The sequence below is a fragment of the Argiope bruennichi genome, chromosome 7, assembly GCF_947563725.1.
Source record: "Argiope bruennichi chromosome 7, qqArgBrue1.1, whole genome shotgun sequence".
NCBI classification, from domain to species: domain Eukaryota; kingdom Metazoa; phylum Arthropoda; class Arachnida; order Araneae; family Araneidae; genus Argiope; species Argiope bruennichi.
The window spans coordinates 79167460-79239548 of record NC_079157.1 but is presented as its reverse complement, the minus strand read 5'-3'; the positions used below and the strand labels follow the sequence as shown (position 1 = coordinate 79239548).

The window sequence follows — 72089 nt, the reverse complement described above, 5'->3', positions numbered from 1 at the left end:
ACTATATGGAAACTACATTTGTATTCAATGAAACAAATTAGAATATAAAGTTGGAATGAACGTAATGAAACATACAAGAATTTGATCAGTTATACTAGAAATACTAAAGTGCTGGTTCTATCCTTATTTTTTATAATTCATAGATTTTTACAAACTATTTGGCAATTAGGAAAATAAAGATTTTTCCACTGTCGAGCTTGTGGCATTTTCTCAAACTGTCCTAAGCAATTACTTAGTCGGAAATCCCAAACTGTTCGAAGGATATGCGTACAACCATTCAGTATCAAAAACGATTACAACCATTATCACAAATTTCAATGTTTTCATCATTGATTCTTCCAAAAAAAAAAAAAAGCATGAAAATTCATGTATTTATCAAAAGTTGACTATAGTTTTCGAATATACTTCTTCAATCAGATTCATCATGCTCTTGATCTTCAGAAACAGCTGGGCAATGGTGCAGGACAAGAACATTCGGATAATGGTTGGAGCCGAAAAGAAGTTCTATGTTCAAATGTGCATCGTAACGAAAACTTGGCTAGAATTTCACAATTTTTTCGATGGTGCAAGATAACATCTAATCGACAATATTTTAATTATACGTGATCCAAGTATAGGCTTGACTAAGGATATCGGAAGAAACCATCAGCTATCAGGAGAAATCTGAAAAATAACGAAAAGAATCGAATTAATGCTAGAAGCTCAAACACGAAACGTAATATTGATTTGCATCCACAAACCGATTTTTATTATGCATTAAAAATTCCCGGTTACAATTTAGAAAAATGTTTAGATATTTCATTATTGGTGATATTGAACTATTCTATTCAGATATCAGTATCGAAATATCAGTTTTTAATTCGTTGTTTAAAACCATTTTTCATTGCAATTTTTACTGAAAATTAAAATTATTTGGAATACATAAATCGCATGCATCTCTTGAGGGGAAAAAACCCATCTAAAATTGAATGTGCGATTTTTGCAGTAAAAATATTGCCTGCCTCCTAAAATGTTATGTTTTAAGCGATGTTAAATTTTTCATAAGGTATACATGTTTATTGATAATTTAATAATCTGTATTTTCTCAGGAAAATGTTTACAAAACCAAATCGCCTCAATTTTTCATAGATAATTAATTCTGTATGAAAATATAAAAATTGTCTTCAGAAGATTTAAATATTTTGAAACTTAAATCGCCAAGCACATGTGAAAAGGCTGTCATTTCACCTGAATGTAATTGATTTGTTAACTTTATTGGGATTCATAACAAAGCCTTTTATCTCTGCTTCCGAATATAGGCATCCAAAACTAAGGCTAAAAAATAACTAATCCGTCCTATTCAAAGCAGAACAGTAATGCTAAGACTGTTATTCAATAAATGCAACTGCATGAAACAAAACGTGTACATTGCTACTTACACTCTGGCGAGTGTGGAACGCTTGCATCATCTAATTATTATTAGAGGAGAATGCAGGAATTAAAATGCGGGAGACTAAAGTCTCCTGTATTTTTACTTTATTTCTATCCCTCGAATACGAGAAAGTATTGTCACTTAAAAAATTCGAACATATTTTTTGAATTATGATTGTGAAAACAACTCCAGAATGTTTTGAACTAGACAGAAGAAATATGGTATATAATCTCCAATTTGTAGATTTTATCAAATTTTAAAAGAAATCTCTTTACACAAAATCTTATTAGATGATAGAACACAGGCGATAATTAGAAAAGGCAGAAAGCTAGAAAAAATAAAGGTCGATATACAGATTTAACATCAAGTGCATCGATACATGTCAAAATTTTAACTACATTTGTAACAGGATCGATTGTCTGCTTGCACTGCAGCATGCACATAAATGCGAAACTGAAAAATGTAACAACTTATATAAAAGAAATTTGAAATGCTATCTTTTTATTGAAATTGTAATTTGAATCAAAATTTCAATATGCCGAAAAAATGGGTTTTAAAAAGTATATACGATTTTCTTTAGTTTACAAAAGTGCACACAACAAGTTTATCCGAGATTCTGAAAATATAGATCTGAGAATTTTCGGGGGCCATGGATTTGACTCAAACATTTTATGCAGAATTGAAGATTGGCAACATCAGACAACATGGAAGAAACTTGGATTATGGGAACTTCTTAAACTATGTTAGATCGAAATACGCTATAGGTTTTGAGAGAAATCTTTGCAGTCAATCTACTTTTGCTAACATACGGCTGCAATAGATCTAATGTTCCAAAATAAAGTATTTCTGTATTTGAAAAATTACCTGTTTTTTTATTATTCAGGATAGTCTGAATTGGAAATCTGTCGACTGATTTCGAAATGTATCTCTGTTAGCGAAAAATATTTATCCTTGCAAAAATAACACTGGAGAGAATACCATCTTTTACAGAGCATTCTATACTCTTGTCTGCAATGTTCAATCCACATTCTTGATAGATTTCACTTAACCAATCCGGATTGCAGTAGAATGTATGCTCTTCAAAATTTTCTTTGCTTTCAGAACTTAGAAAATAAAACCAGGAGTAACTAAAATTATCGTAGGAATAGATATCTTCTATATTAGAAGAAACTCAAGAATAAGACAGAATTTAGCAGTTTTCGAAATGAAACTGGCTGAAATGGATAGATTAGAATTTTCAGCAGCTATATAGAAGAACATCCACGTGATTATGCTTATTTCGTGATCCATTATGTAAATCTCTCAAATGCAGCATAAATTAAGATGTCATTTCCACTTTAAATATTAAAATTCCTGGTTTTATATCGTAGATTATTCAAATATTAAATTCTCAAATTTTTTAGCAAAATAACCTGATTTCAGTTTTTGTTCTTTTAATTTCTATAATAAAATACTTTCTATTCTTATTACTTAAGAAAAATTAAAAGGAATTTTCTCATTTCAAATTTTATTTTTGAGCTTGAATTCTTAAAGTAACTAACTCAATTCGGTCACCTGTTAATTTCCGGTTTTAAGAAAAAGAATTCGATGCCGAGGAATACGCGTTTTCATCTGTAGAAATTTTAATATAATTTCGTATTGAATTTAAATAAGTAAAAGTTAAATTATTCAGTATGTGGTCATTTAATGTAATAACGCAAAAAATAACTAGTGTTATAAACTAGGGCATTAATAATTAAAATAGACGAGAACAAAATTTGGACATTAATTATTAAGATCTTGCCAAATTATCTACTATTTGAAACACGTGCATGTGCTGCATTAACTTACAGAACATGTACATCTCCATCTACCAAACTGAAGAAAGTCTGAATTGAGCCATAACGAAACATGCAAGAAAAAAATCATGCATTCTCGCACTTCTTCCATTATTTAGAGGAGTGGAGGATATCAAATTGAACCCAATGTGTTTTTTTAAATACCTTTATGTCCCGAATGTGACCTGCAAGACTGAAAAGAAAATGGCAGAATATCAAAGTTACAATGCGACTAAAATACTAGACTTTTCTAGCTGTTAAACGATTTTTCTACAATCTCCTACACTGGAGATCTATATATGAATAGAGAATCTTTTCTTCCAATAACTTGTCTCAATCTTATCTATTTGATAGGGACTGGAATCATTTTGAAAACTGTTCTATTCCCTTGATAGTATCTGAGTGTTCACAAGCATCACCAAAAACGATTGAATTTCAATGGAACTTTTTCAAAGAGTTCTTGGAAAACATGCTGCTATCAGTCAGCTGATACGGAAATGTCAGGAAAGTTGAAGTCGTAAAATAACGTTAATGTTGGTCCCGTGAAAGATGTGGGTGAGTCATTAGTATAATCTTTACATTTCTACTGTTTCTGCTTTCTTGGTATGATGAAATCTGACCATCATTTATGCTTCAATTATAATATTATTCATAAACAAAAATTTAATTTATCAACTGCATTCCATTCTATATCAGAGAAATGATACATTTCCCCAGAAGAATGTGTTTTGAAATTAGATTATTAATTACATTTGTAAATTATAAGATATTCCTGCATTTCCACAGAGATTTGATTAACAGAGCATAAGTTTATTCATGATCTAGCATTTTTTTTAAGCAATTTTTTTTTCTGCTGCATACACCAATCCTTCAAATATTTCAAAATTTTAGCTTTGCTCCGTCGCAAGTGAATTTGTAGAATCGGTTACGCTAAAGTTAGATATACTATTAATCCAATTGCTGCAAGCACCGAATGCTATCTTTTTGCTAATAATTGTAGAAATTTGGTAAAATTAACGCAAAAGTAAACAGATCTTGTCAGATAAATACAATGTTTTGGCCTCAATTATGTTTTCTTAAAGAGCCTGAAAAATGCATTGAAGTCGGAATAATTATCCCCTTCTACATTTTGCAAATATTAAGGGAGGGAATAATTTAGTAGCACATTGAAAAAGCGTGAAGATACTGCGTTTCGTGCATGAGATGTTCAGTTGTGTATTCCTTATCAAATTATGTATGTATCTTTAGACAGACATTAGCTTATTGTTAAATTTCAACTTTTTTTTTTGAACAGTTAAATTTTGAAATCTATAAATTTGTTTCTCCTTGTATACATGTAAGCTATGAAAAAAAAAGCTAGAACAATATTGCCAAAAAATGTGGAGAGAAAAATCGCTTTTTCTTAATAAGTATAAACATTAAAGATAGATCTAAATGGCTCTGTTAGCTGAAAAGGAGAAAACCACATTTGCAGAAAAAGGCAGACATGAAATATTTTACGTCTGAAACCAACAAAAGGAATATGCAGCTGTTGAATAAATCAGTTTTCATCGTGTAAAAAACGCTTTATTTTAGAGTTTAAAAGTGTTTATAAATACTTTATTACACAGCTAATAATTCCCAATTCAAGCTACAGACAAGAAAATGTATGTACACAGAGTAAAGCGCACCAGAAAATTGAGAAGTTATTTTTTTATTTTATAAAATTCGATTCTCATTTCAATAAGAAGGCTGACAATACCAATGATTCGATTAAATAATTTCATTACTCACTCAAATCATACCAGTAGCTACAAAATAGACCACTGACCATATTTGTAAGATCCACATCTTCCAATTATAACTATTACTATACCTATACATTTCAATTACAAGTCGTTCCTGTTTGGTAATGAAATAGTTTTCATTCTTACCCAAATCCACTGAATCTTCCATTACACTTCCACATCATATCACACCGAACTGGGATATGATGTGGAAACATCAGTGCACATTCAATACACCACAATTCTCAAACATGAATTACCAAACACACACACACACACACCAAAACCCACAGTTTCCAGTCATTTACCACACCCACCCACCAAAACCCACAGTTTCCAGTCATTTACCACACCCACCCACCAAAACCCACAGTTTCCAGTCATTTACCACACCCACCCACCAAAACCCACAGTTTCCAGTCATTTACCACACCCACCCACCAAAACCCACAGTTTCCAGTCATTTACCACACCCACCCACCAAAACCCACAGTTTCCAGTCCTTTACCACACCCACCCACCCACCCACCAAAACCCACAGTTTCCAGTCATTTACCACACCCACCCACCAAAACCCACAGTTTCCAGTCATTTACCACACCCACCCACCAAAACCCACAGTTTCCAGTCATTTACCACACCCACACACCAAAACCCACAGTTTCCAGTCATTTACCACACACACACCAAACCCACAGTTTCCAGTCATTTACCACACACACACACACACCAAAACCCACAGTTTCCAGTCATTTACCACACACACACCAAAACCCAGAATTTCCATAAAACCGAAACCCACAACCTCCATTTACCCACGCCGAGTCAACATCCCCAGCCTTCAATCACTCATCACCCACGCCGAGTCAACATCCCCAGCCTTCAATCACTCATTACCCACGCCGAGTCAACATCCCCAGCCTTCAATCACTCATTACCCACGCCGAGTCAACATCCCCAGCCTTCAATCACTCATTACCCACGCCAACATCCCCAGCCTTCAATCACTCATTACCCACGCCAACATCCCCAGCCTTCAATCACTCATTACCCACGCCAACATCCCCAGCCTTCAATCACTCATTACCCACGCCAACATCCCCAGCCTTCAATCACTCATTACCCACGCCAACACCCCCAGCCTTCAATCACTCATTACCCACGCCAACACCCCCAGCCTTCAATCACTCATTACCCACGCCAACACCCCCAGCCTTCAATCACTCATTACCCACGCCAACACCCCCAGCCTTCAATCATTCACTATCCATACCCAGCAAATATTCATACCCTTTACTCAGAACCATACGATATTGTATGACTGCCCACTACTTTACTCATAACCATACAAGGCTGTATCAGTGCCCACTACTTCACTTATAATCATACTATATTACCTTCCCATATTTTAGCCATAATCCATACCAGCACCCTCTATTTCACTCATAATCCACACCACAACCAAGAAACTTCGCATCATATGTAAAATTTTGTTCTGACGTCGACATTTCCATTCTCCATTGCCGTTTAAATATCTCAAATGAAACAGCATACAACTGAAGAGCTCAACACAGAATGTTTCAACACTAGTTTAATTCCAAAATTAGAAAAATTACTAAGTTGCTATTAAATTTCCATTTCTCCCTAAATAACTACCCGTTCTTCACACAACACACACATTTTATATTATTTCCTGCAAAGACATTCCCTTTTATTCCGTATAAACTTCACGAACACCAGAAAATTATTTGCCTTCTGCAAGTTAGGAAAATTTAAAATTTATTAGAACAATCTTCGATATTTACAATTTGAAGTTTAAATATCTGACTCATTGTGTCATCACCTATTTTATCTCGAATAAATACATTTATGCAATTTTTAAAAAAATTCAATGCTTTAACTGACCTATTATCATACAGACTAACGCAAACCCTTTAAAATAAAGAATTTAACAAGATTTAGGTTTTTTTTAAAAGAATTATTTCAAAATTTAAATTTTATATCTAAGTAAACGAATGATAATTATGATTTAAATCCCCTTTAAAAGGAATCCACCAGTTCATAAAATATCGGGCTTTAAAAATGCATTTAGGTGCTAATAGAAATTACGAACTAAGTTAAGAAATAGAATTTTTAAGAACAGTGAAAATTTCATAAAAATAAAATTACCCAATATTCAATCTCAAGACTAAAGTGAAATAAAACGCCGCTTCGACAACATCCGTCTTGTTTATATATTAAACACTAGTAAGAGGGGAAAAAGCGGTATGAATCATTTGAGAAAAATCTGAATATTTGTGGTATACTTAAATGAAATAAATGAATTCTAGAAAGTTTACAGAATCTTTTTACAAACTTTGGTATTTAATGGATGAATAGCGGTTATTACGGAAAAAGGGTTTATAAACTGCATTTAAATTACGAATTGGAATCTTATTTTTAAGGAAATTTAATGAAACCCAAAACAGTGAATTCATCTGACAAGATCCACTTACACTTCCGCGCTAACCTTACCAAATTACCAGTCCTCAGTAAGGAAATAGCGTTTGAAAGTTTCAGCAATGAAATTAATCGCACATCTAATTTTAACATAAAAGATTCTGTAGAATCATTTGCACTAAAAATAAACTAAAATTTCCCAATATATGAAATGTTATGTTTACATTAGAAAGAATAGACTATCTTTGGTTTTAACTAAATGTTGCACCATGAGGAAACAGGCATTCTGTTAACGAATTTTTGTGGAAGTGCAAAGAATGTATTATAATTTACAAATGCGATAATCTGCAACATAAGCTACCGATATAATTGCTCTCAGACTGGAGCAATTATATCGGAAGACTGCTATTTAATTTTATAGCTTGTGTAAATAGATATATTGAAGCATAAACGATAGTCAGATTTCATGAGTTAACAAAAAAAATGCAGAGACAATCGGGATGCAATAGATCGCACTAATGAATGACCTTAATTTATCTTGGTTTTAGCATTTAGTGTTATTTTGCGACTGCAACTGTGCTGACACTTACATATCATTTGCTTGATGACAGTATGTTGTCCAGGAGCTCCTTGAAAAGATGCAATAAAAATTAAATCATTTTTGGTGATGCTTATAAAATCTCAAATATTATCAGAGGAATGTGACAGCTTTTGAGAAGTTTCTAATTCCTATCACACAGATAAGAGATTATGAGATAAGTTATAGGGCAGATTTTGTTCCATTGATATAGAGGTCGGCAGTGTGAAAGGAGGTTTTAAAGGAAATCAATATCAACAGCCAAAAATATCTAGTGTTTATTAGTTGCATTATAACCCTGACAACGTTCTGCCACTTCCTCTTCTGTCTTTCATGTCATATTCGGGGCATAAAAGTTACAACTATTAAAAGAAACACAAATGAGCTTAAGCAGATATCTTCCCTTCCTCTAAATAGTGGAAGAGGAATTGCGAGATTACATGATTTTTTTCCTGCCTATCACGTTATTGCACAATTCTGACATTCATTAGTTCGAGGATATGAACCAAGAAGATCCATCCTGTAACATCTTATAATTTGTTTAAAAAGTTTTTTCACAAATTTTTGAATATTTTTCTAGTTTTCATTTATTCGAAATTTACAGTTAATTAAAGTCATCCTTTCAAAATGGACATTTTCTTTTGGATAAAAATCTCCGTGTAGTGAATTTTAATTTCCTTTAAACACCAAACTTAAAATAAATTAAACTTTTAAACACCAAATTAAGTATAATTAAACTTTTAAACACCAAATACAAATTGATTTAATTTAATATTATATACTGTTTCGGAAAATAGTTTAACTTCATTCTCCCAACTTTTGCGTTATTTTACTGGACGATCACCATACACAAAAGAATAAATTCAATTCTAATTGGGATACGTTTTGAAATTTTTACAAAACCAAAAATTTCTATCAATTTAAAGAATTAATCCTTGCTACTAAAAAGTTTATTTACAACCGGAAATAAACAGAAGGCTAAACATAGATGTCTTAGTGGGACTTAAATTTATATTAAATTATTCTAACATTTTACACTAATTATCTAATGACCTCCCGGAGAAGAAATCGTAGGAAATCAACGAATTATATTTCACTTCTCTGTGAAAATCTACTAAAACTCCACCAGTTTGAAATCGTTAAACTGTAGGCAGATACTCCAATTTTTAATTCAATTTTTCTTTGGTTGGTTTAAGAATTTTTTCATTCGGTGAATTCCGAATTCCACAATTTTAAATGCTTATCAACTTTATACCTACATACTTCTGGCGTTTATTAAACATAACATTTTATATGAATAATTCAGAATTATAGAAATGAATGTTCCGAGAATTGTTCTGGGCAACGAAAATCACATTGTCTGGTCTTACTATTAGCCCAAAGTAGGAGAGACCAAGAAGGAAGTTGACACTTAAATTGATTATTATAAAAGAGTGCTCTTATCTGAAATTTCATCCAGTGTGAGAATCCGAGATGACCACTTGAAATAAATCACATTCCTTGATGATGCTTGCATAATCATGCAACAGCTATATGTACCATTGCTTGAATAACGAAGGAACAAGGTACTTTTCCCTCAACAAAATAGACCTGGAAAGAAAAAAGAAAGATTATTTAGTTTGGAACAGGAAATAACAGAAGTGCAAATGCGTTATGAGCAAAAGGAAAAAAATATTGCTTAAAAAATGAAAACTCGTTAATATTATGCAAGATCTCATCCTTAAAATTAGCAAATATAATTAGAACAAATAATCTAGTTTGGTGTTAAAAACTCAAATAGACTTTCAAAATGAAAATCTTATTAATGGGCCAATTTTTTTTTAAAAAAATCATTATGATAGATTATTATAGACCGATTATAAAATACAAAACAGCTTGGAATCAACGCTCACTTTCAGAATTCCGTTCCAATGACATCAGTCATGCAGCTTACTATTTCTTTTTCGCCCAGTCGAATTGCACTTTGACATGGGAAAATTGCACAGTAGCAATTTTATGGGTTTTCGAATGAATTCTTTCGAGAAACGTTATGTAAAAAATCCAATTCGGATTTCTCATACAAGCAACGGCTTTAAACTCGGAAACTGTTGAAAACGTTTTACCTTTGGCCTGTAACTTTCACTAAGCATCGGAATTTGTCAAGCAATGATTCGCAGATATATTTTAATATGCACTTCAGAAATTTCCCTCGAGACTTTGTTCAATTATTAATGCAAAGTTTAAAAAAAAGGTACTGTAATGTAATTGATAGCATTTGTTTTGCTTTGAAAAAAGATCTTTAAAAAATCAAATGGTTAATGTGTATCATAATTTTCAGAATAGTATACACAGCTAAGTATAGTATCAAATAGGAAGTAAAGGTATATTTTATGAAAGGAAAGTTATTAAAAATCGTAATACGTTTTGGATAATAATGTAATAAACGCAAAATATTTTGCATAAAAATTCTCTAATTTCAAACGGGGCCTAAATCAGAATTTTGCCAAACCCAATTCTTTCAACCCATAGATACTAATTCAGTTCAAAAGTTTTTGCTGAACCATAAAAACTTAAGTATCAATAAGTACTCAGTTGGTAACGATACTAGGTTAGTAAAGAGCCTCTGCCGGGTTATCAAATAGGTAATATAGGCAACTACCTATGGGTCCTGCTACATTGGGTATCGAAATTTCGCTGTAATTTTAGTGATATTTTTGGAGTATATTTTATTCTCTCATTCAATGCATAATGGTCCTTATACTGATTCAAATTAAAATCAAATATAAATTAAAAAATAAAACATAATATCCACAATAATCTTTTATAATTTTTTTTTTTTTTTAGATCTGTGATATTTTCAATTAAAATTTTTTTGGTAAAAGTGAATTATAGTGTGCACCCTGCTGCGCCAACAATGCCAAGACGCCAATAAAGATGGCGGACAAAATAAATACTTCCGCGGAACAGTACGGTTACCATTTCCCGCCATATAATTAGGACTTTTTACTGATAGTTATTGTTTTTACCGAAGACATCAGTAGAAGGCACCGGGCAGAATTTTTTAACTTAAAAAACATCCTATGGCTTCGCTAACACGGGAGCGGGTACCTAGTAGCTTCGCTAGCACATTGAACATAAGGACTTTGTGGATAACAGAAACAGTACATAACCAAAAGAAAAGAAAGAACGGAGAAAGAAGAAACATTCTCCATACAAAATTTCAAACAAACATCCTTTTCCCAACTGCATCAACTCGTGAAAAAATATATTCCACTCACCCATCATCCATTCTGCCGGTTCGTTATCAAACCCTTCTGAATACAAAATTTCAAGCAAGCATCCTTTCCTAATTTCATCAACTCGTAAAGAAAATATATATATACATACATATTTAACTCGCCCTTCATTCATTCTATAGGTTCGAAATACTCCCGACATAACAAATTATGAAGATAACCAACCGTTAGAACACCAAAAGAATTACGAGAACTGCAAAGAATTCCATTGCAGCTGTTTAAAGTGAGAATGCAGACGATTCTTTAAAGCGCATACTGAGAATTAAAAATTGCAAATTAATAAATATTTTCTGTTTGTATTCACATTACAAAAAAGAGCTTAGCTTTACTTTATTTAATAAACTTTTAATTATAATAAAGTACAAAATTAAAATCTTTAATCGATATTTTTTTAATAATTTAAATTTAACATTTTCCTTAATATAGTTGTAGTTTATGTACAACTCAACCATTGCAAAAAGTACTAAACAAAACAAGATTAGGGTTGCTAGAAGAGCGATCCGATGGGTTGCAATATTGGCGACAAACTCGGAAGCACACTATTCTTCACTTAATCCAAATTTTTAACAAAGCAACAAAAAAATCTCGAATATAATTAAATGCTATTTAATTACAAGATCGAATACTTTAAAATTATTTTTTTCCCATGCACAAAATACTAAAATTTATTCAATTGAAAAGGTAGCATGATTCAATATTTTTTCGGTTTACCAGAGCCTACTAATTAAAACTGCTCATTAAGGTTATTAAAATAAATGTAATAAAGGTGCAGAAATAGTTATATCTATGAGAAAAGGCACTCACGAGACTTTCTTTGCTTTAAACCCTCCTGGGAGGGGAGTAAACCGGTCCCGGTATGCATGGCTTGAACACAATTTAATCAAACAATATAATCAGATTTTTTTTTCAGATTAACATTAAATTTCGTTTTAATAAAAGCCACTGCGTTGTCTTTTAAGCAATTTAACCAACCAGCAAGGCATAAGCATCTAATTAGATTTGATAGCAAATGAACTCTAAATATTTCTTGGCTCTTGAATCGAAAACCAAGAATGAAACATCCCAAATATTACATTTAAAATTTATCTGTTATTCAAAAGAATCCCTTGAATAATGATAATTATGCTATTAACTACATCAACATCCAATTTCTGGGCATCTTCCGGATTATACCTATACTGAATATTACCAATATGAAAGAAACAAAGAGTAACTGAATAAGCACCATTTACTAAATATAACAATTAAACCTTTAAAATATTATACGAAAAATTTAACTTAGAAGATATTCAATAATGATAAAATAAAACTGTCTTCTTCTGAAAGAAAGCTACTTTTATAAGAACATTCTCATTTATAATTTGAATAAACTGAAGAAACTTAATAAAAAATCTGCAATTTAAAGGTTTCGTCGAAATGGGAGAATCAAGTTTAATAATTAAATTTCCTATTAGATGTGTAATGTAGATAGATCCCAATAGAAACCATTTATGAACCTGAAAATTTCTTCATATGATGCGTAGAACATTTAAGAAAAGTCATTAATTTCATTAAAACCAATAAATCTATTCTACATTCTGTAATTCAGTTAAATGCCTTTAAGACTGAAAAGTGAAACTGTTCAGTTAATGGAAATTCTTGACCAGGAAATATCTTCATAATAAAGCACCTGGATTTCAGATAAGTGCCCTATTAAGATTGGCAAAAAAATTTTAAATTTTTATTCTGTCTAAATATTTCAGATAGAATTATCAAAAACTTCAGAAGACATTAAATACAGCTTACTAATAAAACTTATTCCATATTTGAATAAATATGAACAAGAAAAGTTACTTACTGTTATGCGTAGTAAGAAGACCGTTCAAATGTTCATCTTTTCATTCAAGGTTGGCTCTAGTTCTTAATTCAGATATGGAACTCTAGAACCTTCTCTTTTGTTCAAATTGCTTTGGGATAAAAGTCTTCTACTAATTTGAAAAAGCAGAAATGGCGCAGAGCATTAATTTAGACGACATGAAAGATAGCTTGATGAACTTATTCCAGAACTTCAAACCACATCATCCATATACTGAATAAAAAGTGACAAATTGCATTGCTGAGCAAAGAAGCGAAGATATTCTTTACTCATCTTCTTCACTCAATATCTGCTAAATGCCGCTCATCAGGCATAAGAGTTTAAGAAAATTATGATAAGATTAAGTATCAGGATTCGAACACTAAAGAAAGGTTTATGTATGTATTGAAAATCTTGAATGATTCCGTAATATGAAGACTGATTCTAGTTTATGTTAGTAGTTTAGTTAGTTGATTGTAGTAACTGTTTATGGGTGACATTAGAGAGTCGTAAGCTTTAAATTTGTCACTAAGGGTAAAAAAAAAATACTGAGATTGATGAGTTGGAGAAAAATTAGGACCTTACGTGTCCCCATAAACATATCATATGTTTAAGATCATCATATTAAATTTTTACTAATTACGAATTTAAAATTGTAGAGCAATATAGACGCAAGATGGTAATGTAAAACTACAATCAATCTTCATATTACGAAATCATTCAAGATTTTCAATACATACGTAAACCTTTCTTCAGTGTTCGAATCCTGATACTTAATCTTATCATAATTTTCACAAACTCTTATGCCTGATGAGCGGCATTTAGCAAATATTGAGTGAAGAAGAGGAGTAAAGAATATCTTCACTTCTTTACTCAGCAATGCAATTTGTCACTTTTTACTCAATATCTGGATGGTATAGTTTGAAGTTATAATGAAGCTTTATCAAACTGAGTTGTTTAAATTAATTTTCTGCGCCATTTCTGATTTTTCAGGTTAGTAAAAAACTTTAATCTCAAAGCAATTTGAATTAAAGAAAAGATTCTCGAACTTCATATCTGAATTAGTTACGAGTTGAGACGACATTGTTGTGGTGATACATCTGAATTTGAAGTAACATTAAAAACTAGAACCAACCATGAATGTAAAGATGAACATATGGGCTGTCATGTTACCACGCATAACAGTAAGTAATTTTGTTTGTTCGTATTTATTTAAATATGGAATAGTTTTATTAATAAGTGCATTTAGTGTCTTCTGAAGATTGTGATAATTCTACCTAAAATATTTAGGCAGAATAAAACTTTCTTTTAAAAAAGCAATATTTGGAGCATTTTTAGAAATTCAGTGTTTTAGTTTCAAAATATCCCCTGGTTAAGAATTTTCATGCAATAGACAAGATAACGTTTCAATTCACAAAGCATTTATCCAAATTTGTGAGTGTAAAAGTTTTAATAATTGCCCGGATAAAAATTGTTCTTCTAAAAACATTATATGAATGAAATACTTTTTTCATTTTATAAATGTTTTCTATTGGGAATTCTATCTAAAGAAAAATCTAATTAAATTTTATTCTTCCATTTCTGCAAAACCTTTAAATTTAAAACTGCTTCATCTCTCAAATTTCTTCATTTCGTCCGATAAAATTATAACTTTTTTTAAAATCTTGTAGGAAGGGGAAAAAGGTTTACGATTAATAAAGGACATTTGTTAGTACTCTGTCAATTTGTAAATCAATGTTTTCGGATATTATTTTGAAAACTTGAATTATTCTATTATTTTCCAAAAGTGTTTTAACACATTAGTTACAGCATACTTTATTATTCACTCGACCTTTCCGGTTAGCTCATTTTTCTATTTATCTAGATGATCTCTTCCGTACTACATTAAATTATAGAAAAGTGTTCAGCTAATTGGATAGCTTATCATGGGGTAAAACACTCACGAATGCTTTCATATTGATTATATTCGCTATTGGAATAAATAAATAGGTATCCTGAAAATCGATTGTGATGTAATTAATAGCCTAATTCCAAGTATTTAAGTGGCGTTTCATTTTTTAAATTGCAATAACAATTTAAATGAAATATTTGAAAATTAATTTTCGACTCAAGATTTTAGATACATTAACCTTTAATTGCTTCTTTGCGGTCTAAAAGTTAATTAAATGCATCTACTTCTTTCTTGATTGCATTCGACAATTAAAACCCTTAAATGATAATGTATTCAGTTTGATGAATACTAAAATTAGTAGCAGATATCTCAGTAAAAATTTGTATATTTGAAAAATCATATTTTAAGCCTAAAGTATACATGCAATCCAGTTGACCCGTAGAGGCGCCGGAAAAGTGCTAATAGTTGAATGAAATTTTGTTATGTTAGAAAAATGTTTTATACCGAGCTATTTTCTGTGAACTAGAAATTTATATCATTAAAATTTAGCATTCTAAGCTACTTATTCAATTCAAGAATATTCAAGAAAAATATGCTGGATTCTGCACATTTTTATTCCAAACGAGTTAAAAATTCTAATTTTCCTTCAGAAAATATTTTCTTTTGAATACTATTTTGTAATTTTTTTATGCACTATCTTATGCAATTCTGACAAAATTTTAATAGGAAGACATTTTTGGTTTCCAAAACCGATATTATCAACTACTTTTTAGTAAATTAATATATTGTCTCTTCCTACTTTTTGCACAAATGATAGTAACTACAAATAGGAAAAACGTCATCGATATCCGCACATTAAGATAAGCATTTCCGCAGAACATTACTTGAAAATTAATAATGCATAGTGAATCATTAACCTCTGGGTTTTTCTTTTATTACCTAATTAGATGTCTCTTGGGCATTTGCTGTCTGATTCAATAATGAGTCCATAGAATTTTGTATACGGTTGGCAAAATATTTTGAACCGAACTAGCCTATTTGAGATGGATGAAATCTGTAAAATTGTTTTTAGGCTGTGTAAGCCATTTAAAAATGTTCAAGAAAATTTGTTGGATTCTGTGAAATTTTACTTCAAATACTTTACCTTACTTATATATTATATTACTTTATATCTTTTACTCCAAATACAATACAGTTGACTTTCAATAATTTTCGATGCAAAGAATGTCATCTATTTGTATCTTATATAAAAATTCTAAGCAAATTCGAGTGCTAGCATTCATAATGCAGATGAAGCAATACAGGATTTTAATAACTTTTCTATATTGCAAAAACGAATGCTTTTCATTAAAATAATCTGACCCATTTCTAAATTTTTCCATTAATAACTAAAAGAAGTTGCAAATTTCAAAAACATCTCCAATATCCGCACATTAAGATGAATCATTCTGCAAAACGTTATTTGAAAAATTCTAATACTAATTCTTTGACTTTATAAATGTTTTGGTTTTTATTTACTCGTATGCGATGGAAAAAGCATACTGTAATTGTCACAATCAAGAATTTGAATTTTTTGATGAAAAACTCCGTTTTAGAATTCATGCCGAGTTAAAAAAAATTGCATAATGGGTGGAATTCTTGCTTAATGCGCCCAAGTTTGTCGCCAATATAGAACCTAAAAAAGCAAGTGGAATAATTTTCCTAGTAATCCTAACACTTATTTGTTTACAATTTTTTGCTTGTTGAGTTGTACATCCACTACAGAAGTTTTGTAAGAAATGAAAAGGAAAAATCGACAAATAAACATCCATTAAAGAATTTAATTAAGATGCGTTTTATAATTGAAAGTATTAATGCTAATAAAAAAATTCAGTGTTATTTTTAAAATTGAACTATGAATTGATATTTATCCTTTGGCAATTCTTAATGAATTATTTTATTGTAATCAAAATCGTCTGTTTACGAATGTTGTCAGAACAGAAACTAAAAACATATGTTTGAGCTTTTTGAATCGATTGTCTTTATCACAATTTTTCATTTTAATATTATCTTAAATGGAATCTTTAGAATCTATTTCTAATGGAATTCTTTGGGATTTTTCGTGATTATTCGATAAGTCTGAGTGTTCAATAATCAATGTCTGATGATTAGGGTAGTCAGAAATATTATAATCGCAAATATCATAAGGGATATTGTATTTGAGAATTTCATGTCTACATTTCAAAATATATATGGAGCCGATAGAACGACGTTTTGCATCACTGAAATATTCCACTGTTTCATTTACGGAAATTTCTAAATTGGTCTTTTTCAAATGAAATATTAATTGAACTGGAGCTATAAATTTTTAAAATTTTCATTTCAGATTAATAACTCTTTATTTAAACACGAAACCCGGTATTTAACTATCACTTTCACATCTTATCTGGCATCAAAATGGAAGCGTGTTTTGGATAGCCAATTCAACAACTCAAACCAATAAAACTGCTGTTATTTTTTTCCATGTCAAAGTACAATTTCATTGGAGTAAAAAGCAAAGTTCCATGAATCTTGCTTCGAACTCCCGACTTCAGTGAAATGAAATTCTTTTTTTAAAGTATGATGATTAACATAATTCAATACAATTCCAAATGTTTTTTGCACATTCTTTTTGTAAACGATCAATTTTAAGTGGTTCAAAAAATGTAATACGACATTAGCTGTCTCACTTTCAAAAATGTTTCAATGTTCATTTCAGGTATTTTCATATATATATATAAATGTATTTGCCATTTCTAAGGATCAAATCTTGTATTATATAAAGGAATCTTAATTTTTAAAAATTTTTTCTTTGTTTATAACGTATCTTACTTTTATTTCCTGTTCTAAACTGTTTTTTTTTCAGATCTAGTATCAAGAGGAAGGAGTATAGTATATACCTGTATACCTTCATCAACTATTCATAGAATGGAATATACAGATCTTCTATAAATATGCAAGCGCTAATAACAAATCTGGTTTATTTCAAGCCTCATAATCCCGTATTGGATTGAAATTTTTTTTGTTGAAAAGGAAGCTGTTTTCACGAATTCCTCTACCTGTGAACTTTCATCTACATCTTTCCTTTTGGACTACAAGTAAGACCATTCAATGTTACTATCATCGCCGTCCAGAAAAGCTTCTTGGAGCATTCAGCGTTAATTCAGAATAATAATGATGTATTTATACCTGCCATGTACTGAAGATGTTAAGCTTTTAAAATGGAGGAATTGAAAGTCCTCTGAAGGAAAACTTTATCCAGTTCTTAGAAAAAGAAACAAATGAAATTAAAAATTAGAGTAATTATCTACAATTTAATGATACCGAGGTGGTGGATTGTAGCAGATTGTCGCAAAAAGAGGGATATTCTTCGATTTCCTTATCTAGGATATGATATATAATTAAGTGTTAATTTAATACAAATTCAAGATCCGTTAAGGCATACGTATTCAGACTCTTGCTACCGAATACAAGAAATTTCCAGGAGTAAACGATTTCTAATCTGTATTAAAATCGCATCCAAATTGACAAGTTGAATTTTCAGTATGTGGCGGTTGTCCAAGAAATAATAAGGATAATTAAAATAAACTATTCTCCAAAACTACTTACAGTATAATAGATGTAGGTTTAATATACGAGAGATTTAATATGTAGGTTTAATATACGAGAGATTTAATATGTAGGTTTAATATACGAGAGATTTAATATGTAGGTTTAATATACGAGAGATTTAATGTGTAGGTTTAATATACGAGAGATTTAATGTGTAGGTTTAATATACGAGAGATTTAATGTGTAGGTTTAATATACGAGAGATTTAATGTGTAGGTTTGTTATACGAGAGATTTAATGTGTAGGTTTGTTATACGAGAGATTTAATGTGTAGGTTTGTTATACGCGAGATTTAATGTGTAGGTTTGTTATACGCGAGATTTAATGTGTAGGTTTGTTATACGAGAGATTTAATGTGTAGGTTTGTTATACGCGAGATTTAATGTGTAGGTTTGTTATACGCGAGATTTAATGTGTAGGTTTGTTATACGCGAGATTTAATGTGTAGGTTTGTTATACGCGAGATTTAATGTGTAGGTTTGTTATACGCGAGATTTAATGTGTAGGTTTGTTATACGCGAGATTTAATGTGTAGGTTTGTTATACGCGAGATTTAATGTGTAGGTTTGTTATACGCGAGATTTAATGTGTAGGTTTGTTATACGCGAGATTTAATGTGTAGGTTTGTTATACGCGAGATTTAATGTGTAGGTTTGTTATACGCGAGATTTAATGTGTAGGTTTGTTATACGCGAGATTTAATGTGTAGGTTTGTTATACGCGAGATTTAATGTGTAGGTTTGTTATACGCGAGATTTAATGTGTAGGTTTGTTATACGCGAGATTTAATGTGTAGGTTTGTTATACGCGAGATTTAATGTGTAGGTTTGTTATACGCGAGATTTAATGTGTAGGTTTGTTATACGCGAGATTTAATGTGTAGGTTTGTTATACGCAAGATTTAATGTGTAGGTTTGTTATACGCAAGATTTAATGTGTAGGTTTGTTATACGCAAGATTTAATGTGTAGGTTTGTTATACGCAAGATTTAATGTGTAGGTTTGTTATACGCAAGATTTAATGTGTAGGTTTGTTATACGCAAGATTTAATGTGTAGGTTTGTTATACGCAAGATTTAATGTGTAGGTTTGTTATACGCAAGATTTAATGTGTAGGTTTGTTATACGCAAGATTTAATGTGTAGGTTTGTTATACGCAAGATTTAATGTGTAGGTTTGTTATACGCAAGATTTAATGTGTAGGTTTGTTATACGAGAGGTTTAATTTGTCAGTAATTAAAACCATTGCACGTCGATTATTATTTAAAAGAATATCCCACATTATAAAGGAATGATTCGAAATAAAAATAAACTTGTAAATAATTTGGCAAAATCTGTATTATCCGATTTAAACAGAAAATTTAACAAAAATAATCCGATTTAAAAAAAAAATCAGATTTGTACAGAAAAGGTTTTGGTAGACAGCAATAAGATGATTCACTTTCTCGGATCACATCTTTGAATAGCTTCAGTGCATTGAAGTAATGATCTGAGTTGTATCGTAATGTAACATGTAGGATAAAAAATCATGTAACCTCACAATTCTTCTTCAGTTATTTAAAGATAAGAATGATATCCAATTTAACCAATGCTTTCTTTAAATACTTGTACCTTTGTGTCTTGAATATGATCTGAAAAATTGGATAGGTAGGGGCAGAATGTCAGTTACAATGCGACTAATGAACACTAAAAGTATTTGGTTGTTAATAATTTCTTTTCAAAACTTCCTTCCACGTTAGCGACCTATATAGAAATAGAAAAATGATCAAGAGAATAATTTGTTTCGTAGCTTCTTAACTGTGCGATAAGAATTGGAAATGTTTTGAAAGTTGTTCTATTCCCTTGATAATATCACCAAAACTTTACAAGCATCACCGAAAATGATTGAATTTCTGTGGAGCTTTTTTCAAAGAACTTCTGGACTACATGCTGTCATCAGCCAACTGATATGAAAGTGTAAGCCTAGTTATTGTCACAAAATAGAGCTTAATGTTGATCCCAAGATAGATTAGGGTCATTCATTAGTGCGATTTATTGAACTCCCTTTGTTTTTGCTAATTTTCTAATATCTTATGAAACTTGGATATTTTGCATCTTAATTAGCAAGGTCTATTTATACACAACTGTGAAATTAAGTAGAAACTGTTTTTCATTATATACCGAGAACAATTGTATCTTATTTTATCGGAAGCTTGTTTTGCAAATTATATGGATTATTAAATTGTAAATTATGACGTATTCGCACTTCTTCATGGAAATCTATTAAACTGATCGTAGGGTTTCTCCATAGTATGGAATTTTTTTTACTTAAGATAGGCTTCGTTCATTCTATTACATACACTACAATCTTTCATCCATTCAAAAATACTAATTTTGTTCCGCCTCGAATAATTCTGTAGAATCCTCCAGGCTAAAGTTAGATGTACAATCAATCTAATTGCTGCAACTGCCGAATGCTATCGTTTTTATGCAGGAATGTGGTAAGGTTAGTGCGAAAATTTAGACGAAACTTATAAGATAAATTAAGAAAGACTTTTCCTTTCATTTCCTTAAAGAAAGCGAAAATTGCACTAGTCAACTGCTTTTTGCTCTTGAGTCTTGATATTTTGCAAAGAGCATATGAATCATTCAGTGACAGCACACTGAAAAATCGAAAATATTCTACATCTCTATGAAATGTTCAGCCAAGTATTTACCTATTTGCTGCTACAGATACATTGTCTTAACTTTCGTTAAATTTCGATTTTATTTGTGCGTTTATGAAGTTAAATGTTAAAAAGAAATCTTTATCTGTAAATTTATTTCTTGTACACGTATAGAAAAAAGTGAAGATAACAATTCCAATTCGTAAATATAAATGGACACGATCATTGGCGAATTTTATATAACTATGATTCGTAGCAAATGTCAATCTTCAGTTAGTTGAATACAAATTTCCTAATTAGTATTTTTTGTTAACTTAAAAGAATTTATTTTGCTTAAGCTTATCTCAGATATTCTAGTTTTTGGAAAAGTTTCCTGTCCAGTTTCTTCCTTTTATTAGAATTTCGTATATGAAATGGGCGTCGTTGAAAGAAAGCTTTCATATTTCACTTATTATTGAAAATGAATTTCAGGCAACAATATTTATAATTAAAATATTCTTGAGAATTCCACAAATTTCTGAACACGCAAAGCAATTTAATAATACGCATTAGTTAGTTTGCAGGCGTTTTTATCTTGTTATTCTTAATATACTTTTGTATTAGAGACAATTGAATAACTTATGGCTGAGTTTTGGGACATAAAACTTGCTTTCTGTACTGTTTGCGATTTAATTACTTCACTATAAGCAATACATTAGCCAAAGATCCATGAGTTCTAAGAATTGTCAGGTGTAGGAAAACTGTTAGAGAAATCGTAGATAGAGAATATACTTTTAAATGTTATCTTTTTGTGTGATGAATTATAAAGTGCGATTGAACCTTAATCGCCATGTATTTTCTTGACAATAGAAATTCAAAATATACCATCTGGAAAAAAAAACGGAATTTGTTAATCTTTTATTTAGAGATTTTGCTCTAATCTATATTACCACTGAATAGTTAAAGCGGTAAAAAAAAATTTCTAAACTAAATGTTTTGCATATTACCTGCATATATTTATTCAAAATATACAAGATAACGTGAGGGGAAAGGTCGACGCTCTACCATAAAGGTATAGGAGATGGTTTTAATAACTTTTACATCTTTGAGCACTTGTCCAAACACGTCCCAAGCCGATTAATTTATCAGCATCCGTAAAATTTATGTGGAACAAAGAGGGGCGCTTTTGCAAAAAATTGTGACTAATATAAAAAAATTGTATTGTATGAAATTCAAGTAATTATTTAACCAGAATGTAATAAAAATTTCATCAAATTTTTAATGTTTTAACAATCTTTGGTCCTGTTTAGAGACCAGTGTTAAAACATTCTATATTGGAAGATTGAATTACATGTTTCAAATTTAAAAGATAATGGGGAATAGTATCAAATTATTTACAAGATTTTCTATAATATGGCGCGAGATTCACAGCGGAAAATTATACTGTATTTGTACATTGAAGATATAAAAGTTTTGAAAATGATTTAGAAAAATCTAATTAAAATACTTTTGTATATAAATTTAGACATGCTGTATATGTAAGAATTAAGCTCGGCCATGAGAATGAGGGGGCAAGCAAGTATGCTCGTGTTGAGCTGGAGTTCGATGAAGATTCATAGTTATTAGTGGTGTGATTCATGGATGAAAAATTATTTGATGGAATGGGCAAAGATCTTGGTTATCGTATTCTAAAAGAATACGTGTGACGTAGTGCATATCGATTCGGTACGAGTTATGAGTGAAGGATGTGGATATGGGCTCGGTACCGTGTGGGTAAGAGCGAAGGAGGTGGGTATGAGCTCGGTACCGTGTGGGTTATGAGCGAAGGAGGTGGATACGGGCTTGGTACCGTGTGGGTTATGACTGAAGGAGGTGGATATGGACTTGGTACCGTGTGGGTTAAGTGGAGGAGGGGGACATGGGCTCGGTACCGTGTCTGTTATGAGTGAAGGAGGGGGACATGGGCTCGGTATTGTGTGGGTTATGAGTGAAGGTTGTGGATTGGCACTGTGTGGGTTATGAGTGAAGGTTGTGGATTGGCACTGTGTGGGTTATGAGTGAAGGTTGTGGATCGGCACTGTGTGGGTTATGAGTGAAGGTTGTGGATTGGCACTGTGTGGGTTATGAGTGAAGGTTGTGGATTGGCACTGTGTGGTTTATGAGTGAAGGTTGTGGATTGGCACTGTGTGGTTTATGAGTGAAGGTTGTGGATTGGCACTGTGTGGGTTATGAGTGAAGGTTGTGGATTGGCACTGTGTGGGTTATGCGTGAAAGGGATCATTAAGGCGGAGTGGGTTATGGCGGAATTTCGTCTTGCTGAAGTAAAGGATACTGAAACATAAGTTTTGATGAAAGTATGACTCTTGAAAATTTTGGTGTGATGTGGAATATATCCTCACTAATGGTTGAAGATATTTCGGTGTGGTGTGGAATGTGCACTGATTGATGGTTGTGCATATTTTGGTGTGTTGTAGAACTTAAAGTGTTTTGGCTGGTGGTTTGGAATCAGATGAGATAGTGTGGAAGTGCAATTGAAAATATAGGTTGTAGGGCTTAGAGATGAAAACTGTTTTATTGGAATGATTCTTAGTTGAATTATATTAGAAATGATTGACTGTGAGCTGTGAATTTTGGAGAAGATTTGGTTAAAAGCAGTTCTTGGTATGATATAAATAAATTGGGAGTTCTTAGCATGAAATTGAATCTTTGGGATTGTGAGCATTCACTGTGATAAGAGAATCACCTTTTTGGGATAAAACCTTCCCAAAACCTCTTGATCCCTTTTACTCAATACTTATGTTTTGCTACATACAGCTTGAAATGTGAATTATTATCGTCTGTTACAGAAGAAATATTTATAAAACTGTGGTGGAGCTTCCAAGCTTTACGATAACTAAATTTCGTCTTTAATAAAGCTATGATTCAACAGTAAAATATTCCCTTATTGGTTTCTGGTGTAAAATATTTCATGTGACTTTTCTACAAATGCTGTTTCCTCTTTTTCAGAAATATCCAATTATCTCTAATTCCCTTTTTCTTAAAGTAAAAATATTTTTTCACTACATTTTTTGGAAATTTTGGACAACCCTCTTCTTCAGATTTGCACGCATACAAAAATAAATTTATATAGTCTTGTTTAAAATTTAATTGCAAAATTTCAACTTTATATTTGTAAAAGTTAATGTCTGTTTGAAGTGGTAAGTACAGAATTAGATGAAGAATACCTGGCTGAGCATTTCGGCAATGATGATTTCGTCTTTTCAGTGTGCTGTTTCTGAATAATTCAATATTCACTTATTCAAAATATCAAGACAGGAGAATAAGGTGTAGGTTAAATGTTTACGGCATTTTTCGCATTTATTAACGAATCTTTAAGCTGAAGCATGGAGTTTGAGATTTGCCTATATTCTTCTCAGCAAAAATACTGCATTCGGTTGCTGCAACAATTATATTAATCATACATCTAACTTAAGTACAGAAGATTCTACACAATCACTCGCTTTGGAGCAAAACAAAGATTTCCAAATATAGGAAAAGTTTAACTGGAAGCATTAGACTATGTAAAATTATATAACTTAAAAAACGGTTACGTTATGAAGTAATGTACATTCTATTAAACGTCAATACCTAGGCACAAAAGGTCAAAAACGATAAGAATCCAATAGACCCCATTGATAATTGACTCTAATTTGTTTTGGGATCAATATTAAGATGTATTTTAAGACATCATCTACGCTGACACTTTCATATCAGTTGACTGATGGCAGCACTAAGTCCAGAAGTTCTTAGAAACTTTACATTAATTCAATCATTTTCGGTAATGCTTCTCAAGTTTCGGATATTATCAAGAGAATAGGACAACTTTCGAAACGCTAATTCCTATCGCAGATAAGAGGCTATGAGACAAATTATAGGACGGATCATTTTCCATTCATATATAGGTCGTTCAATGTGGTAGGTTTTGGAGAGAAATCAATGTTAACACCCAAAAATATTTAATGTTCACTAATCGCATCGTAATCCTGACGTTCTGTCGCTTCCTCTTCCATCTTTTAAGTCGTATTCGGGATACAAAGGTGTAAACAGTCAAGGAAAACATTTGGTTTCGGTTGGATATTTTTCTCTCCTCTCTAATTAATGGAAGAGGAATTGCGAGGTTACATGATTTTTTTCTCGCATGTTACATTACTATACGATTTAATCATTATTTGACGCATGAAGATATTCAAGGATGCGACTCAAAAAGGAGCATCTTACTGCTGTCTACTAAAATCTTTTTTCTGTACATGTTTGAATAGTAATTAATCTGACAAAATTTTTATTATAAATATTCAAGTTTTTTTAATATTTGGCTTTTTTTTCTGTATTATACTCTGTACTTTGGTTTTAATTACAACACTACTATTCTCTTGCATATCTATTTAGTATTTTCTGTCCTTCATCGGTTTTTAAGGAAATAATGTAACATTTTTTAATTAAAAATTCTTTTTGCGCTACGGAATTAAATGTTGACTATGCATTGAATAACTTATTAACCTTTTTCTTGAATGGGTTCGGTTTAAAATTATATTTAGCTCAAAATTTACTGATAAAAAAAATGGGCAACTTTTGCTCATTAAAACTTTTCCTTGCAACTAGAAAACAGCAAATGGCCGAACTGAATGACCTAATTCTTAAAAAGAATCGTTTTATTTCAAATTTTACTTTAAACATTTTCTTAAAAGTAATAAGAATAATAGGTATTTTACTATAGAAACTAAATGAGAAACTGCAATCAATTTGTTTAGAAACAAATTTAAGAGTTTAATATACCTTATGATGGAAAACAGTGTTTTTATTAGTTAAAGGATTCAGATTTTGTTATTTAAAATGAATAGGCATTTTAATTTATGCTGCAATTAAGAGTTCTGCATAATGGATTAGAATATGGACATAATTGCAGGGGGGGGGTCTTTTCCTCAGCTACTGAAAATTCTGCTCTTTCCACTATACCCACCACCTTATTCTACCTTGTTTTCATCGCTTAGAAGTGCTATATTGGAAGATACTCAAATTGACTATCCCTCTGATAACTTGAGCAACTTTACAACTGAATTTATTTCCCAAGTTCTAAAAAAAGCTTTCTCCGAATTTGGAAAGCAAGGAAGCTTCGAAATGCAAGAAAACTGTTGCTGTATGTATTGGTTCTTCAGTAAAAGCTATCAAGAAGACTGGCCTATGTTACAGACAACAGCATAGAATGCTCTGTAGAAATAGTTGGTGTTTCGTCAATGTCATCTAGTTATGAAAAAAAAGTGGCTTTAATTTTTTTCCCAAAGTTTTAGTCCAATCTTCAGATTTCCCTGTCCAGGATAAAAAAAAAAGGTAATTATTGCTCATATTATCTGAATATTGTCTTTTGGTAAACTTGATCTGTTAGTTGTATTTTATCAGTACTAGATTTAACACTAGTACCAGTCAAAATGATTATTAGATCTATGGTACAATCTTTGTCAATCTGTGATAGTTCTGATGTTAAGACAATGATTCCATCTGAAATCGATAGTATATTGATTGCCCTTAAACGTAAGTTTTTTTTTAGGAATTCTCGCTTACTTAAACAATCGAACAACTTTTCTATCAATCTTTTCAATGCTATTGCACTAAATGTAAGTGTTAAAGCTTCATAAAATGTAAACTCTAAATATTTTTAAAGATGTTTTTCTTAATATTTTTGTAAAGAATAGATATTAAGTAAAACCTGTGGCGCTCTCATTTCGCAAACATTTCATTGACAAAGTATCGAGATTTTGAACATTAGCTTACCTCTACTAATATGAAAGATGTGTGGGCACACACTGACCTAAAGTATATTAAATCAACAATATTTAGCACATATATGCCTTGAAGGATGCGAATGTGCACCTTGGAGCAATGCTTGTTTTAAAATTTTATTTAATACGATTTAAAAAACGTGTTAAATTTCGATTTTTTTGCAGTTACTACAATAAAATATTGCAAAAAATTTTACATTGCTTGTACATTGTTTCAATATTTAAAAAACTTTCTTTTTAATTATACTAATTTAATAATAGTGCAAATCTCTCCCGAATTTTGGCAATTTTTTAATTTTTGCATGTTGACTAATAGAAATGTTTTGATTTTTCAATTCTAACCATTTCTTATTGGTTTGTTAAATATATCGTCTTCTGATTTCTTTCCATTACAGTAAGCTAAAGAAAGATTCTATTTAATATTTATGTATTTCATAGAATGAATTAAAGGTGAAGTTTCAATACCGATATAGTTGAAGCGTTTAACTTGCGTTTTTAATGGCACCATGATATTATGGCGTTGATCGTTAAAAAAAAGCTCACGAACAGAACTTAAGACAATTAAAATATCATGTCTTCAATATCGGACAATTTTTCGAAATCATGGACACGAAAATAAACAATATAAAAAAATATCTCTGAAAAACCAGCTGATCGCATAAGGCGACTTGTGAATAAATATAATGTAAATATGCTATGACAGATTTAGTACCTGAGGCTTGTAAGATAAATGCAAGGTTCTTCCTGCAAAATTTACAAATTTTCTTCTGGGTGTATTTTGCCACGGGTTTAAAATGAAGCATGATTTTTTAATTATAAATAGTTTGAATAAAAACTGTAATAAGTAATATCCGAGAATTCAGATGCTCATATTTGATTCTTCTATAAGTTCAATTTCATTTATATTGAAATATGCAAATACATTTTCGGATGGAATCGCAAATGGACATGCAATTAAAATTGGTATTTCCAATGCTGTTCAGTATTTAACTTTGTATTCGAGCTCTTATTTTATCAATTCTTTTATTTTTTTCAGATATCCAGAAATATTAGAAGTATGTTTGGATCGCACATCTGTTAAAATATTGCTTAGAGGATTTTGTTCTGCACAATCGACCAGTTCTTGAAATTCCAGCCATTATAATCGAGAATTTTTTGTCCTGCACCACTGTTCACGGATTTTTTTTGCCAATCCAGATCGATTCAAGAATATAACTGGAGAATTAAATTTAAAAACTATCTCTACCAACAAGTTTGTGGAACTTTTGATGAAAACAAGAACTTTCATTTTTATTAAAAAGAAATTGTGTTTGAAGGAGAAGGTTGTTTTGAAATTTCTATTGCAATAGTTTAATCATTATTGACGATGAATGGTTATACGTTTTTCCTCTAAGTTTCATTTTTTTTTTTTTTGAAAAAGTGGTTTTCAAAAATTTCTTGTTTATTATAGAATTTTAATAATTCTAGGTTGAAATTCTATGTAAATGCTAATAACTTTTACTTGGAAATGTCAGTTCAAAGACTAGAGAATAGGAATTAGTGTAATTGGGATTAACGAATTAAACAATTATAACAATTTCTTTTGTCAGGATATCAATGCCAGCATAGTTTTATTTCGGGTATAAATTACTAGCAGGAGATTTGGAACATGTATAAAAGTAATAAACTAATTGTGTAATAATATCACTCAAACTAATGATGGCTTATGACCTGCTTTAGAATGAAGAACTTTAGAAGTTTATCTTTTAAACATTTAAGACAATTGGCGCTTTTTACTTGTCTCCAAAACTGAACAAAAAATATATATCAACTTCTGGTCTTGAACTATTAACACTGAATGTATTTTAGCCAGGCTCATGGTCTTTTTATTGCTGGCATTAATCGATTTCATATGCATCTTTATTTGTTCATGTGGAAATATTGGTGATGTGAGTCACCTTCGTATTCTGTTTTTACTTTGACACAATTAAACTGAAACTTATAAGATAAAAATATAGGGATAATAAAGTTTTATAAAAAGAAAGTCATTTTAAATTTTCTGCCTTTACGTTGGATCAGAAAGTTTGAAATTTTCAAATTAATGGCAAAAACTGAGCTCTGAAATTAATCTTTTCTTTAAAAAAAATAAGCGTCCATTGACTCAGGGATTGCTTATTGTGGATTGTAAATATATTAACAGAAATTTTATAGATGAGATTTTTTAATTAGTTATAACTTTATATGTTCTTAAATATTTCTTTATTGAATTTGTACCCACTAGGTTAAGAATTGTATATCGTAAAAATGTATATTACATTAGTTTCTATGTTGGTATTCTAAAAAATATCAAATGGCTCATAATTTTATTTAATACTATTGTTGAAAAACTAAATTTTTCTTTGTTCATCATGTGACTTATTTATTTGTATTCATATATATGCATATTTTTGTAATTTTACGCAATTTTTCTTTCTGCTTTTTAATATTTTATTCACATAATTTTGTATTTTGAATTAATTTTTATTTCACTTAATGTTTGGTATTTTAAATGGGCACTGTACGATTTTTGTATCTATGTTCAGTAGCTTTTATTTATTTGCTTTTAAAATGTAAAATCAGTTCATTTTTTGCACTTTTATTGTTATTTATATTTCGTACTGTTGTATTTGTATTTCTATATATATTAATTCATTGTTAAATTTTTAAGCATATCAAAATTTACTATTTGATTAATTCTTTGATACATTTTATTGTATATTTATCACATTTGGTCACCTGTTTTCTGGAATATTCTTTTATTGGTGGGCCAGTTAATGCTTTAAAATCAGAGATGAACTGGCTCTTCTGGAGGTTGAATGGAGGACCAAAGAGAATGGCTCGCCTTTTAAATTTAGACTCGTATAATTGAATAATCTGAATACATACAAAGGGAGGAGACTCTATTACAAGCTCCTTAAAGAATACTGCCCATAATCAACTCAAAATAGTTTATTTCATAACTATTTCTAGTCCAAATTATGTCATTGATTATAAATTTAATTTTTTTATCAATTTAATTATACTTAAGATTTATAAGTAGTGATATATTCTATAATCTATTCCTTTTGTATGAAGATGTTGCTATAAAGAAGCATGCAAGCGTAATATGAATGCAAATGATGGCATGCTTTGATTTTTAATAGTAAATTATATCAGGGAAAAGTTAATGTCGCCGAAAATGCCCATGCTATCAAATAACATACGGCGACTTAACACTTCAGTGAAGGATTTGATCCTCAATCTCTCCATCTTCTGATAATGAATATAAAGGCAGACCATTAATTTATAGAATAAATTTAATTTTTGTAAATTTATATACATCCGAAAGTAATATATTTCGCTGAAACATTTTAGTTGCCAAGTATCAATGTTTTAACAGATTGAATATATCTAATATCTCGATAATAATCAGAAATTTCATGTCAAGTACGAAAGTGTCGATCGTCTAATTTTAAACTTAAAATTTACTTTAATATTTGGTACTGTTATGATTTTCTAGGTTTTTCATATCTTGTAATTTTTAATTAATGATATTAACGAGTTCGATAACTTTAATGTGACTTATTTATCCCATTTTTTTTGTATAAATTTCTAAAATAGTTTACCTATTGCATCCATTCCTATTTCATTATTCGGGTTAAAATTTCTTGTAAACAATTTTATAGTCTTTAAAGAAAATTAGAATAACGTAAGATGAAATATCTTCAAGCTTGTAATTAAATGAGCGAATTTTAAATAATTTAATTAAAACCTTCGTTTTCTTACAAAGGCAACTGACTAGCTGATCCGGACAGCCAGTCAGTTACCCTCAAAATCATTTGATCGCCATGCTTGATCCCCATGGTGATCAATATGTATGCAATAAAAATGTTAAATATTTGCGGTATTAATAAAATTCTTGATAATAAATATTAATATTAAGAAAAATTTAATTTCAATTAAAGATTTTTATATAAAATTAATGTTAATTTATCGAAAAATATAGAATGGATGCAATGAATTTTTAAATGCTTTCAATTAATTCTTTTTTTTAATTTTAAATATTATATAAAGCTTAGGAAATTCTAAATAATTGGTCGCTTCTAGATTGCATTAAATTTACTGAGCATAATTTTACGCTTTTATCAAGTTTTATTCATTCTTAATGTTTGTATTCGTGCGATTTCAAATATATAATTTTCTGTTCAGTAAAAATTTGTATATATTTAGAACCATGTTTGCACCTTGATGGGTAAAATAGCGGAACTGAATGAAAATTTGCCTTTTTAATAAATAAGAATAACCTTTTTGTTAATTTTGTAACCTGTATTTTTTAGTATCTGATAATCTGTATTCTATTAATTTGCATATCATCAACGATATGCAGTTATATCAATTATGCTTTTGTATTGCAAAAATGCAAATAAAGTTGGTTTATAAGTTGTTTATAAACCAAGAAGCCGTAATTTGTGCGCAAATCTTTAGATAAAAAAAATCTAAATGGAGGAAGAAAGATTGTCACTTTCAAAATAGCTAGTTGTAAAGAATCTGTAATGCGATGCCACTGATTTTAAATTGCGACCAATTAAAACTACTTGCGAAGGAAAGACGTGTCGCAATGGTTTTGTCACAAAATCGCCAACGACGTGCTACACATGCCAGCAGGCAATTGTCACTGAAGTCTAAATGATTTTCGCCCCCTGTCGGCTCCGATTGTTTGCCGGAGCACAACCTTAAGTCTAAATTAAATTCATTTAGAAGATATAAAATTTTCCGATTACTTCAAGGTATCGGATACTTTGTATGGCATCTCTGTGAGTTACAGTGAACTGTTTCGGCAATGGCACCTGTGAATTTCTTGCCACCACAAGTATTTAAATGTGAAGAATAATTTAACGTTATCATGTATCTAGGTATACTAAAAATTGATACAAAAAGTTTTAAAGATGTATAAAGCAAAATTTATTGAGCCTAGAGTTACGACATTTGAGGTGTCTTTACCTGTTTTTGTGCTAATGCCCTCTAAAATAATTCCATGAAATAAAATTAAAATAAAAAATATTTTTTCAAAAGTTTCATGTTTCAATTTGTTCATAAAACTGTTTTAAATGTGGAGCTTAATTGTGCTTTATTAAATATTATAACGGGTTTTAAAAAAATTATAAGTTTATTTAATGGAATTAGTCCATGTCATAAATGCATAATTTGCTACAAAGATGTTTTGTATTATCGTACAAGAGTTACCATTGACATAACAAAGTCTACGGTTGGCCTACCTTCGATAAGATAATCTGCGGTGGTCTGGTGGTAAGATCTCGACTTAGAAACCGGAGGGTTTCAGGTTCGAAACCCGATTCCACCGAAGAACCGTCGTGTAAGCGATACTAGTGCACGTCAATGATGGTCAGGGCCAAACGCCCTCCCACTGGTGTGACGTGAAAGTTTAGAGTGGGGTGTCAGGTCGGATGTCGTCATCGTCTTCTGACAGCGGTTCAAAATGACGAGGTCAGTCCCAAAATAGCCCTAGTGCTGCTTTAAAATTGGATGTTAATACAATTAAACTAAACCGTCGACAAGATACGAAAGTGTGAAGATTTGGTTCCCAATTCAAGTGTCCTTGCACCTGGGCGTGCCAATTGCGATGCCCGTCCTAAATTATTTCCTTCTTTTACTTTAATTCCCTTGGGTTTCTTCAGGTTGGGTCTTTAATATAACTATTAAATTAGAGCGCACAGAATGCTTGAACCGCCATCAATCAATAGCATAGTGATCGGGAACAAAAGCTGAGTTCCAATGGCTATCGCCAGTCATAGTACAGCCCTTCCCATAGAAAATGGAATAACTTATTGAATTCTCACCTCTTGGATAAAATACATTAATATATTGGAAGTTTCTCATTCCCGTCTCTGAAGTGCTCTTAGATGGGGTATTCATTTTCAGTATTAATTGCATAATTCACAAAACAACTAGCAAGAATGATCTTCCCGAAACTTCGTCTCATGTTCTCTAATAAATGTACTTGTATATTAATAAGCGTGCGCCATTGGTAAGCAAAAGTTACGAAAGAGAAAGTGTGCAATCTTCGGTATTTTGGAGGACGGAATTAATAGTTGCAATGCGAATAATAGACGAATGCCAGATAACCGAATGTGTATTTTTGACGCTTTTTTTCAACCGATTACAATAGAAATAAGATACAGAACTATAATTTATATAAATTTCAAATATTTAAGAGGACCGTGGTGGCCTGGTGGTAAGGTCTCGGCTTGTGAGCTGTAGGGTTTCAGGTTCGAGACCCCATTCCACTGAAGAACCGCAACGTAAGGGGGTCTGTTGCACGAAAATTAAGTCAAGGCCGAACGTCCTCCCACTGGTGTGGTGTGGAGAGGGAGGATGCCAGCTCAGGTGTTGTGCTCGTCATCTGAGCGCGGTTCAAAATTACGAGGTCCGTCCCAAAATAGCCCTAGTGTTGCTTTAAACGGGGCTAAACTAAACTAAATTCAAATATTTAAATCATTACATTTCTTAGATATTGTGTTTACATGCTAGCGGAAAATACAGACAGACGGTCTATCCCTCGGTTTTTGGAGTTGTTTAAGCTTATGGTGCCTGTCCAGCTGTTCGAAAATTTCTCTGAATCAATTTCGTTCAAAATTTTATACGAACCCACAAAACTGGAAAAGACTATCTCCCAAATTTCATTCGTCTAACTTAAAGAATTTTTGAGTTATGTTCCCAAAGAGGCAATTCTACGAATTAGTTTGCCGCATTCTGAAATCTCTTTAAACGTGTGAATTCATCAAAATCTCGTGTTCGAAATGTTGGCGATTGTAAAACTTTCTCTTCGTATATTTCACATGCGAGAAAGTAAAAACATAGATGTTTTCAGCACAGTGAAAGACACAGTGCAGTTACATTCGTTCGTGTCATGTGATGTTGTTTTCATGTGAATTCTACGAGTTACAATAAAGGTTCTTGTTTATACAAGAATTATATTTTATTATGTTTATTCTTGTTCATAAAGCACATGATTTCTTCCTACTTCTTTAAATTCATCTCTGTACACTCACAATCGTTTATGTAAGAAATATCTGATAGGAAAAACTCTCCTTTCAAATCCAAAGCTGGAAATTGCAGTAGAAAAATCAAGTAAAAAAGATTATAACAAAGTGTTATTAATTTTGGAGCTGTTCCATAGCGAGTAGGAAGAAATCGTTTATTCTGGAGTTGGACCGTTAAGAATAGGACGCTCCACAAATTGAACAGTGCATTCGTCGCTGCATCCGCAAGGAGAATGCTGGAGTTCTAGCAACATGATGCTATTTAATGCAGGTGACTTGCGAAACAGTGTACTTGGAGCATAAAGAGTTAATTGGGGCCCCACTATTGGCCAGTATTTTCCAAGATTGAAGTTATTCAGGAAAGCAATACCCTGAAATGAAATAAGTTTAATAAATATTATGTAGTAAATCTGAATATCCAGGTACTTAGGTAAATTTTACAGAATATTTAGTTTTACTAATTATTCTACGATTTAATTAACTAAAGCAAAATTGAAAAGCACAACTCGTAGTCTAATGCCTTCTAATTTAGCGTTTATAATAATTGAAAGCAGTGATGCTATGGCAAAATCGTCTCTAAAGTATGTATTTTTGAGATATATTTAACTTCGAAAAATATTAATAGTCGTCTGTAAAATTTATAGTATTTGTTTTCATTTAATATAGAAAATTTCACACATTCTTATAATAGTTAATTCGAAATAATTACTCGAAATCATAAAAGTAGTATATAGCTCATGAGTTTCTGTATTATCTCTAATAGTAATATTGACATTTTATATCACAAATTGTTTGAGATATATGATTTGAGAATTTTTTAATATTTGTTTTTATTAGTAGAGTTTATTCTTAAGAAAGTTTGTCTTATCGTTAAATATCTTTTACATCGTTATATATCTTCAGACGGTGTAGTTTCTATTATTATAGTGGTGGATTTCAAATTTTCTGTGAAGAATGCTCAACCTTAAACGAGTTTCATTTTATTTAATCTTAAAATGCTCTGAACTGAGATTTAAAAGCTAAAATTTCACCTTTAAAAGTTTCACTGCATATAATTTCTGAAAGCTCTTGGCACATTTGAAATTAGGAAAAATGATAATTAAAATTTCATTCAGATTTTGGACTTGGGATTAATCGAATTTTACTTGCCTGCATTTCAATATTTTGATAATTTTCTGTTTTAATAGACTATCCACTTTCAGCGATCAGCTTATTCGCTCACAATATCGCCTATAAAAATATTAATATGCAATATATTTATTTTAAATTTCCCTTTATTTTTTAATACTATTGAAAAATGGAAATACTAAATTCCCATTTGGGAATAAATTTATTACTAATTGTTATATGTGTAAATTTGTAATTGTGTATACTACGAAATAAATGTTAAAGCAAAAAAAAATCAGTTTCGGCGTTAATATTCAGATAAAACAATTTAAATCTTCATTAGTCATTAGGAGTAACGTACGCGATTGAATGATTTGATGTAATAAAGAAATTAATTTGAGTTTCATCATTGCAATAAAAATTTCGTTTCAAATCATATGTCACATTAAAAAAAAATTTGTATGTAAAGGAAATTTATATCATTAGAAGAAAAATTCTTCAGTTTAGTTAATCTTGAGATAACTTAAGACTACGTTTTGAGACATATTTTTCATGGCATAGCTAAAATGAATCAATAAAACCATATTTAAATTTTAATTAGTTTATATTTTAATTCACTTTTGAACCCTGAAAATTGGGCAGTAGGACTTCCTCTTCTCTTGAAAAGCATATGTGTCAAATTTCAGCAAAATCAAACAAAGTATAAAATTATACAAAAAAAACAAACATAAAAAACATTGATACATAAAACAAAAACATTGATACATATAAAAATCATAAATCAATAATAAAGGAGAAACTATATGCAAAACAAAAGGTAAATCAAGACTACCATTGCTGTTGCTCATTAGGGAATGAAATCAATTTAGATCATAAAATTTTATATATATATTTTCTACAAACAGTGTTGAAAAATTAAATAAATATTATCCTCAGCCTCAAATAATATAATAGACCAATGGGAATAAAACGGAAAAACTGAGATGCAATATAAATAATTTAAACTAAAAGTATGTAATAGACCAATATTAATCAATTTAATTACAGTTAATTTAAAATATGTTTCCATGCCATTAAATATAAAATATGTTATACTCACTTTATGCCATCCATCCAACTTTAGGAATGAATCAAAAATTTGTGAATTATCTGGAATACTAAATCTTCCACAATATATGGCAGGAACTGATACTGAATCAGTTTTTTGATATTTGTTTTTCAGTCTATTTATTCTCTCCATCGAATCATAATCCAGTGGGATGGGGATCATTGTCCAATTTTCAAGTGTTTTAGAACCGAGAGTAACATTTTGAAAGATTCCCTGTCAAAGAGTATAAAAAAATTAATCATCTCAAAATCTTTGCACAGAAAATTGAACATTCTTATTTTAATGAAAAATGTATTTATACTTAAAAGTATTCTTAGATTTTCTTTAAACAGTATTAAAAATCTTTAATTAAATTAGCTCTAATTTCTTTTTTTTTCAAATAGTAATTAAAAATTCTTAGAATTTCAATAACACATTTTGATCGTAACAGTCATTTTTAGTCAGCTACAGTTCGCTTTTTTCTGTTTTTTTCATTATTATTTACTTTTGAAATATTTTAATTCCATTAATAAATTTCACATAGTATAAATGCACTGTGGAAAGCATATTCATGACACAATGATTGTTATCATTGAATCATTTGGAATGAATGTTGTTGTTGAATCAGGCAGAAACGAATGTTTGTTCTTTAAATTGATTCTTCGCCTACATCTAATGGAAATAAAATACTAAGGTAAGAAAAAAGAAATATTCATATATTTCTGCAAAGAAATATTTCAAATCGAATCTAGCGAATTACACTGCAGTGGGGACTCATTTGTTAAGGCCACGGAACTGCAGCAACCCCTTAAATTACACTTTTTCTGTTGCATTTTTATTTATTTTTTTAAATCTAAATCACTAATTTCTCTATTCAGGGAGTTGGCGCTCTGTGCCTATTTTATCACTCTAAATGTCGACTGATCAACAAAAATTAGAAAAAAAAAAACATGAAGAGGATAAAGAAAATAAATCAACTACAGTAGACTCCCGATTATCCGCGCCTGCCGCACAAAGTTTTTTTTTTTTTTTTTTTTTTTTTTTTTTTTTTTTTACTGATTTTTTCAAAAAGGTGCAGTTTTACAGTTATGCTTTTGTAATTACATAATACATTACAGTATTAAAACAGTGCATATATATTAATTTTTCTGTGTATCCTTGACGCTTCTAGTAAGTACAAAGCACTTTTCTGTTTTCATTAACAAAATGCATTTTAGGTTCGTTTTGAGTGATATACTAAAATATTAAGCGTTAGTTAAACATTTCCTGCTGTTTATTTTACGTTTTATTGTACATAAAACGATTTTTCAAAGTTGAAATGACTGTTTTCTTTTTTGCTATACCCGTTTTTAGCTTTTTTCGGATTATCCGCGATTTTTGTTATCCGCGGCGGCCGCACCACCCAATTCCGCGGATAATCGGGAGTGTACTGTAGTTCGAAAAAACGGAGGTCGAAGCTGGACGTCTGGCAACCCAAGAAAGCCCGCTACGCACGCAATTGCTTGACTAATTTGAAGAATAAAACCAACTTTTCATTATTTGAATTTAGAAATATCAGAGTTACAATTCCTATTCCAGGCGTTTTTTCTTTTCTTTTTCTCTTTCTGCTTTCTCTCATTGGCCCATTAATGAATTTCAGTTTCACTTATTGTTACCTCAACTGAAACTTATTTGGTTTACTGAATATGCTTTTTCTTTTATTAGAGACTAGTCGCCTTTAGAGACCAGCTGATTCGCCACAAATATTGGTTGTATTTAGTCTCAAATAAATCTCACAAATATAGATTCACATCTAGGATTCCGTCAACATATTTTAAATAGTCAAACTGTCAAGGCATTAAAGATGAATTATTTTACTAATCTTGCATATGTTTTGTTTCTTGTGTGCATGGACTTTCCTAATGGAACCAGTTCCTGACATCACAGCGCTATTAAAACCGCAATTCGTCTGTCTTCTAACTTTCGTAGTATTGCAGTTTTTTTCTTTATCATGTAAACTACACATATCTTTACCAGAATCCTTTAGTTGTCAACATCAATGAATAAAAATCACGTTATTAAATACTATTTGACGAAATAATGGAAGCGGTTTAAATTTCTGAGAAACAATGCAATCTGTTGTTGAAAATCAAAAAAAAAAAAAAAAATGCCTTTAAAATAATTTTAATCTTTGCACAGCTATCAAATTAAAATCATAGCAAAGATAATTTTTTTTTAATTTTAAGATAATGCAAAAATAGTTGTGTGTAATATTTATGAAAGTAATAATAACAAAGCATCAAAATTTGCTAAATTCTTAATTAATTAAAATCCTAGTTAAAACTTCATAAAAACAGCTTCGAGGTGCCTTTCTACCTTCCAAAGTGCATATATATCATGTTTGGTAGCTCTAGGTCAAATGTTCTGGCCTGTATAGGACCAACACACACACATTCATCTTTATTAGCAGTAAAGATTGCTTTTTGAAAAAAAAATATGGTAAATAAATTCCTAAAATGTTATTTAGAAGAGAATTTTTATAGAGAGGGATCTTGTTATTAATGATAACTTGTTAATCATGTTTTTATAGCGATGGATCAATCGTTATTAACCATTTTTACATGTAAAAAATTATGAATTTTGCAGATCTGTATTTTTACAGTTTTTACTCAGCAAAAGATTGAATATAAAAACTACAAATAACTGTATGTCAAATTTGAACATTGTTCAAAAGTCTCCAAACAGGAACACCAAGCGAAAATTTAACATCCAAAAGTATTCTAAGATTGTAGCTGGCTGTAATGTTTTAAAAGAAGTTTTTTTTTGTGTGTGTTCACTTTCCGATGGAGATGATGCATAGGCTGTTGATGGTGTGAATGATTTGTATCATCTTCCAGAAAAAATAAAAAAAGGCTTGAGCATTGTAAAAGACATTTAAGAAATGTGATAGACATAGCAATACTTGGCATGAATAAATTTCTTGTATGATTTTGAAATTGACTTATTTTTAAAAGTTATTTATTTATTTATTGGTTTTTACTTATTTTTAAGAATACAATTTCTTGATAAATATATTTATAACGTTACACATTTTTAAAATGATTAACCGCCATTGCTTCAAAAAGATTATGTTCATTATCTAACCATAGGTGATTGAAATTATTTTAGATCAAGGTATTTTAAACTACAGATAGATTTGAAACGCATTAATTTAAATAAGTCAGTGGTAACTATATTCATCAACAAACAATCTGATTATTTTAAAGAGGGAATTAAAAGAGCAGAATTTTCCCTAATTCTGTAGATAAGAAAAGATTTGAGCTTTTATAAATCATGAAAGAATCGAAATAAAATAATTCTATAATTATATTAAATAAGTTTTTAACCTTTCTGTCGTGGATGGCACCATAAGCAACACGTCCTTGGTTCTCAACTAGTATTTCGAGGTCTTGACCTTTCAAAACTTGAACTGGAATACTTTCGACTTTTTGTTCTCGGCTGAGAATTCCTTGCAATACCTTTTTTAAATATATATATATTTTAAACACAATCATAAAACCAAAAAAAAAATTAAATATTGAGAAAGAGCTGATTATTAGTGAAATATTAGGATGTCAATTTTTTATAACAAATATGCATCTAATGCTTGTTTGATTATCTTGTGATATTGAAATATTAGGACATTCGATGCCTTTATATTTAAGGTTCCAGGATAATTATAAGGAAAAAAAGGCCAGCTTCGAAAAACTATATTTCTACAAACAAACAATTACACTCCCATTTGATGAATTATTATATAACAGTTTTTTTGTTGTTGTTTCTTTTGTTTGGTTATATATATTTCAGGGAGAATGCATTATTGAATTACTAGAGTTAGTGCTCATTTTCTGCAAGCATTTTAATAGCGGGCACACAGCATTGGGTGTGCTTAAAATATGTTTGGTCTAATTATGGAATCTCGCTTCTAAATAAATCAAAAGTTTAATACTGATTTCGTCAATTTAACGAAAAAGTCAGGATTCTTGGTCGACAACTTGTATCTTAAGAATATTTGCAACAGAACTTGACACCCCAGAAAAAATATATCCATCAAAGGAGAGTGATCAAATAATACAGGTTGTGGACAATAAAAGTTCCTTGCCGTATTATCGGACAGGCTGCAAAAACAGTGAGATCAGTTTGAATGCCATTGAGATATATTTCGGGTTTCTTTTCACTGTCATATTGATTCTTTTTTGAACTTTTTTATTTATAACTTTACGATATTATTTTTAAAAGAATAAATAAACCGATGATGTTAATTTCTCCGCTTTCTAATTATAATATTTTAAAATTTTGATTTATTTGGAAATTACTCGGTATATTATTATATATTGTTTTGAAAAATAATTTCTATTATAATTTTAAACAAGATGAATTTTGTTCTTTTATATCATAAGCAACAACTAGAATTTCTTTAAAAGTGAAATTTTTGTATTATAAAAATATTTACTAGATTGTTGCAAATGGATTTGCTCGGTTATTACGAACTTCTCAATTTACTATAAAATGAATAATTTCAAAAGAGAAATTAATTCCTTCAGCCAAATATACTTGGGGTTATTTGCTTTCATAAATACAGTCAGACTCAGATTTAAAGAATAACGTGAATGTCACGTGATATACTCAATATTTTTGCGTAGTTATTAATGAATTTCACGTATAGGATAAGAATTTCTTTTCTCCCCGCTCAACGCTGTAAGATGAACTGGACGCTCAATTTACCAAAATATTCAATTTTTGAAACATTGTGAAGCATGGCAGATTGGCAGAAACGAAAAAGTTTTTCATTGACAGGATTAATTTAGTTATATTAACGTCGCGTTTAATGCAACACTGGGGCTATTTTTGGATGGACCTCGTAAATTTGAACCGCGGTCAAATGACGAGGACCACACCTGAGCTGGCACCCCCCTCTCCACACCACACCAGCTGGAGGACGTTTGGTCATGACGAATTTAACGTGCAACAGACCCCCTTACACGACGGTTCTTCGGTGGAATCGGATAACGAACCTGAAACCCTCCGGTTCCGAAGCCGAGACCTTACCACCATGCCACCGCGGCCCCTATAATTGACAGGAGAGCTTACCATTTCGCGGAAATTGTTAAACATTATTCTGTACATACTTTTAAATTTCAAATTATTCATTGCGTAATTATTTATTGTGTTTGTAGCTGCTAAATGAAAGTGTACAATTTTTCACTATGGATTTTTTGCGTAGTTGCTCATTCGGGATAATCTATAAGGTAAATGTAGGAATTTATCATTTTTTGCTTTGAATCTGATATTACGAATAACCCGTGATTTAATTGAAAACTTAGGATAGAAAAACATCTCAAAAGCTCTATTATTTTTCTGTTACAGTGGGACTTGTCTCATACGAAGCCAATGCGACCCCAATTAAAACTTCCGATTTATTCAAAAACTCTAAGATTGGATTTAAAAACAAATACAGCACTAAAACACAAAGATTTTAATTAAAAATGGTGAAACTATGATATTTATCAACTTTATTATTTATGACATTTATCGACTTTATAATTAATATGTAATGAATAAATATTTAATAAATAAAGTGATGATTGTAATTTTATAACTTTTAATAATTTGAATAACTAACCAGCTTTACTTTTTTTTAAAAAAATAATAAAATGCATTTTACATGCAATAAAAATTTAAAATAAATAACTCGTTTTATTATTTCTCATCTGACATATTAACACTTAACACCGCTCCACACCTCCGTTTCTAGAGCTCATATTCAAATTTTATTTTCAAAAAAATAAGAAAACTTTAATTGTTTTTTTTATTCAGGCGGTAAGATCCCCCCCCCCAAATAATGACCTTAAAAATTAGTTATTTCTATCACGATGATACGAAGTATGAAGGTATTTAAATAAGAAAAATAAATCAGAAATTCAGAATTTTAAATTTTTACTTCAATTAACCAAAAAAAAAAAAAAATCGAATTCTAAATGATATTTTTAGTAGTGTAGTAGAAAATTTAAAAAGGGCAATAGAAAATTTGAATTAAATTCGAATTAAAAAGTCCGAATAAGCCAACTTTCATTGTGCTTTTCTAAAAATATTTAGACATGCATACGTACCTTGTTAACGTAAACATGGGCGCGATCGGCGATACCTTTGACAGTTAAAATCACTGGATCAGGCGTTTGAAAGTTTACAGTTGTTCTGTACAGAACAAAACCATACGGCTGAAAGAAAAAATAAGCTAGTTGCTAAAAATTCATTCACTGCATTCATATTTTTTAATATAAATTCATATAATATATATTTTGTGTTTATATATTCTTAAATATCATAATTATTTTTTGTATATTTCAAGTACTTAAAATGGGTGAAATTAGCAGTGATCTAAGTAAAATATTTTTGCCTTCTTTCATAGATGTTTGAAAAAAAAAGTTGACAATTTTTAAATCACCTCAAATTGCTACATAGAAACATAATTTTAGCATGTTATTGATATTTTATTTTTTGATAGATAAAAAGGCCAAATTCTAAAATTATTGATTTAAAAAATTGTATCACGTATGTTTAAGATAATAAGTTAATAAGTAAGTATGTTTAAAGTTAATAATAAGAAGAAAGTCCTTTTGATATTCAAATTATTTCATCTCAGTAAATTCAAGGTATGAAATTTTCAGAAATGGTCTATTTAAATGATTTATCTTATATAAATAAAAGCCATTGTGATTATATACTATGTATGTTTCACATTTTCTCCTAAATAACAAGACCGAAATCACTTAAATCTTTCAGCTTATTATTTAAGACATGAAAAAGAATACAGTAAAATTTTCAGTGCATAAAAACCAATTAAATATTCAACTAATTTGGATATTAACCGAAATTTTGCCGCTTATTTACAGTAGCATCACAGCAAATTATCCCACTATAAATATTTTATACCATTTTAAAATTTAAAATTTTACCTTTTCACTCTTTCAAATTTCAATTCCGTGTAATATTTTCTTCATTTTGTTATAAATTTTTTAAAGTTTAATAAATAACTGAATAGATGCAGACGATTTTAACATAAAGAAATTTATTCATACTTCGTTGCTAATAAAATAGGAATCTTTGAACTATTTTACCTTTATTTTTGTATACGTCAAAAAATATAATTACTAATTAAAAATTAAATTCTTTAAATATTTTTGACATTGTTTTCATTGGTTTTAAAAGAATTCGAAAATTTATTTAATTAGATTTAAAAATATCCTCCGTCATCTTTTTCTACGAAGTAATAAATAAATGATATTGTAATTGAAAAACATATGGTAAAATAATTTTGTGAATTATCATATTTTATTTAAAAATAGATTTAATATTAAATTATTGGACGTAAAAGTATTTTAATCCCTGGCAACGCCGAATACATTATAGCTAGTTACAACTTTATCTTTTTAGTGCGCCATTCAAGGAATTTCTCCATAAAGTTGTACTAGTGAGAACGATGTACTACTATAGAACCTTGATTCATAGTAATGCATCGTAATTCATAGTAATACATTCTAAATAATTAAAGTGTGAGGTTATGAATCTGTTTCTTAAGGATATTTCATAATAATTTTTTGTCTCGTTTTGTTTAGATATCAGATAATAATAAAACATTCTAAATAATTAGTTAAATATCCACAGTTTCTGAAACTTAAGCACTTCTTAACAACATTTACTATTATATTTACTATCACATCCTTTTGTCTCAAATTAAATTATGCTCCATAAGTAAATTTTTTTTCTCTTAAAGTTTTATTAGAAAATAAAATCATACAAAATTTCAAATTCAGATTGAAAGATTTTGAAAACTATGTTAATGAATGAGAGAGCGAATACTGATTTCTCAAGGACATATATTGAAAATTTGTCTTAAACTTTTAAAAACTACTTACATGTGAAAGATCTTCAAATGACAGTGGATATTGTGAAAACACAGAGTAATCAGAGATAGATATCAAATCCCATAAAGACATCAACTGGAAAATTTGATAATGATTTTTTTAAACAAATTCATTGAATTATAAAAATCAGATATAGCCAAAAATTAAAAAAAAATATTAGAAAAAAAAAAGAGAGAATTGAAAATTTTTATCTTCAACTAGAATTTCTAGTACAAAAATACATATAGTTGTTTTCAGATTATTTACCGTCAGACTTTAGAAAAATAAAAAATTTTATAAATGTTAATGTAAATAGGAATGCAGATTATTATTGTTTCTATTGATCACACAAATTCCCAAAACATATAAAAAATTTACTTTGATCAAAACAGAATTAATGTGCCATATTTTGGAAATATGAGAGAAAGTTGAAAGGAGGAATATCCATCATCTTTTATACAATTAAATAAACCGGATCCATGTTTTTGGGAAATCGTAAACAATTAATTCTTTACATCAATTTTTAAACATTAATTTCTTTAATGATCACATTTCACACAAAATAGACACAAAACACGAAGACACGACATTAACGCCCGCGCACCTTAATAGAACAGCATATCATCGCATTATAATAAAAATCGCAAGGCACTATGGGATGCGTACCTAATTAGGTATCGCCATCTATTGTCCAAAAGAGGAGATAGAGTAAGGCAGCTTCTACATTCTTTAATTCAATATGAAAAAAAAAAAAAAAATACTAACCTTTTTCATAGATATTGGAGGAAGCTGCATTTTGGGAGATGGTTGTGGTAATGGGCCTGGCGGTAAAGGAAAGAACTGAAAAAAGAGTACCCAAATGCAATATAAAAACTTATTTTCATTAAGTTATATTATTCAAAAAATTAAATAAAAAGGATATAAAGTAGTTAAAATAAACACAACAGTTTAATTATTACCTAATTTATAAAATCAAACAATTATTAAAAATTATACCGACATTAATTTTGATTAAATTATAACAACTGGGAGTTCAAGCATTGTATCTATTTTTCTTTTGTGCCATTTTATGCATTAAGGAAGAGAGTGAGTAAATTTTAAAAATTCTCTATAGGCATATAGATTTAGTTCACAAATATGTTCTTTGTATAATACTATATTCCAAAAATCTTCATCAAAATTAATCACTCTAAATAAATAAATGAAAAAATATCTTTCAAACTCAAAAAAATTCTTAAGATATGATGGAAAAAGACAAATGTTTTTATTAATGTAGTTTTCCTTATCTAAAAAGTAATGTAGATGTATTCTCAGAATATCCAACGCTTAAATGATTTTTAATTATTAAATTGTTATTGAAATTCTTAGACATTAAGATTTTCAAATTGAAAAACTTTAGTGCATGAAACAAACACAGTAATCTATATCTATCTATCTATCTATCTATCTATCTATCTATCTATATATATATATATATATATATATATATATATATATATATATATATATATATATATATATATATATATATATATATATATATATATATATATATATATATATATATATATATATATATATATATATATATATATATATATATATATATATATATATATATATATATATATATATATATATATATATATATATATATATATATATATATATATATATATATATATATATATATATATATATATATATATATATATATATATATATTAATTAGTTGATCCCTGTTTATCAACTCTTCGACCTCACCCGAGAACATCAACACGCGTTTTGATAAAATTTCAAGCGAACGCTATTCTTGCATCGGTTTGAAAATTTTTTTAAACAAAAAAATTAACGGACAAAATTTTTTACGATGAATTTAAATCGTGCCATATCGATTTTAAAACGAAATCGTCGGAAACGAGAAGACAAGTTCGAATTAAAATGTTCAAGAATTGTTCATAAGAAGATCCAGTCGTAATGAATGAGATAGGGTTAAACGTTTATGTGTACGGAGCGAAGTTTCCAAACTGCAAGAGCATAGTTGTGGGAATATGTAAGGACTCTGTTCCTTTTGCCAGGTACGTTACTGGGAAGTAAATTCAAGTGGCAAATACACAAAATGTTGTTTGGAGCAAGTTTTGGAGCATCTGTTGAATCCTTATGTGTACATTTTGCTTTACATTTTTAATTTCTTTCACTGTTTTATCATATTTTGGAACAAATTGAATCTGAATATATCTGTTGCTAGACTAAAGTGGTTTAGTAGATGGCGAACGGGCGAAGAGAGCTTCCTTCGATCGTGAAGCGATCCGAGAGGAGCTGCATTAGCAGTTCCTAAGGGTTGGAGAGTATAAGCGAGCAGGGTGCGGAGCCCCACCCCCTCCAGTTTAAAACTAAATTAACAGTTTAATCTTCGTTGCGTGCTGACAGAAAATACTTTTAAGAGGAAATATAAAATCTCATATAACTTGAATAATTTTGCACAAAAACATAAAACTTTCTCAATATTTTTATTTTGTCATGATTGACCTAATAAATTTCAAAATACAGAATACCTATTTCTACAAAAAAAAAAGCAAAGAAAATTTGATATAAGCTGAAAATAGGGAAAGATTGATATTTTAAATTTTAGAAACATATAGCAAAAATTAAAGAAATGTGCGATCATTCCTCCTAAAAATGAATTTCAATGTTCAGTGTTACATTTTCCAAAAATGCTTTTGGTAACAGTATATAGTCAGGACGAAAAGATCGTTGGAATTCGTGGAAGGAACTGTAATGAAAGTTTGAATTCCAATGTTCCCTACGCACGTTCTGATGGATTTATCTTCAAATAATATTCTGGCTACTCTACCCTCTTTATTTTCACACTATTAGTATTATGGGGCAATAATGCAGCATGATATAAAAACACATTACTATCTATGAGAAGAAAAATTCTACCAATTTGACTCCCCAAAGAACTTGCTTGAATTTCAAGAATTTTATTTCCGTAGACTTCAGCATTCATAGTTGAAACGGTAAAAGCCTTTATGTCAGTAAGATCATTTAAAATGATACCTTCTTACATTATAATCAGACTTCATTAGTTCCTAACACTTTCATAGATATTTTCAAACTTCTTCAGATTGGAATAATTCTCCACTAAACAATAAAAATTGTTTGCCATCGAGGTGTACTCAACTCCATCCCGTGGTACTACTATCACGATAATCACTGCACTATTTTTCCTAAATAAGTAGGAAACAAAACAGGATTTTCCTAGCAAATAACCTTATTTTATGAAGCCTATCACTCACGGTATATCTTGATAGTCAAGATTCAGCGGCTTCAGCTATTTCACTTACAGCCTGCCCTAACAACCATTGCCTATTGCTTTTGGCAATCGTTGTCAGATTTTGGTGCTAAAGGTCTGTTTGGCACGTTTTTTTACTATGCCCTAATTGTTTTTATACCTCGTCAGAATCTTTAAACTTTTTTCAGATTTTAAACATGATGCTGTGGGACATTTTGTCTTTATAATCCTACATTAATATTTGATCTGCTTTCATTCAAACAAATGGACGCCATTTCTCACAATTCATCATATTCTTTCTCAACAACATTTTTCCCTTGCTACAATCGAAAATTTTAACAAACCTCTAATAATAATTTAATTCAAAGTAGAATTTTATACGTCCATTTTCACTTTTCACATATAAAGAAAGAACGAGTGCAAAAATTGTTTATTTCTATGTAACTAGCATGAATCCCGCTGGAGTATATATTACTCAGTGACGTTAATCGTAGACTTTAAATCAGCTACATTTAATGGAACCTTTGATATAATTAACGTAAAAAATTTTAACCAACACATTTTTGTTAATTCCTTATTATCTGTAGTTGTTCATTTAATTTTTTCTAACCAATGTATATGTACGTAATGTTTAATTTTTTCTAACCAATCTGTTTCTTCTCTAAAGTTTTTTATTTTGCACAATTTTCGGTATTTTGTTGAATGTTTTTCATCCCCAGTTGTTTCATCCCAGTTTTCAGCCATGATTTCAGGGTTGTTGAAGAATCATCTCCACCCCAACTTCTCCAGGACTTCTTCGATGAATGCCTATTAATAAATTTCTTAGTTTTGGCATTTGTTTTTTTAAATGCATTCCCTGGGCTTTTTCAGAGATGTCAGGAATCCTTTTCCCTTCGGAGTTATAGTTGATGTTAGCTTCCCAGTGATTTTCTCATAGTGCAGTGTTTAATTTTCATCTTAAACTTTCTTTTTCGTATCGAATTTTTTTTCGCAGTTTTTTTTTATGTTGTCGTATGTCTTTCATTCCCAGCTGCAGTTGATCTCAGTTTTCCAACCTTTGCCTTTTTAGGGCAGATTCAAATTTTTACATTCTTTTTTCTTGAAATTCTATTTCTATGATGATTCAGAAATTATGGAAGCTTTTCCATCCCAGCCCTTTCATGATTTCCGTAGTTCTAATAAATGAGTATTACTTCAGTTTTTATTTTTAGCATTTTTTAAATGCATACCTGGAACATTTTCAGAAATGTCATGAAATCCTTTGCATTTATTATTATTGTTGGTCTGGGCATCCCAAGGACGATCTATTTGTGCAATGTTTAATTTTTGCGCTCATTCTAGAAAATACTTCTAAACATTTTCAAAGATGTTGTAGAATTTTTTTTGTCATACCCTCCTTCAAAATGCCGTTGCATGATAGCTATTTTTTTTTTTTGGTAATATCTTTATTTTTATATTTAATCTGTAAAAATGATGTTTTTATATTTCTTTCATCTTTCTTCCTTTCATATTTTGATGGTTCTTATGGATTGTTTTTCTTTTCTATTTATCGAAAATTTTCGCTGTCCGACTTTTGCATTTGAAGACTGTTCCGAATTTTTCCATTTTCTTCCCTCGTTAAATTCTATTTTTAGAGCCATTTTAGTAATGTCATTGCCTCATTTTAATCCCGCTTTTTAAATGATTTTCGTACTCCTCTGATTGCCTTATTGTCCTATGATTGCGCAACATTATTGATCACTAGTTTGAAAGAGTATCATGAAGAATTGTAAAGGTTCTTGCCTTTTTCTTCATCCGACGATTTTTTTTTATAATGGCATATTTGTTTGTAATGAAATTTGATTCTGCATATTGTATAAAGGTCATTCATCAAATACATCTGTACCAATAAATCTGTTCTTATAATTTTTCTATAAATATGCGCTATTTATTCGAATTTTTTTTCTTATTTCTTCAGGAATCTCCTTTTAAGTTTTCTGAATTTTCGCCTGAAGAAAGGCAATTCTTTTTCTTTTAGTTTTATTTCCCGCTCTTTCTGCCAGTTTACAAATACTTCAGTATATTTATGTTTGTATATGGGTGGTTCCTCCTCTTCCACTTCTTGAATAGTAGTGAGAGTGGGTTCAAATTTTAACTGGTGTCTTATTTTCATATAATTTTGATGCTGGCGTGCCCAAAATGACATAGACGAAAAATGTAAAAATTTGAGAAAATTATCTTCGTTGGAGACATTTGAGCATGAAAGGGTTTGAGTTTCTTGGTTTACTTGTTTTATGTCAGCGGGAATTTGTACAGCTTGATTTTTAGTAACTTTTGCTTCAGTTTGTGAGGAGGCATCCAGTTTAATCCATTTTTCCTTTTCATTTTTGATTTTCATCAATAATTCATCATATTTATTTCGTTCTTTGGCCAATAAAATAAATAAATAGCAACAAATACTAAGAGGCAAGCAATAGAATATTTCTCCGAATATCACAAATTTGAACAACCACCATAACCATGGCAGTACTACTGCCCATGCTGTAATTACAGCTACCTCCATTTCAAGTCGCCTAGAACTTCAGTGCTTTAAAAAAAATTATAATTCACTTAAAAGTGATATGAATCAAGAAACTCACGCAAAAATAGCTTCGCAAATTTTTTTTCACAAAATATTTCTTCAATATAAATATCCGCACAGTAAAGTCATAAATTCACTTTTCTGGTTTTAAACTGATAATAAACGAGTATTCGTTTATTGTTAATTTACATTGATTGTAACAATAGTGCAATAATTGCAATTTAACAGTGATGTCCTTACTGTTAGTTGATAGTATTGTTAAATCACAATTGTTACATTACTTATTTCAGTAGCTTTTAGTGAAATACTTCTTTGCAAGAGTACATATTTCATATTTGGATGCTTTGTTTAGAAATATTGTCGCCTGAAACTAAACTTTTTTCATTTGCTGTCTGAGATAGGGTATCATAGATTAAAAATTCTATATAACTATTAATAAATAAATTCAAGCAAACAAAAACTTCAAAAACATATTCGAAATTTGCAAACACATCATTAAATTCATAGATTCATTTGAATAAATAAATTAAATTGATTTGAAATTTCAATAACTTCAAACATTTGAAATTTCAAGACATTTATAAAAAAAACCCAGCAATTTTTAATTTAGGTGTTATAAATAATTTTCTCTTTTTTTTTTTTTACTTTTTTTCTTTAACACAGCATATTTTATTTTTGTAATGTTAGAAAGAAATTTTGTGATAGATCTCTTAATTACTTCTGCAAGTACAAGATGTTTAACATTTTGCTAAGATATTGGATCCCAATAATAAAAGAATGTTTATTTACACAGAACCTTAATTTCAAAGCTGATTAACTAATTTAAATGTCTGTATGATTTTTCTTTTGTTCTTAGAGACAAATCAATCCATAGTTACAAACTGCGCTCGAGTGATATTTTAGATACCAGCTATAAATATGTAATATCTTATTTATACAGATAGCAAAAATAACGGCTGTTATTGAAAGGACAGCCCATGATTAATTTATTTGAGAAGCTGCGTTATTAAGGAAGATAGCCTGAAGTTTTGTTTTTTGAGGTAAATGAAAATTAATGTGTTTGCATCACGTGGTATTGTTTTCTCTTTAACTCTTAACCGATTCATTAGGTATTAAATAACACAGCCAAAAATCTATAATATTGCTTCCCAGAAAATTTGATACCTGGTATCTCCTGAAAGAAAGTTTTGCAAATACCTACAGCGGGTGCTGAAAGTTCAACCTTAGCGACAAACTTGGCGAAAATAAAGTACCTAGGATTTTCGAGAATCTCTATAATAACTGCATGAGGGCTGGAATTCATGCTTTTGTTCTATAAACTCTATATGCTTTGTCACAACCGTATAGAATCCAGAGAGGCGAAGTCACTTGAATCAAGAGACATAAGTGGTTGAGCTAAGTCTCCCTCTTATGAGTATTGTTCAATTGCGAGTTCATTCTGTACGCTTTCTGCCGTTATGGTTTTTTTTATTACTAACTTGCTGTGCCGTTTGTGTACACCCAAGCTATGTTTTTCTTTTCCGTATTCGTACCCCCGGGGGGCACCTCGAATTGAGGATGAGATGCTTCTGACATGGTGGTTGGATCTCGCCACCCTGGAGGGTACACTAATAGGTGGGGGATATGCCTCCTCCCATCGATGACGGGACGTATTTCCTTCGGGGAGGGTTGTGACGGCCCTTAGGACTCAACCACAGTTCCCGCCAATGTTGCTGTTGCGGCGGTACGGTCATTCAGTTTTTTTAGTTTAAATCCGTGTGCCTTCGTGGCGGGTCGGAGAGTTAGATGGCTGACTTGTCACATTTCTTTTTTTACAGAAAAAAATTATCCCTAATAGTTTTATTGAATCAAAACTTACTTTGCCAATGGCTTTTCGAATTGCATAATATTTGCTCGTGGGATCTCCAGCTTCATTTAAAGGAGCATCAAAGTCATAACTTGTTATTATCGGTTGAAAAGTACTTCCAAGGTTTGAACCTAAATAAAATGGGAATTTAGCAATTTATAGATAAAATTTATTCAGAAAATATTAACTGAAATAAATGTTTAGTAATTTACTTAAAAGAAAATTAACTTCCTTGAATTTTCTTTAAGGATAAAATTATTTCCTTAAGGTACTTAAAATTATTTCCTTAATTTTAAAGGAATGCTTAATTTCTTATATATGGTATTGCGCTTGCTTGTATAACTAACAGAGAATAGTAATGATGTATTTTAGAAAATTATCTCCTCTAATCAATAGATTTGGTTCCACATTTAATGTAGTTTTGCAAAATGGCGATCTTTATCATTTATCATTATTTCATCATTTGGTTAGAAAAAGCCAAATACATGTTTATTCGCTTCTTTCTTTCTTTTTTTTTCTTTTTCTTTTTCCTCTTCTTTTCCGTCTATCTTGTGCTCATCCAACTAGTTAGAAAACTCAGTGTTATAGGCATCTGTGGCGCAGAATGGCACGATGTTAATCTTTTTGCTGTTGTTGTTATTGGAAGCAGATTCTTGTTTCAAATGCATAAAAAGTTAGAACGCGTTATCATGGCCTCTTTTCTCTCTCTCTCTCTCTCTCTTTTTTCCTATGATTGTGTCACAATAAGCAAGCGATTTTGGTTATTGCTTATAAGTAAACCCAATATCTTCAAAATTGTAGAGTAAAATAAACGTTATCCTGATTGCCAACGGGCGAACAGACGAACAATAAAAATGCGATTCAATGGGAAGAAAGGTTCATTTACCGCTGGCATTGCATATATATGTTAAATATATTAAAAAGATCTCTCACCTACTGCAAATCCAAAATTTGTACCACCATGAAATGGGTATCTATATAAAAGAAAGATGCCATTCAATTTTTAAAACTAATAATTGAAATATGATAGATGATTTAAGATATAGACCTAGAATAAAATATACTATATATATATGAAAAATTAATTGAAAAGTACTTAAATTTTCGATGCTGGCAACTGTTATAAATGGATCTGAGGTGTCCCCCGGTGGGAACTACAGTTTTGATATAAATAGTTTCATAAATTTATGATGATATAACATTTTGAGTACGGAAATTTATAAGATAAATAACCATGCATTAAATTTTAATAGCCCTTATGATGCCATGGAATTTAATTCCATTAGAACATTTCATATATAATGAACAGATCATATATAAATTAATTAAAGTAATGCAACTTTAATGCATCACAGTTTCACGGCATTTTTGGTATGAAGTTATGTCTAAACGATTTAATTGGAATTAAACCAATATCCCTGGCGAAGCAGGTAGTCAAAGTGATTAGTATATATTTTCTTCTTAAACTGCATCATAATTACAACTTTTCTGCCTCGGAACAAGGCATGAATATCAGTATTATTTTTGTAACTTAAATTTCTGTTAAATAATTTATTAAAATAACAATGAATGAAAATGGCTTTTTGTTCAAACAGATATAGAAGTCGTTTAATTAGGAAAATAATTCACTAGACCAGAATGTTTAAATTTCAGTGTGTTTTGATTAAGGAATGTAGATTGTATTTTGAATTCTCAAATAATTCTCTATCTATCTAAATTTTAGCTTTTTTTTCCATTGTAACGTATTCTAAAAAATCTTATCCAAATTTTTTGAAACTGACTTCAACTTTCTCTTGATATTTATTGAAAATTCTCTATCGCTCGGTTTAAGTTTTAAAGAAAAATTTAACCCTTACTAAAAAAATACGTCCTATTTTCATCAACCAAATTCAGAATTGAAAAAGAAGTAATGCAAATATTATTACTAAAATGGAAAATTTAAGAACTTTCATCAATTTTTAAGACTTTTTAACATTTAGATAAATATAAATTATGTTTAACAAACGGAATATTTAATATGTATTACTGATTCAATAATTACCTGAGGTTTAAACCTTCCGGTCAACATAAATTTACCCTGTTCTTCTAAACAGAATTTAAAATAATATCTTCACATGTTCTGGAAAGTCACAAATTTCCCATGTGCACTCTCAATAAATAATATTGTTTTCTATAAATTCTCTTTTTTTTTTCTCGTCTTCTTTCATTAGAAAATATGCTGCAATTTATAAAATGTGTAGTAAAATACTTGTTTTGTCAAAATGTGCAATAAAATACTTTCATATCTATATCTTTATTACTTTATATATTAATTGTAATTTAGAGCACCAGAGTACATACAGAATTATATATGTACTCTGGTGCTCTATCTGCTGTAGATATAAATAGATAAGAATTATGAATTCAACCACTTTGACTTAATTTATCATATTTCTGAAAAAAATGTCAGGTTAAATTATCAATATTTTTATTTCTAGATAAACTGTGTTCTTACATATTGACTGATGCGTTTGCTTTCAGCATTTCTGTGAGGGTTTTTACAACTGCTTCGGTGGTGGCCGTAGAATGTGGTTGACCCCAGTGGTCCATCCAGCCTGGATAGAACTCAGAATTGACTAGAGGTCCGGAAGTTTGCGTCCATCGTAGCATTTCAAAATTATGTGTAACATTGACTCCTAGAAAATTCAAATTCAAATATTTTAAGATGTTTATTTTTCAATGAAGACCTTTTACGTAGTAGGTGATAAAAATTCATAGAACGAAAGTAAGCAGGGAAATAATTGGAAAAAAGCGAGGAAGCAAAATTTAATTACAAAATGGCACAGTTGAAGTGCAATTACACACAAATGCCTTAGAAAAATATTATTTCAGCTTAATAAAGTAATAAATTAATACTGATGATATATTGATTATTGTTTCAATCTAAAAAACTCTTTATAATGATATGTATTAATATGTTTGTTTGGTCTGAAAGTAAATTTTCAATTTTTCATTCATTTGGGGATTCGAACTCTTTATATAAAAATTTTGAGCATATTTTTTCTTACAAGTTGATAAACGATGTTGTACATTAATTTTAAGTAGTTTAAATTTTAAAATATATAGGAAAGAAGCCAAATTTAGGGAAATTTTACCCCTAGCAAAACTACTTCACAATACAAATACAGTTAAACTATTTGTGGTTGCTTTCGCACTTTTCATGTGATTGGAGTTTGTAACCAATATGCCAACCCAAATAATTAAACGGAGTACTGTATTAGCAATTTTTCGTCGCGACTATATGCATAATTCCTAAATAATTATTTAAAAAATTAGATTTCTTTTTAGCAAATAATTTCAAATAATAAAGTTAGTTTTTCAAAAAAATTGAAATTTATTTCTGCTTTTGTTTTTTACCTCGAAAATAATATTTATTTTCGAACCAGACATTTTTATTCTATTTATTATTTTAACAAAAATCTTTTGCATGATGTATTTGTTATCGTTTGGTTTTATTTAGTTTCATCATTTCTTTTATGGTTGTCTCTTTGTTAGGATTCTTTACTAGGATTTCTCATTTCGAAAATATTTTTCTTCTTCTCTTGCCTATGTTTCATCAAAATGTTAGAAAAACAGTGTAAGTATATTAGCCTTTTTCCAGTTTCATACATTGTTCCTGTTACTTTGATCCTTTTTTCTGTTCTATTCCAATTATCAACATGCTATTCTAATTATCAACAAGCTAGTGATGCTTACATTTTCCCGCTGTGTTATTATTATTTTTACTATTCAACTGGTCACTTTTGGTGACCAGCTGTTTCACAGGGACAACTGGTTATCTTTAATTTCAGTTAAATTGTTTATATATAATCTCATATTCATCATACTGGGAAATTGCCAGGCATCGCAGATGTGTTATTTTAATTGTCTTACAAATGCTCCACTAATTATTTATATATGAAACTTTTAAAGTTGCATCATATCCTAGCGTTAATAGAAATGTAAATGTTTGTCTATCTATCTTCTAAATTTCTCGGTATTGTAATTTCACTTTTTTTTTTTTATTTGTCCGGCAAACTACACAGATATTAATGAATTAATGAATTGCTCAACTCGAGAGAAGAAAATCATCTTAATTACTCGCTTTAGTTATTTCTTTAAAGAAATGAACTTTTTCGTAACATTATTGTTCATGACGAATTAGCAAGAGAGCCGTTAATTCAGGAAATTAATTTTTTAAAAAGTGCAAAGAAAAGTGTTGTAGAGCAGAAAAAATTCATTTATAGAATTGCCAGATTACAAAGAAGATTTGATATTAATAATGCAAACGATTTCAAAAAGTCCATGCAGATGTTTTTAACTAAAACAAAATATTAAATTATTTGATAATTCTTAATAAATTTCCTTTATTAAGAATTGTCAAATAAATTATTTGGATTCCTTGAAGAATATCCTTAAAATGTTTTTTTCTATTTTTTTAAAAAGTATTTTAATTATGCAAAATTAGATACAAATTTTAATTAAATTCTTTAAATCAGTTATTAAGTAATTTTCTTTTTATTTTTAGCTCTGTTCTTTCTCATACGAAGTTGGTGTGTGTGTGTGTGTGTGTGTGTGTGTGTGTGTGTGTGTATGTGTGTGTGTGTGTGTGTGTGTGTGTGTGTGTGTGTGTGTGTGTGTGTGTGTGTGTGTGTGTGTGTGTGTGTGTTTCATTTTATTTGCCATTTTTTTTCTGTATTTTTCCAATTTTTAGATTTGTTGACCATCTTTTTTTTTCATTTTACCATGTTTCTTTGTGTAAATATCCATCATTTTAATACGATATGCAGTAAAAAAAATAATTCAGGGACGCCAAAACGGCAATTTATAGCCAAGCGTAAAATGCCTGAATCTATCTTATGAAATTGTGGCAAACATAAATCAGTCAATTTCTGCGCATACGCTGCTTACTGGCCGTATTCGCCAAATTGAAGAAGTCGCGTTATAGAACGATTACAGTTATTTTTTAAAATATATTTTGCATTTAAAAAATTAATATGAAAGAGCATTGCCATACCCGATCCAAAATCTATAGTGGACAGAACCTCGTCAACTTTTCCACAGGTGAGAAGTTTACTCGAAGATCCATCCGTAGTAAACAAAACAACATTGTTTTTCAGTGCTTTTTTAGCAAATTCCCTTAAATAAGATTTGTATTCGGCATCACATCCATAAGATCCATATTCGTTTTCAATCTATAAAAAAATATTCTTTGAAATATTTTTACTCAATTAAAATAGAAATATTATATATTTCTTAAAAATCACCTGAAGTGTTATTATAGGTCCTCCGTTGTTATATAGGAAGGGTTCGATTAGTGGAAACAACACGCTAAAATATCTATCAACATACTTGATATATTCTGAAAGAAAAAAAAAACAATTTTACATTAGCATAATATTTTAATAGATTGTCTCTACTCACACATCAGTATCTTTAAGAGAATTTTAAGTATGAAAAAAAAAAAGGATTCAGTAAAATAAAAACTTTTTGACACGAAACAAAACATATTTAAAGCGCCAGCTAGTTCATTGAAAATAATTTATCATATCAGAGATAGGTATGCATATAACACGAACATAGAATATATATATATATATATATATATATATATATATATATATATATATATATACACAAACAAACTATCATACGAATTTTAGATTGTTTCAAAAAAATTTCTGTACGGTTGCATTGAATCAAAGCTTCGCATAGAGCTGTAAAATATTATTAGAAATATTTTGGGGAGGGTGCGCCGTATCACCAACTGTACATTAAGTCGGAGGAAGGAAGATATAAAAAATATCAAGAAATTGACTTCTAACAGAAAATTTAATGGAATGCAAAAATAGGCTTAACCGTCGGCAGATTTGTAATAATTATGACTTGCCTACGTAAATCGATGTTCATATCTTCCAAAACAATTATCTTACAAAAAGTAATCTTTGTATTATCTTAAAATTCAAAAAATTTCCTTTTAAATTGTATCAATTTCATTTTTGTAGAATTTTTCCTTTAATTTCAATAAAGATTTTAATTCGATACACTATTTGTAACTATGTTTATAAATGCTATGGTGGAATTCAAACTCATCCATCAGAAAATTCAACCACGTCATTAACTCAGTAGTAAGATTTTCACTTCCGTTTTTAATTCGTAATATGTACATTTTTTAATTTGCCTTAAAATTTATGTTCGAATTAAATTCGTGTTTTTCATCATATAAAGCAATAAGGTGAAAAGTTTTTTTTAAAAATACATTCAATAAATCATTGAACAATCAAAAAAGTTCATAATCTGGGCAAACAAACTTGTCCTTAAAGGCGGCTAGTATTTTTTTAAAAAAACGAATGCTTTTAAAAGATCACTTAAACATTGACGTTTTTCTTTGGAGGTTTTTTTTTCATCCCTAAACTCAAAATCAGGCCCACGCCAAGCGTAATCGACGTCGTCGTACAAATGTTTAATAAGCGTCTTTATGCTGTAGTGATATTACCAAAAAAAATTAATGGTTAATTCTTAAAATGAAGTTTTATTGACATAAAAATAATATGAAAAATAAACGCCTTTTTGGGACTATGCCGTCGTGTATCGTACAAATCGTGCATGTATTGCTGTAAATAAATTATCACATTACACAAATAAATTGAATAAATTATCACACCACAGGTTAAAGCTGAGTTCTTACTAGATGCTGTGAAGCGCGCTCATTTATTCCATACTTTAATAACATTGGAACAGATATTTTGTTCCAAGATCATCGTGTACATTTTTTCTGGTTTTGCTTTCCTTCTTTTTCTAGTATATTTATAGCTTATATTAATATATTTGTATCTTAATTATATCTTAATCACCGCAGTCCGTTGAATCGAACTCAATTATGTGAATTTTTTTATCAATGTTGTTTATGTGAATTTGATATTCTTAGGTTGATTGCAATATCAAAATTTGTAGCTAGCTATATTTGCTGATATGCCTTTCTTTTTATATTATCTCTACTCAAATCCATCACAATGATTTTTGGCTAACTACAACAAAAAAATTATCTTAACCTACAGCTGTGTTTGTTAAATTTTTCTTCTTTTTAATTTATCTCTGACCAAAATTATGAAATCTATCTCAATAATCTTTATGCAACCTAAAAAAAGGATCTTAATTTATTAAATCAAATGAACAAGTCAATGACTGATTTTATATACCAGACATTCATTTAAAAAAAATTGTTCTAATTCTTACTTGGATCTGAACTTCTCAATTCCATGTCAGAATGCTCTCTCAGAAGCCAATAGGGCAAGCCACCCTGAAAAAAATGTTTAATTTAATAATTACAAGTGATTTATACAGTGCTATTTACAGTCATTTTAGAAAAATTTAAAAAGGTTCAAAATTTCCAGTTCGAAACATTATAAGATAATGTATTACGATTGTTTCCCTACCTTCATATTGATTTTGAAAATTTGTTATTTTTTACTTAAATTCTTAAGTATTTATCAAATTTGGAACAATCGCCAAACTACAATTTTTTAAAGGCCGTAAGTTAACAAATATGGCAACCAAACTGAATATTTGGCGAGTTTTATACTATTTCGCATAATTTGGAAGAAGTGGTGAAAACTCTTCTATATTGTATTCTTTAGTTTGTATCATTTATTATTTTTAGTTATAGCAACGATAACGTGCACACAAAAGTTGTTTCTAATAGCGTTGCAATGCACGTGTGTAAAAATGCAGTTGAGAAGTATCATTATACTATATTATATTATACTATAAGTATTATATAATATATAATACTATATATATTATTACTATAAGTAAAAAAAAATACATTTAGTAGAATTTGTGAAACAACTGTAAAGAAAAAAATTATGTCACTGAAAAGCTTTTCCTTTTGTAATTTTAAAGAGTTGTAAAGTTAGTTTTTGAATAACAAAATGGTCCAAAGTTATTGAGAGAAAGCTTTAAAATTTTGATATGTAATATTTTAATAAAGATAAAACATCAACACATTCTTAATGAGCATCTACTGTCCAAGCAGTAACCAAATAATATGTTCTACAAAACGTTTTGAACAATTTAATTATTAGATATATCACAATTACAGATTGTATGACAGGCAATAAACATTATCACATTAATAGTTGTTTAAAATCATGAATAATTATACCTTTTTACTTTCTGGTATTCAAAATATAGAAGTATTGTAATCGCCAGAAAATTCGAACTCGTGATTTTGGTGGATCTCCACATTTTAGATCTCCCTGAGTTCGAAACACAGATATTTGAAAAATGTCTGTCTGTCTATCTGTGACAAATATAATTCAAAACCATTTTGAGCTAAAAAAATTAATATATGTTCTTTATACCTAATTTATAGATTTCTATCAAATTTTGAGCAGAATCCGTTTGGAGGAAGTCTATCAGTTAAGCTTCCGAATGCAAGTTAAACGATAACTACAAAAAAAGAAAGTTAGATAGATAAAATTTGGTAGATAGATTTAGCATCTATAGAGTAGACATCTGTCAAATTTTGAGCTAAATCCAACGATGGATGGGTTGACCGTCTGTCGGTCTGTACTTTCAGAAGCATGTAAACGCGATAACTCAAAAACTCAGAGACTTAAATATATGAAAGTTGGTAAATAATTTTGTGACTTCGCGTAACATTTTTATTTCAATCAGTAGGAAAAAAAATGTATAAAATACAAATTCAATTTTCGATTCTACTATCCGCATGCCATGGATTAATGCGAGTTCGCAAATTGTACAGACTAAGTCTATGGCAAAGGATACCGACGTCCTCTGATTGGTTTAAGGCTTGGCATCTTTTTGGCAATGTTTTGCCAAAAAGATGTCATACCGAAATATATTTTTATAAAAATAAATAAAATCTGTAAATCCCCTCCCCCTCCTTATTTTTTACAGTTTACATGTAATATTAATCTGGAACACATATACAGCAGAAAAGATCAAATCCTGAAACCTAAATTCAGGAAATATAAAAATTACAATTTATTAAAAATATTTTTTGTGTGTGTTTCTTCTTAATATTATTTTGATATAACTAAAAAAATTAACTCGAAATCACATATTCCGTTAAAGCTGACATATTTATACGTTTTGGGCATTAAGTAATCATCTCCCCATATGTAGTTGGTGGGAAAGTAACAAAGGTTCAGTAACAAGTTTCAATGACTGCATACATTTTCTAATAAAGGCACGAAAATCATAGAAAAATAAGAATTATTTAATTGATGCATCATATGTTGTGTAATTACTTTCATGCAGTTTTTATAATTCTGTGCATAAGCAACATTAGTTACTTGTATTACTAGTATTATTAGTAATATTTATTATTATTAATAATAATAATTAGTATTAGTAGTATAACTAGTAATATTTAGAGAAAGCAATTATATTAATAAAAATTTGATCGTGTTGATATTCACTCCTATCTTCCATAAAACTAATGAAAGGTACAAGGTTTGAGCCAAATAAGTGAAAACTACACTATTACAAGTGCAAAACATTGCCAAAAAGATGCCAAGGCTTAAACCAATCAGATCAAGTCGGTATCCTTTGCCATAGACTTATTCTGTACAATTTGCGAACTCGCTGGATTAATCTCCAAAAAACACGCCAAGGATAACACAATAGATCCAATAAAAAATGCTATTCACGGCAAAGATAAATATTTCGTAACTATTGTACGCCATGCAAGAAGTTATCTGGGATAACATCTTTATCAGAGAGTATGCAAGAAAGTTTTAGAGAGACCACTCCCACTGGTTACATAAAGTCATTCAAAAATTTCAGGACAAGAATATTTCTGAGCATTTAAAACTGCTTATTCATTGAGACAAATAGATTTTTTTTTATCTCGTGAGTTATTATTTTTAATATAATTTTGAGACAAACATCAAATGCTAAGTAAGCATTATTTAACACAATTTTGTCATTTCCGTTCTCTATGTGCTCCAGTAAATAATAGAATTTCTAATCTAGTCAGATCATTTTAGTCGATGTAACTTAAATATAGCTTAAAAGCATGTGATGGAATTCCAAGTAATATATTTTATTTTATATGAAAAATATAATGTAACCAGATATATCTAAAGAAAATATTTGACTTACCATATCACGTTCCGCGTCAATATATGGTCCTGCCCGAAAAACTACAAGCAACCCCAAATCATCCGCGGTTTTTAAAAATTTGGGCAAATTATAGTCACCGTCAAAATTATATACACCAAGCTCAGGCTCATGGTGGCTCCACTCAACATACCTAGGTGGCAAAATAAATTTTTAATTTATTATAAATAATCGAAAGAAAATTAATAGAAAATCATTGGATTTGGTGGAAAATTATTAAAATTATAAAATGATACATTATGAAATCCTAAAAAAAAAAATAATAATTTTGTTGAAAAACAAACTATTATTATTGGTAAGTAGGCAATTGTATTCAAGCCTTTACTATTTCTTTTCTAATTCCCTTTACTATTTCCTTTTTTGAAATAATCCTTTCTATATTATTGTCTTTACGATTTTCTTCCTTTGGTTTCCCTTACTAATTTCTTTTTTGAAATGACCCTATTTGATTGCAGTTGCAGTGAAGATTTTTAACTAGGAAGTTGCCTCGGCATGCTAACATAAAATTCTATTAGCTTAATTGCCAAATATAAATAATTTAAAAATACAAATTTTATAAATTAATAGGATTTCAGTGTAAGACCACGTTTAACTATTACACTTTTATCAAACATATTAAAACATGATTGATTACTTATTTATTATATATTGGAATATTAATTATTCATTTAATTGATTTTATTACTTCTGTATGACTGATATTGTAAAATAACATTTATTGGTATATTTGTTTAGAGTTTATTATTCCTTTGTAACCTCTCATAATAATTAAACACTTTTATTTGTGTATAAGAAAATCATTAACAAATAATTAAATTTAATTTCCCCAAATATTTATTGCTTTCGTTTTTCCAAATTAAAAAAAAATAATAAATAAAAACTTATATATTTTTCTAAGTTATTAAAATAATAAAACTAAAATCAATTACTGAAATGTTAGTTACGTTTACAATTTTCTGTAAGGTGAAGTTAAATTCACAAGTTGTTAAAAATGAGCTTTCTTTTATGTACTGCCAGCGGCAGTAAAGCATTTAAATCTACCAATGGCAATGGTTTTTTTCAATCATCAACACAAATTTTAAAATCTTTTACTTGAATCTATTCAGAAGTTGAAGCGATTTCCTATTGAAACAATAAATTAATTATGATTAGACGCAGAAAAAACCGTATGGATGATATCAAAAGAGCACGGAGCCGTATGTAGTGAATTTCTGAACAAAAATTTATGAATAACAAAAGAATAGATGAATAGAATTATGAAAACAAAACCAGTTATGGTACAAAAAAATCTATTACATTAACCACTTCTCAAGATCATTGCAGAATACTCAGATAATATTCGTTATAAATATTTTTGACCTTTTTTAGAAATTTGTAATTCTCAATTTGGTAAGCTTAGAAAAAGATGCGTATCATCGACATATTATTTGTCTTCTTTAAATATCTTAAACCTATTAAGAACTTTTATAATCTATTAAATTAGTGCCCCACCCGAGGGGTTTTTGGTTAGTTTTTTAAATATTTATCTATTAAAATTTCATAGCAAAATATATTATCGCGCTTCTTTTGTTGAATTATATTTCCAAATCTGATATGGGTTGTTGCCAAAAGTTTTATTTCAATTAAATATCGTTTAAAAAACTTTATCACAAAATACAGGTAATCTTGTATTCAAAGAACACGTGAATAAATCACTCGTAATTTTTTTTATGTTGTTGTGACCTTCGTCGAGATTTGGAAACAATCCATAATTCTATTTTTATTATCGTTCAAAAATAAATGATAATGCTCCGTGAGTAAAGTATTTTTACCTTGATAATCTTTCTACTTGGCGTGAATTTTTAAGCAAGAAACGCCTTAAATATTGACAAGATATTTAACCTGTTGGCGTATAGCAAATATTTTAATGAGCTGCAAAAATTTTAATTTTAGATAATTATTAGAATGCAATAATATTCAATTTTTCATCTTAACTAATATTCAATTTTTCAAATTGAATATTAGTTCAGATATTAAAATCACGAATTTAAATTTACGAGCTAAATCGTTCCTTAGAAATGTTATTCGAGTATAGTTTTGCATAAATCGATTTGATTTATGGTGGGATGCTGTCAGGGTCTCCTTCACTACATTCAATGCATGTAGTAGTGTTTCTGATACTAATTTTTTTTATTCAAAAAGTCATTATTGCTTTGTATGCATCGATATGACACTTATACCTTTTTCTTATTAATATGTTTAAAACAACCACTTCTCTTAGTTGTCTATTTTTACAATAAATAAAAATCTTCTGTTAATTTTGAAAAGCATTCGCAAAAATGGCATTAAACATATTTGGAAGATTAACTCTCTACTTTAAAACATCGTAACTTGATTATGTTTTAGACCCGATTTTTTTTTTAATTTTTCATTTATTTTTTAAAGTTGCTGTTAATTATACAGCACATCATGCACACACAAAAATGCATTTAATATCCTCACCGGCTGTATGAATATGAATGTAGTAACCAAAATAATGAAAAATGCAATATATACTAGAAAATATTTTCAAACATTTATTAGAATTTTAAAAAATTTCTTTTAATAAAGGATTTATTTTTCAAATTTTAAAGTAATGTAAAAATGGATTTTATGCAATAAAAAGCCTTGATTTACTGAATTTCGTGTTTCATTTTTTTTTAATGTATTTTAAATCTTAAAATACTCTTTTTTTAGTGAGAATCTATTACCCATGAAGTAACTATCTGCAAAATTTAAAATCTTTAGGTCCAACAGTCTGTCCTGTATGGCCTTATTAACTATTTTTTTATTATGAATTTCACACATAATATGTTAACTTATAAAATTATCGGGTTAGAAAAAGCTGGCGTATCTGGATTGTGGCCGTAGAAAATTGTTTTAATGAAGGATAATGAATACTGGAGAATAAACTTAATATCTAATTTTTCTTATACTTTTTGTTTTTGTTACGAACACCATCATTAAGCGAAATTCAGATTCACAAGGTAAATCAAATGAAAATAAAATTTTCAAATAAACGTGCAAAATCTTGAGATAATTCTTAACTTTACATCATTAAAAATCATCTATTAATCATTTAAAGAATTTCACATTTTTTCTCTGCAAAGAATCTTAAAAAAAACTGCATTTTTTCTGCATAGAAGAAACTTAGGCCGGATAGCGTTGTCGAACGAACATGACTCCGATGGGTTTGAGTAAATGCTCCTGAAATCTTACTCCAGATTATGAGGGTAAAAATTAATAATAACAACATAGATGAGGCGGTAAAAGGACATAGCCAGAACTACCGAAGAGTTTATGGAGTTGTACCTAGTTTAGCAGAAAGTTGCAGATGAGATTTTGTCTGGAGAGAAGATAATCTTAGACTTAAAAGAATAATAACTTTCCAGTGAAATAAGAAAGATGTTGTTGAAAGCATTGATAATTATTGCATCATGCGTTGAGATGCGTCAGCCTAATAAAGTATCAATTAAGTGAGCTACAAATTTATTTAACGATTTTCTTGTGTCTCATTTTCTCCAAATTTCGAAGCCTAGCAAAAGTTAAATATCTTTAGACAATTCTTCGTAAAATAATACTTATATTAGAAATAATAAATTACATAACTATAAACTTGTTTGACTATTTTTTCAATTCCTAGTATAGATCGAAGAAATTTACGACGAATCACCTGGTATACACGAACTCTGCAATTAATTTTAAAAATATTATGTATATTATTCAAACCACATGAATTTATTTTGATGAACAGAAACAGTAATCGATTCATTAAGGCAGCATAAATATAAGTATTCTTACAGAGTTAGCTCAAAAAATAATTTATCGTTTTTATATTTTATTTTTTAACAGGAGCAAGAATTATTATAGATAAAATCTGGAAATCTTACGTTTGTACAGCATTAAGACCAGCCATCTTCATTTTGTATAATCTGTCATACCAGAACTCTGATGGCACTTGAAAATAATGAAGGGTTCCAGAAATGTATCGAAAAGGTTTCCCATCTTTTAGGAAAGTGTTTTTCTCGTAGTCTATAGTGAAAGACCTAGAAAAGACCTAAATGAAGAGTAAGAAAAACATCTAATAGTATTTTAAGCAGAAAGTAGAGGCATTAAGTTTTGAAAACAGTTAAAACTTAGAATTAGAAACTGAAAAGCAATTTATTTATAGGTAAAAAGAGATGATTTGAAAACACAATGTTAGTTCGAATCTATAATATTTTTCTATTCGAGACAATACGTCAGCATTCGAGTTTTCTAATTAATCCGGGACGTCCGGTCTCTTATTCAAGAAATAATTATACCAAAATGCCCTAATTAATATGCGCAATCTATCCTTATAAATATATAGAATTCTGAAACACCAGCAATAACAAATCAAGAAATGTTCGGTGTATTATTTATTATTTTTTTTCACTTGTAGTCCTTATAAGCTATGGTCTAGTGATAAAGTTTCAGAACTAGAGTGTACCAAACCCGATTGCATCAAAAAATCTACTATCTATGTAAAATTGGTGCACATTAAATATATGACAGAGATTTAAATAATGATCTATTATGTGTGGATAAAGTTTCAGCACTAGAGTGTTCCAGGTTCCAAACCCGGTTCCATTAAACATCCACTCTCTATGTAAGATTGGTGCACATTAAATATGAGGTTTAAGGATCTATTTATGTATTTATGTTGATTAAATAATGATCTATTTAAGTTTGAAGAGGACCTATTTAAGTTTGCACCGTTTCAAGTTCGTCTTCGTCATTTGATCACGATTTAAACCAACAAGAAATGTCTCAAAAAAGCGCACATTTTGCTTATAACTAAAACTCGACAAAGAAAACCTCTCTTCATTTTACATAAAAATTCTTTCCCTAAATGAAAGATAAATAAATTATGATTGGAGGGTGAATCACATTTTCTTCTACTTATCAAATTAGTGTGACCATATTCTTCGTACAATAACAGCAAAGAAGGATTCATTTTAGATTTTAGGAATATTTTAACTGAATCTAATTTATCTCATATTTTCAATATCCACTATTTACTTATTACTAAAATTCGGGACAATTTTGGACCTTTAAATCCAATTCGGAACACATCTGAAACGGATTATCAAAATTCGGTAACGGAAATTCTGATTTCATTCAGGTGATCCCCTTAAGGATATTAAATTGCCTTGATATCCTTCTGCCTCTAATTAAAGGTAGAATTGGAAAATATGATAATAAAAGCAGATTTTTTGCCAAGAATCCAAAATATCGTATGATGATAATGTTTTAGGCTTGATTCAACAGTATTTTTTTAATTTCTTGTTAATTATATTGTAAATAATATGTATACTCAAAAAATGTATTTAGAATCCTTGCAATAATTATTGAAATGCATAGTTGTAAAAGATTTTTAAAAATCGTTAAAAATTAGGGAAGGGGGAATTAGAGGCGTGCCTGCCTAAAAATGGCTCCCAGTGCAAATACCGAAACAGCAGATTACAGTTAATAAAACTGCAATTCGTATGACCCCCCCCCCTTCTCCCTTTTCCTGAAATTTATGCCTAGAAAGCATCAAGAAAAAAATTATAATGAAACCTAAATAATAATGCGCCAACTATTTTTGAACTTATATAATTTACATTTTCTGAGTGATCTGTTACATTCTCTGCTAATTTCTTAACGCTACTCAACTTTAATTAATTTAATTGTTGAATTTATTTAATTTTGAGTTTTTGAAAGTATTAATTGCTATAAACAATCAGGAATTAACAAGGAAAATAAAAAAGAACCCGTACATAAAAAAAAATATTATTAACTGAATGAAATCTTCATGCATGAATAATATGAAAATGTCTACATATTTTGCAGGAAATTAAGTTAATAATTTAAACTCTTACATTTAACTGTTAAAAGAATCAAACAAAACTATTTTTTTAAGTAAAGGGCAATTAAAACTATTTGCACTGAGCCTGAAATTACAATAATTTCACATAGCTAATTATAAAATACATATTTAAATTGCATTCCAAATGAATAACAAATTTCTGCAGCTCTTTTCATTTACAAACTAATTAAAATTACCATCGTATGAAATTCGCAACTACATATATCTAGAAAATAAAAAGAAGTCATATCTACCATTTAAATAATTCATTTACTTAAAAAATACACTACATTCCAAATATTATTCCGAAATACAAAGGAATCATACGTTTTTACTAATATGCAAAGGAAAGAAATAGCATTTATAAGCTGTGTAAAATTTCTAAAAAGGTTACATTTTTTTTTATATATAAAATGTAAATAATTTATATAAACACGTTTTAGCTGTTGAAGTGGCAGATGAGTCAAATGGTTATTACAATAGTTATATTTCTTTGGTGATTAAAAATTACATATTTAAACCCAAACCTAAGCCTAAAATATAACTATTTACTGCTTAATATTATACAGATATAAAGAAAACCGAACATTCGCATACTATAAAATTATTTATTGTATTTTTATAGCTTAAACACTAAAGTAAAATCTTTAATTAAAAAAATTGTGTATTGTATAACCATCTTTATCTATAAAAGAAAAATAATGATTTACAAACTTGAGGAAACAATGAAATTTGAATTAAATTCAATCTATGAAAGCTAATATTGCAAATAATATTTAAATATTTTTTTAAATACTAAATTTATATCATTGAAAATATAATTTTTGGAGTTTTAGATGAGATGAAAGTTATTTTTGTTGCATAATATTTTCAGAATTTATCATCTCAATTTTCTTCAGAAGTTTACTAAAATTTCACTAAATTTTTAATTAATTAAAATTCTATTAAAATTTGAAAAAAGTTCGTAAGCATAGATGCAGATACAACATATTCTTTTAATATTAAAATATATAACTGCACAATGGGAATTAAACTTGGATATTTTTTTAATTTAAAATTTTATAAGGCTATATCCCGAAAATGCTTTCTAAAAAATTATAATATTGTTTCGAAAGTTTTGAATGAAACTTTTCAGAAATTTAAGGAATTATAACTTAAACAATTTATAAAGTGTTTTAATAAAAAAATTTGAAAAGTTATTTATATAAAAATTTTAGATATTAAAAAAAATGTAATACGAGACTATTAGGTGCTTACATGTATTTTAATCAGCGACATCTATTGGTAAACATGTGAAGTGTCTATATAAACGACAATGGTTTTGGGTTTTACCAATTTATTATTACTTTACTGTTATCATTTTGAAAGTTTTTCATTTAGTATTATTGAGTTATTCAGTGTATAAAGACCTCAATCATGGAAAGTTGCAAAGTGCATTTTCGTCATTCATTTTCATTCATTTCGGCTTTTTTTTGTTTGATTTGAAGATGTCTGCTACCGAAGCCCATTATACACTTTTAGAAATTTATGGTGATTGCTGCTCCGTCATATCCCAATCGTCGGTTTTGGTTTCAACGATTTAAGAGTGGTGATTTCGATGTCAATGACAAAGAACGGCCTGGAGGACCAAACAAAAAAATCAAAGATAATCAGTTGCAAAAGTTATTGGACGAAAATGCAAAAAAAGTTGTAGAAAATTAATGGAAAATATTTTTTTGATAAATATTGTACCAGTTTTTCTCAAAAAAATGTTTTTTTAAAGTGAAAAAATGATCAAAATACATGCAAGAACCTAATATAATGCATTTTATTGATTTCCTATTTAAAAACACTTAGATAAAATGTACATGTTAGATTTAATTAAATTGCATTAATTTATTTATTACATTAAAGAAAATATATATATATATAAAGATAATAATGAAAACATCATTTATATAATTTTCTTTATCTATAGAAATTTCAAATATTGGTGACTTAGAATTAACTTTCTTTACACTTTGCTAGTAATTAAAAGTTGTTTCTTCTGTGCTTTTTTAAAGTTACAACACTTTATTCCTAATTTTTTATCAATTTTTTCCTTACGTATGAATAAAGACTATAAACTTTATCTTCCTATATATTGCAAAAAATTATAAAGATCTTAGGATGGTGAAATATTATGTTTCCTTTTCCAAAAAGCTCTAACGAAGATCAAGTATGTCCTCTCTTCCCTCTCCATTAAGGGACAAATCTTTAAAAAGTACCTTAAATTTTCAATGATAGAATTTTGGTTAACAGATTTCTGTTAAAATTCTTTATTTATCATTCTTTGGGGGGGGGGGAATAATTTGAATTTGTTTTGAGATACAATTTAGACATAGCATGATAGCTTGTTAGCCATTTCACTTTAAAAATAGGGAAATAAAGTTTATCATAATATTTGTTTTATGGCTTGGTAACAAATTTAAAAGAATTCCGAATAAGAAGAAATTCTTTTTTTTTATTCATAATTACAATATGGATTATCAAATGAATTTATTCTTGACAAAAAAGCATTAAACACATCAAATAACAATGAGTCACTTGTAAGGGTTAAGCTGCAATTTCTGAAAGTTAGTGACATTAGATGAAGGAAGGGGGGGGGGCATGTGTTGTAGGATGCAGGACCGAAATCCAAATAAATATGCAAACATATAAATAAAACAAATAATAAAATAATAAAATCGTAAACTACTTAAAATATTTGAAAAATTAGGAAAAAAATAATAAAAAGTATAAAAAATATGTTTGTCTTTTTTCCATCAGGCTGATTAACCAGTATTTCACATAATATGGTGACCATAATTATAGCAAAATACAGAAAAAGAATTTTTCAGAAGGTATTATTTTGAATAGATTTTTTCTAGCTCATCGTTTTTTAATGTAAGCAATTTATTTGTTATTGTAAAAAAAATTAATTCAGAACCAAGTACAGAATACCAAGACTAATCCGGGACTATCTCGGCTAATTTAGTGAATTTGATCATTTTATATCCATAACAGAAGTTTAGGAATTTAAAATTAAATGTTTTATATAATTTTTAAAAATTACATTTAAAAAACACCGTTTTCAATATAAGTTATAGTATTGCTTATAAGATAAATTATATTTAACTTTTAAAATTTATTTATAAGAAAAATCGGAATAATCCTAGGAAGCTAAATAAAATTAGAAACAAATCTAAGAATTTTTTTACGATATGAAACCATAGGCAAAGTGTGGACCATCAGGTCACCTCAGATCATATTAATACATTATAAGTATTAATATCTAATATTATTCTTATTTTCAAATTTAAATATTTTTATTATTTTTTAAATATCACAGTTATGAATAAAAAAAAAAGTGCAAGAAATATTGAACATAAACAATACAAACCACATTTACGCAAACTGAAGTCAGAAAAAAGACAGAGTATAACTTCATTTTTCTGCGCGGAAGCGTTTTCGGTGAAAGTGAAACTTCGTAATATTACAAGCAGTAGTCGTCTTGAACTCGCGTCTAAAGCGAGTTAAAGCATATCAAAACATTTACGATAGTTAAGTACCATCCTATATCATATCTTCATTGATCTTTTTTTAGAAGAAAAAAAAGAATCTACAAAAGAAACATCAGATTTCTTTGTTTATAGCTGTCTCTAGAACGAGCTGATATCAAGTTAGAGTGATTTTTCAACCTTTATCAGATGCTAGATTGACGGTGGTTATAACGGAAACGATGCATCCGTTTAACGAGGCTTTTGCTTTTAATTTATTTGTTGCCATATTCGATGCAATGCATTTATGCATCTATTTTAAATTGTAACAAATGTAACATACATATTTAATAAATATAACAAAAAAAAATTTATTTAAAAATATTGCGTTGATTTTCAACATTTTGATTCACAAAAATGATTCCATTTTTGATTATTGATCATTTTGTATAATCACAAAACTATCAATCAAATTGCTCATCTTTCCATATATAATCCAAAAAAATGCCTTAGTTTTTTTAATATGTTCGTAATAATAAATAATTCAAAGATTTTTTTTAAATAAAATATGTATAAATAATGTG

The 72089-nt window shown here is 29.3% G+C and overlaps 1 protein-coding gene across 1 annotated transcript; it reads right to left on the bottom strand.

Annotated features, from left to right (window-relative positions):
- Nucleotides 1-34064: 34064 nt before the first annotated feature.
- LOC129974891 (beta-galactosidase-like) lies at nt 34065-71679 on the bottom strand. The gene is made up of 15 exons (XM_056087667.1): nt 71409-71679; nt 66027-66193; nt 62101-62251; nt 59206-59269; nt 57237-57331; nt 56987-57164; nt 54446-54626; nt 52885-52925; nt 51964-52082; nt 45016-45090; nt 44263-44346; nt 42457-42564; nt 39694-39825; nt 36341-36562; nt 34065-34505 (listed from the first exon to the last, which is right to left on the bottom strand). The coding sequence occupies exons 1-15, from the start codon at nt 71454-71456 to the stop codon at nt 34290-34292; spliced, it is 1881 nt and encodes a 626-aa protein (XP_055943642.1). The 5' UTR covers nt 71457-71679; the 3' UTR covers nt 34065-34289.
- Nucleotides 71680-72089: the final 410 nt, after the last annotated feature.

Coding starts and splice junctions, on each gene's coding strand:
- LOC129974891 (XM_056087667.1), bottom strand. CDS start 71,456: ATGAAGTTATACTCTGTCTTTTTTCTGACTTCAGTTTGCGTAAATGTG. Junction 36,563..39,693: donor GTGCCATCCACGACAGAAAG/GTTAAAAACTTA, acceptor ACTCTTTGACAG/GGAATCTTTCAAAATGTTAC. Junction 34,506..36,340: donor AGTTGGATGGATGGCATAAA/GTGAGTATAACA, acceptor ATTTCATTTCAG/GGTATTGCTTTCCTGAATAA.